The following is a 72089-nucleotide window of genomic DNA, read 5'->3' as shown; positions in this document are numbered from 1 at the left end:
AAATCAGATGAAACATATATATGGAAGCTATAGCTATATCTGAAACGATTTTTTTTTCCAAATTTGGTGTACTTTTTTTAGACTGAATTCGGTGGGATGTACCAAAATTCAGGTCATTTGCACAGTTAACCCGAAAAAGTTAAAGATATATGGGAGCTATATCAAAATCTGATTCGATTCTCAATAATTTCAATTCTCAAAAATTTCAATCCTTAAGCCAAACAAATAGTGTTTAGAAAATTTCAAGTCAGTCGAATCATAAATGCGACCTGCATTTTGTTCACAAAAATATATGGACAGACGGACAGACTGACATGCATAAATCGACTCAGAAGGTGATTTTATGAAGATCTTAAAAGTAACTATGGGTCTATCTCGCTTCCTTCTCCATGCTACACACAAATGCACAAGGGCATAATACCCTTACCACTATGTGGTTACCCTACACCGCAAAAATCCACCCTAACTTCCGTTAGTAATTAACATATTTACACAATTTGTTCCAACTTCCGCTTAACGCTTCCCCCCTCCAATTAAGCTATTTCTGTTAACTTATTATCTCCTGATTTCTTTCTCATTTTAATTGATATCCCCGCTTTTTCCTTATTATTAAAAAAATAACTTTGTACAATTTCCTTTGTGACGGCATTGCTTTATTTTATAATGGGGGACATTTAAAAAGAAAAACAAGTTCCCCTAAGACCGAAGTTTGCTCGTGACCGATAAAATGTCACTTCTAATTGAAACTTTCGCATTAAATGCCCTACATCTCACGTTCATCTATTTTATTGTTTTTCTTTTTGGCATTTTGTCTCCTGTTTTCTCTTTGCCATCCGCGTAAATAGTGAAGACCTCTTAAAATGAGCTACCATTCCCATTTCGCACCATTCTACTTCTTCTTAGTTTTTATCTTACCTTTTCGTCTTCTTTACGGAAACATAATTTAGTAAATTGAGATAAAAATACAAGGGAAAACCATTTGCTCCTATCAGTTTGTGCTCTTACCTGATTTAAATTTTTATTTCAATTGCTATCCTTGCACAAGGACAGTGGCTCCCCCTAGCCCAGCCTCATGCATTGTCCAGTGCCAGTACCGCAACATCTCAGCAAAAACAAAGAAAAAAATCGAGAGAGAGGAAAAAAACAAAAAGTTGGGGGGCTACCACCCCTGAGAGTAAAAAAGAAACCTGCCGTATCACATCATGAGCTGGATGGTTGGTCCAGCGATAATGCAATTGCATTTTAAAGCTTAAGTGCATTTCCAAATGAACACATAGCCACAATGGTCATAAGTGACAGTGTGTTAGTGTGCGAGTGTGTGTGTGTGTTTGTGTGTGTGGATAATGATGAAAGACGACCACCGTAGTGTTAAAGGATACCCAGACAGATGAATGTACGAAGTGAAATGCAACCAGAAAACCAAAGTGAATGGATGTGGGGTAACCGCAAAGAAAGTACACCGAAGAACTGTTAACCAAAAAAAAAAAAAAAGTTCCATCATGGCAAGGGTTGCATTAACACCATTGGCAATGAATGCATGAATATTACCCTACCCTGCTTGAAGATGCCAATAGATTTGTAATGGAGGGAGTTTTAGGGTTGTGATTTCATTTGTAACTCATGCAACTAATTAGGGGTATATAGGAAAGTGTATATATATCATCGTTGAATTTAAAGGTAATCTGTATGGTTGTTGTTGCAAAATGGTCTGGCTTTATCCCTTTATTGTTGTTTTTATAAAAACAACGTTTGTTTATTAGTGGAGAACGATGGTAATGTTTACCAGGGGTTTTTATCTGATTTCAAATAAATTTTGCACCAAATGGGCAATACATGTCCGAATTTAAAAGATACAAATGCTTCGGCATATTTAGTCCTTTGAATTTTAAATTATAATTATAATCATAGGGTGTATGTATGAATTCTCCCATAACAACTTTTAATTGTTATGTGGAGCTCAAGTAAATTAGCAAAGTGGTGTAGGGTATCATAAAATCGGCCCCGCCCGACTTTAGGACTTTCTTTACTGGTTTTTTAAAGAGTAATGAAAAAATGTATAACTTACACCAAAAAGTCTTCAGAATCCTCCAATGCACAATGGACTAAATAAACAGTCGCCTCAGTATTAAATTTCAGCTCTATCCTTCACCCAATACCAAATTTAGTAACATTTAGTAAACATAACTAAAAAAATATCCATCTTTCTATTTTAGACACCAACAGGGATTCACAATTAGTACAATTTATTACTTATCGCAAATACAGTTAACATTTGCAAACCACAACCAGATCTCAACACCAGATAGGCACCAAGAACAAATTTCGGTATTCCAGTTCTATCCCTTCACCCAATATCCTATTTATTACTTTTCGTTCAATTGTACTACATGTTTGTAAAACCACCTCCATATTTCAATTGTAGATATCAACAGATACCTCAATATCGAATTTGAGAATTCCAGCAATATCTCTCCACTCAATACCAAATTTAGTACAATTTGGTACTTTTCTTATAAATATAGGACGCAATTCGAAACCAACGCTAAATCTCAAGCATGACACCATCAGTAATCTAAATATCAAATTTCTGAACTTCATCTCTATTCCTTCACCCAATTTTAAATTTAGTACTGTTTAGTACTTTTCTTAAAATTGTAGTACACTTTTCTAAATTCACCTCCATATCCTAATTCCAGATACCAACACTCAATGTGAAATTTTGAGGATACCAGCCCTATCGCTTCACCCAATACAAAAGATAGTACCCTTTAGTACATTTCGTACAGATATATATTTACATACCGCAGTCAAATATCAAAGGCAGATATCATCAGTAATCTGATCATCAAGTATCAAATTTTTTTCTCTATCCCTTCTCCCAATACCAAATTTCGTCCCATTTAGAACTTTTCGCACAATTTTAATAAACACTTCCAAAACCACGTATACATGGTAAGGCTACACATGAAAAGCGACCGCAATACTAAATTTTAGATTTCAAGCACTATCTCTTCACTCAGTACCAAATTTTAACAAAAATAGTACTATTTGGAACTTTCCATGCACTTGTAGTACACATTTCCAAAACCATTTTTTTATCACAAACCTACCACAACAGGCAATTCAATACCAGCATCTCAAATTAAAAGCTTATTCGGTTCGCCCAAAATGGAATTTTACTAATTTGTTTAATGTTAGAATTTCGAAAAACCCTTTTAGTTTGCCTATCCTATACCACATCAAAGACTTTCACTCCAAATTTCAGATTTCTAGCTCTATTCATTCCTGTTCGTACTTGCTAGTACATTTTTCCAACCAAATAGCACAAATGGTGGTCCTAATGCCAAATATTAGATTTTTAGCTCAATCCCTTATCCAAATACCAAATTTAGCACCATTTAGTACTTTTTAGTAGGTCTTTCCAAAACCCTGGAGACGGGAGTCTCACTCCTGTACAGTAGCAGTGATCCTAATGCCATACTGGGAAGGGTATTATGTCTTTGTGCATTTGTTTGTAACATGGAGAAGGAAGCGAGATAGACACATAGTTCCTTTTGATGATCTTCATAGAATCACCTTCTGAGTTGATTTATGCATGGCCGTCCGTCTGCCTGTCCGTCTGTCCATGCATTTCTGTAAACAAATAACAGGTCACATTTATTGCTCGATCAATATGATATTTCGCACAAATAATTTATTTGACGCCAGGATGGACCCTATTGAAATTGGAGATAATCGGTCAAAAATTATATATGACCCCCATATATACAGGGTGAGATAAAAAACTGCAACAAAGTCAAACTCCATTTTTTTTTTTTTTTTTTGAATGAAAGCAAAAAATGTTAAAAATAGCTTCAAATTTTAGAATATGTTTAGATTTGTTCGAATTGTCATTCAAACGGCCAATGAAACCGTCATACGATGCCCGAATGTTGCTTTGCGGTATTTTGACCCATTTCCGGCGAAGCGCTTGCTTGAGGTGATCGACACTTTGGTATTTTTTAGTGCCAACCTTTCTTTCCAAAATACTCCAGACACAATAATCCAACGCTGGAAATGAAACGAGGATCCTCATTGTGTCACCATTCTTGGGTGGCGCGTGCTGAGTGTGATGGTGCTGAGTCCTGTTGGTATGTCCAAAGTCTGCGCAAAAATGTTTGCGTGCCCAAGGTTTTAAAACACCCTCCAGAATATTTTCCGGATAATATTCGGCATTTATTCTGATGCCACGGTCGATTAATACGAGCGGAGAGCTAACATCAGTTGTTATGGCGGCCCACACCATCTTCATGACCGGCGCTTGAGTTATGGTGGCCAACCGAAGGTGCACATTTTCAGCTGACCTCTTTGGCAAGTAAACACGATCATTTTGTTTGTTTACGAACTGCTGGACAACGAATGTTTTCTCATCGGAGAAAGCCAAATTCGGCAGTTTCACCACCAAGCGAAGCAACTCTTTTGAGTCTATTTTCTTTCAGTTGCGGTATATGTTTATGCACTTTTCGGAATTTCAATGGCTTTACCCCGAATGGATTATTGCGATATTTTCAGCTCACGAGCTATCTTTCGGCCATTGCGATACGTGTTTCGATCAAGTCGTTTCTTTACTTTTCGAACCATTTCTGCTGAGGTTGCTGTTTTCTTCCGTTCACTTCATTGGCGTCGGGCTACGCTACCAGTATCATGGTAACGAGCTATGGTACGAAACACAAAAGATTTATTCACATTTAAATGCTGAAGTGCTAACGATAGCCTCTTGTTGTTTTCCAGCCAAATATTAAGAAATCACACTATCACGCTTGAATTCCATCACGAACTTTTTTTCTGAAAAATTCTCACCTAGCACTTTGGTGAGAATTTTCCAGAATATGTAAACAATATAATAAGCTATCACTGGAATAATTTTAACAGCTGTCGGACGAGTGGCATTCTGAAGTTTGTTGCAATTTTTTAATTTTGCCCTGTATAAATTTATCGATTTTATGTTTGTTATGCACCAAATGGTTAATATTAGCCCAAATGGACTAAATTTTGGCACTTCTGACGGAATTCAACCTAAAAAAAAGTTGCTTCAAATTTTGGTGAAAATCGGTTCAGATATAACTATTGCTCACATATATATATGTTTCATCAGTTCATAGTTGCTATCAACAACTTCACATCAATTCGAAATATGAAATTTGACTTCCGACTTTTAAACTTTCCTCACTGGTTTAATTTTTTAAGTAGGAATAGTGCATTTTTAAGATGTTTTTCAAAGATTTCGTCGAAGAAGTTTGAAGGGCTTTGTTGAAAATGTCGTTAGCTTTTACTATTTATTAAAGACCTTATGCGCGGATCTCGTAGTTTTTTTGAAAAATATTAAAAAAATACATTTCAAATTGTTTCACATCTGCTTTAACTTCATAAGTAACCAATATTCCCCTTATCCTCCATATGGAAACAAGCCACTACCTCATTGAAATTACCATCGGTTAACATGTAGCAACCATTCAACTAATTGTATCTAAGAGGAACACGTAGATGCAGCATTCAATGTTACCTTCTTTGGTACCTGTTTTAAATGTTCCTCCGCGCTACACGTACACCGCCTGGAATGAGAATCTTGGGAGTTCAGTTATAGCCGTTGCTGCCACATCTGATATTAAAGTATAAGTTTATCTTGGGATTTTCTTTTTCTTCATCGTCGTCGTCGTCGACATCGTCTTCTATATCTGTATGGTCTATCTTCCTGTGTGTGCTTGAGCATCAAGTATCCCACCATAAAATGGTGAAGTCATTTATAATCATATCAAGTATTTAATACAATGATGGTTGGCGGTTAGCAGATGTTAAAAGGTTTCACAATGTGAAAATGAAAGTGGAGAATTTGCTGGAGTTTTTTTCACTTGTGGAGAATTTTAGGTTCACTTTTTCTTCTTGTGGTTGGTTTAAATGGATTGTGTTCGCATAACAGAGGAATGGAAGTAGAAGTGTAACGACTCTAAGGTGACCAGTTTAAATAATGGCCACCTGCGTGAATGGGAAAGCAACAACTAGTTTAAGGAAGTCACTTGAAAAGGTTTTTATTTTAAGTTTTATTTCAAGTGTTAAGTTGAAGTTAAGTGTGTAGTTAGTTAGGTACTTTAATGGACCCAGGTGAAAAGTCTGTGTTGATATTAATAATTAAAAAAGTTCATTGTAAATATAAAGCAATTAATGCTTTGACATCAGTGGTAGTTTTGTTGAGCAAACTATGGGTAATTTATCAACAATTCTGGGACTTGAAAAAACTGCAAATACCAGCCCAGATGGACTGTATTTTGGCAATTCCGAAACGTCAACAAATTTTAGTGAAAGTCGGTTCAGATATAGCTATAGCTCCCATACATATTTGTTTCATCCCTCACATGCGAAGTATGCGCTCCACAATAATGATATTTGATACCGGGCATAAGATACTGCTCGAAAATACCTCTGCCAAAGAGAAAATTCCCAATACATTTTTTTGTTACAGTAGCTCTACTATTTACGCATAGTGGCGAAGGGTTTCATATTGTCGGCTCCAGCCCCACTCTTGATCTTTTCCTTACTTTCGTACTATAAAAGAACGAATTTTCCAAAATGTCCGTTTATATTTATTAACCCTAGCGAAGTAGGGTTGACCCTTATTCAAAATATAAAAGCTCTTCCGATTGTTTCAGATATTGCTGCACCATTTTGTGACTCTTTGTACTTTTCGTACTGTTTTATTATAAACATCCAAAATCTCCATCTCAAGTCGACTCGACGCCTTTGAATTCAGCATCAGGTTTTTAATTTGATAGTACTCAATCAAGGTAATAACGTCAGACAGTTCTATATTCCGATCTGAAATTCTTTTTACCACAATGGAGATTCACTTAAGAAACGTCCCTATATCCACTACATAATTAAATCAAATGTTGCTACTCTTTTCGAATAGTCATAGATTTGGAGCCGTTTTCTTAAAGAGAAGTTTTCTTAAAAAGATAAGCAGATGTTCCTACTAAGTCAAATAACTAATTCGTTCATTCGGAAAGAATAGAAATTTCACAATCAACAGCAATTTGATATTCCAACATTTTCCCCTTGTTTTTTTGTTCGTTTTGATATTTTTCGCACAAAATTTTGTTCTATTTCACCAGCTGTATATTATCCGATGACCATCCTAAATTTAGGATTTCATCTTTGTCCTAAACTCTAATCTCTTAAAAAAATTCCTTGTCTATTGGTCCTTAGATGAGAACTGCGAAGCGACTGCAAAATCCAAACAAATTTTGTATTTGATAAATTTTAAGTCCTAAATAAATCCCAGCCCTACCCCCATGCAAATTTCGTGCAAACTGAACTACAATTGAGACCTGAATATAACACCCTTAACACATTACAAAATGTACAATTCAGTATTGTAAATCATTTTTCAATTTGAACTCATGAGATATTTGTTAAAATATTACTGAAAATATTCAAATTTTTATTAGCATCTGCCGAAAGGTCATTCTGAATTGGTGAGAATGATGAAAATCTCTTCAGCCGTTCTAAAATTAAAAACCAGTAAAGAATGTCCTTTAGTCGGGCGGGCCGACTTTTTGATACCACTTTGCTAATTAAGTAAAGCTCCGCATAACAATTAAAAGTTTTATGGGAGAAATCAATCATACACGCCATGATTATATTTATAATTTAAAGTTCAAAAGACTCAATATGCCGAAGCATTTGTATCTTTTAAATTCGGACTTGTATTGCCAATTTGGTGCAAAATTAATTGGAAATCAGATAAAGAAATATATGGGAGATATATCTAAATCTGAACCGATCTCGATAAAATTTGGCAAAGATATTTCTGAGCTGTATTTGATATATTTCCCTGAATATCGTTGTTACGGAGTGCATATTACGGCTGTGGGAAACAAATATAACAAATCGGACGAACAGTATATGTGAGAGCTATAGCTATATCTGAGCCGATCTTCATCAAATTTGACATACTAGCTTCCAGACTCATTTCGGTCATATGTGCCAAATTACATCCCATTTGGAAGAATATTAGACGTTTGATGCACAATAAAAAGTAAATCGGACGAAGTTTTATATGCGAGCAATATCCAAATCTGAACCGATCTCGATAAAATTTAGCAAAGGTATTTCTGAGCTGTATTTGATATATTACCCCAAATATTGTTGTTTCAAAGTGCACATTACCACTGCGGAGGACAAAAAGAACAAATCGGATGAACAGTATATATGGGAGCTATAGATATATCTGAACCGATTTCCATCAAATTTGGCATACTTATTTTCAGGCCTAATTTGGTTGGGACAAACAAATGATTTGTGCAAAATTTCATCTGGATAGGGCAATAAATGCGATCTGTACTTTGTTTCAAAAAATACATGGACAGACGGACGGACGGACATGCGTAAATCGATTCAGAATGTGATTCTATGCAGATCATCAAAAGGAACTATGGGTCTATCTCGTTTCATTTTGCATGTTACAAACAAATGCACAAAGACCTAATACCCTTACCACTAGGGTATAAAAAGAAAACCAAATTTAATATTTTGATCAATTAGTACAAAAAAGGCTGTGAAAAAAAAATAACAAGTGAAAAGCAGCTAAGCTCGGCTAAGCCATGCTTAGGAAGGAACTTGAAAAATTTCAAAAATATTACCTCGTAAAATATTATTAAAATGAAAACCGTTATATGAAATTTGAAACAATTGTAGTAAATAATGTCGCAAATATCATAAAAATACCTAATAATGTTCCGTCATAGATTGTAGTACCCAATGCGAACTAAAAATACCGATTCCGCTCTATAATTTCACTAAAATTATTAAATATGGAGATTATACAAACATGTGGAACGAGATCGGCCATTCATGAACTTAACCTCCCTAGTGATAAAATACACTTATGTGCAAAATTTTAGAGTTTTATCTGAATTCAGACAGACGGACAGAATTTTAGAATTTTACTCTGATCCAGAATGTATATATTTTCTAGGGTCTATCACGAACATTTTGAGGAGTTACAATCAGTATGACAAAGTTAATATTTCCTTCACTAAATTAAAATTCCTTGGAATAACATTTGTGTTACAAAATTCTACTTTTGGTCCCAGAATAATTCAAGAGTCTAACTCTTACCTAACTAAAAAGACCCCTTTTGTGGACCTGCTTGAGGGTTAAAATTTGCATCCAACATAAGCCTCCTATTGCAGTCTCTAATATTGTCGAAGACACTATATACCAGATATCTAAGGGTTCCACGAAATTTTAAACCGAAATTTTCAAAAATATAGAAAAGAGTGGAATTTGTCAGCTCTCTTTAGTAATATTTGCTATCATAATCTATTGAGTATTTCTCACCTCATATTTTTCCTACACAACAATTGATTATGTTAAAAAAACAAACATTATTTATGACTTTTTTTGTACGTTTAGTAAACCTTTTGCTGCAATATTAATAGCCCAGCCAAAATTCGCAATCATCAACATTTCGAATCTCAGAATTGTGGCGTGACTCTAAATTTAGTAAATTTTATTACTCTTCAGTATTCCAGCATCGCATTCGGTTCATTTCAGTTAATTTCGTACAATTCTGACAACCCTGCCTTATCTCAGCCCTATATATCAATACAGACTCAAAATTTTGAATTTTACTTTAACACAGAATTGAGTACCTTTTAGTACATTTTTCATTCACACCCACACCAAATGTAACAAACATTCCACATTGCAGAGCCTATTTTTAACATTCACTCATGACATAACATGACATGATCATTAGTTTTAGCCATCACGAATTCTCACAATCTCCACCTAACAGAGATTTTCATGTCAAAATTCAAGGTCCTAGCATCAGAGGTTAAATATGGCCATTCATATGAATCTTAGTCTCTCACTCACAATAAGACCCTTAAATTCCATAGGTCTGGCCAGTTTTAACGCTAGCATAATATATCAATTAGCAGATTAATCAATTCATGACATTCGCCATCTACCCTGCAATGTCCAACACTCCTAGAATGTATTCCATTCTTACAGTTACCCCATTAATAGCGATGCAGTGAAAAAAGAACAGGAAAAAGACGCAGGAGCAATATATTTATTCCATTACCCATTGCAATTAACCTTTTGTAATTTTAATTCCCCCAAACTCCTATATTTAAAACATCTTTCTCCCTTGAAATTCCCCCCATATGTAATTGTTAGACATCAATTAGTAATGAGAAGAAATTGGAAGTAGCTGTTTTCGAAGCACTCAGTGGGAGAGTTAAAAAAAATTCCCTTGTTACAGAAAAAGCGTTCCATGGGACACGTTGAATTATTTTAGATTTCTTTCCTTCCTTGTTTTTTTTTGGCAAAAATGTATCTATCTTCATTTCAATTTACTATGGAGTTTTTTTTTTTTTTTTTTTTTTTTTTTTTTGGCGTCCTAAAGAACATTGCACACAAATTGAATTTCAATGTAATTTAGGATTACAGGAAATTATGTGGGTTACTATTCGTTTTGTTTTTTTTATCTTCCCTTTACGTTTAGAGGGTCATCGTTGCCAATAAGTGTGGGAATCAAATGCAAGTAAAACAGAAAATAGCGATAGAAAGGGATAAAAGGAATTAGTAATTGATTTGTTTTTAGAGAAAATACGTATATGGATTTCTAAAGACTTAAGCCATACTATGGTGAATGTCAATGACGTCAAAGAAGCATGTCTGTCCAAAAATCCGCTGATGAATAAACTATATATTTAGCAATAACCCATTTGCACAATTAACCTGAAATCGGATTAGGGATATATATGGCAGCTATATGGAAATCTGAGTCGAACTCGACATAATTTGGCAAAGGTATTTCTGAGCTTTATAAGATATCTGGTACCAAATATCATTGTTGTGGAGTGTACAGGGTGAGTTGAAAAAATACTGAACCCAATTTCAGACTGCTGTCATTTTTAAGCCACTCGTCCGACAGCTGTTAAAATTATTCCAGTGACAGCTCATTATATTGTTTACAAGCGTACAAACGCATTTTAGTGAGAATTTTCCAGAAAAAAAGTTATTCGTGAGGGAATTCAAGCGGGAAAGAGTGATTTCTTTATATTTGGCTGGAAAACCTCAAGTGGCTATCGTTAGAGCACTCCAGCATTTAAATGTGAATAAATCTTTTGTGTCTCGAACCATCGCTCGTTACCGTGATACTGGTAGCGTAGCCCGATGTCAAGGAAGTGGATGGAAGAAAACAGCAACATCAGCAGAAATGGTTCGAAAAGTAAAGAAGCGACTTGATCGAAACCCACGTCGCAGTGGCTGAAAAATGGCTCGTGAGCTGAACATATCGCAATATTCCATTCTGCAAATATTGAAAAATGGGCATGGGGTAAAGCCATTGAAATTCCAAAAAGTGCAAGAACTTACACCGCAACAGAAAGAAAATAGACTCAAAAGAGCTAAAGAGTTGCTTCGCTTGGCCGAAGGTGGTAAACTGCCGAATTTAGTTTTCTCCGACGAGAAAACATTCGTTCTCCAGCAGTTTGTAAACAAGCAAGATGATCGAGTTTACTTGCCAAAGAGGCTGAAAATGTGCACCTTCGGTTGACCACAAGAACTCAAGCGCCGGCCATGGTGATTGTATGGGCCGCCACAACAGCCGATGGTCGCTCTCCTCTCGTATTAGTCTACCATGGCATCAGAATAAATGCCGAATATTACCGCGAAAATATTCTGGAGGGTGTATTAAAGCCTTGGGCACACAAACATTTTGGCCGCAGACCTTGGACATTTGAACAGGACTCAGCACCATCTCCACGCTCCACCCAAGAATGGTTACAAAATGAGGTTCCTTGCTTCATTTCCAGCCCACAATGGCCACCAAAATCACCGGATGCCAATCGGTTGGACTATTGTATCTGGAATATTTTGGAAAGCAAAGTTGGCACTAAAAAATAGCAAAGTTTCGATCTCCTCAAGCAAGCGCTTCGCCGGGAATACCGCCAAAATACCGCAGAGCAACATTCGGGCAGCGTGTGACAGTTTCATCGGTCGTTTGAAGGCCACAATTCGTGCCAAAGGTGACCAATTTGAACATATCTAAACTTATTCTGAAATTGCATGCTATTTTCGACATTTTTTGCTTTCATCCAATAGAATTTAAAAAAATACAAATTATTTTGTTTAACTTTGTTGCAGTTTTTTTTTATCTCACCCTGTAAATTACGAATGTGAGGGACTTAAACTACAAATCGGATGAAATATATGTATATATATATATATATATATGAGAGCTATAGCTATGTCTGGACCGATTTTCACCAAATCTGATGTACTTGCTTCTCGAATGAATTTGGTTGCATCTGCCAATATTCAGGTCATTTGAACTGATATTGGTCATTTGGTGCACAATTAACCCGAAGTTGGTTGAAGGTACATGTGGGAGCTTTATCTAAATGTGAACCGATTCTCACCATTTTCAATTGGGCTCGTCGTTGGTCCAAATAAAAATTGTTTGGAAGATTTTATCTCAATCGGATAATAAATGCGACCTGCTTATCTTCACAAAAATACATGGACAGACTGACGGGCGGACTGACATCCTTAAATCGGCTCAGAAAATGATTCTATGAAGATCCTCAAAAGTAACTATGGGTTAACATTGTTTTCTCTGACCCCTGTTGATGATAGATTTGTGATAAAGAGGTGGTTTTTGAAATGTGTACTACAAGTGCAAGAAAAGTACTAAATAGTACTATATTTGGTATTGGGTGAACAAATAGTGGTTGAATTCGTTCATGTTCATGTATAACCTTGAGGTGGTTTTGGAAATGATTTCTATATTAGTACGAAAAGTGTTAAACGGTACTAAATTTGGCATTGAGCGTATGAAAGTGTTGCAATCCTCAAATTTGATATTAAAGATCTTTGTTGATATTTGCAGTTGTCTATTATAAATGTACGAAAAATACTAAATAGTACTAACTTTAGTATTGGATGATAAAAAAGAGATAAATTCAAACACTTGGTATTAGGTTACTGATGGTATATGTGTTTGAAATTTTGGCGTTGGTTTGGAAAAGCATTCCTATATTTGTACGAAAAGTACTAAATGGTACTAAATATGATATTACGTAAGGGGTAGGGCCTGAAACTACAAATTTGATATTGAGGTCTTGGTATCTGGAATTTAGATATGGATGTGGAGGCGGTCTTGGAAATGTGCACTACAATTGTTCAAAAAGTACCAAGTGGTATATGTGATGATATCTGTGTTTGAGATTTGGCAGTAGTTTAGAAATGCTTCCCATATTTGTACAAAAAGTATTGAATGGTAATTTAGTAATATAATGGTAATTTAGTACTGGGTGAAGGGGAAGGGCTGCAATTTTCAATTTCTTTATTGAGGCCTCTGTTTAGTACCTGGAATTTAGATTGTTCAAAAAGTACCAGGTCGTACTAAATTGGGTATTGGGAGAAGGGATAGAGTTGGAATCCCGAAATTTGATATTGAGTTCTCAGTTGGTATTTGGATTTAAAATGTGGAAGTGATTTTGTGTGTACTCTAATTGTACGAAAATACTAAGTGGCACCAGAAAAAACATGGGACAGAAGAAAAATTCTCGGATTTGATATATAGACTAATTGTGGTGTCTGTGTTTGTGATTTGGCGGTGGTTTGGATATGGGTCCTATATTTGTACAAAAAGCACTAGAAGGAATAGAGCTTAAATCCCGAAATTTGATATCAAAGTCTCTGTTGGTATCTGGAATTCAGGTATGGCAATGGGCTTGCAAATGGTTACTATAATTGTTCGATAATGGTGCTCATTTTGGATCACTTTTGGTATCTAGGATGGAGAGATGTAGTTTTTTTTTGGATATGCCTGCTAAATGTTACTAAATTTGGTATTAGGTGAAGAGACAGAGCAGAAATTCTGAAATTTTATACTGAGGTCTCTAAGGTTCACATATGGAGACGTTAAAATAGTTTTGAAGAGAAAAATCGGATATAGGTCCATTGTGCAATGGTGTTGCTAATATCCTCTATAATCTTCAAAATTAGGGATTTTTAAGATTTTTTGTGTAACAGGTAAACACTTTCCTGTTATTCTTTCCCAAAGAGGAATAATTTTAATATTGTATGTCTGGAAATTTAGTACGATGTATGATATTTAGATTAAAAATTTTAACCAAACTGCTGCTTGAATACCCTCCACTATTTGGAACGAATTTGGCAATTCCCAAAAACAATAAAATCCGTTAAAAATTCTGTTAATATCTTAAAAATACCAAATGTAGCTGTCTATACGATGACATGGACCTGCATAGGTAACTTTTGTCATAAGCCATTACAATATCCAAATGCGAAACTTAAAAAAAATCGGTGAATAATGTCGCTAAAATCATCAAAATACCGAATATCGGGAGGTACCGTTATATGGGGGCTATACAAAGACGTGAACCTGCACAGACAATTTTCTGTCATAGGCTTTAGTATCCATTACGAACTTCAAATCTAAAACTTGAAACAATTCCAGTGAAAAATATCGCTAAAATCATCAAAATACTGAATATCGGGAGGTACCGTTATATGGAAACTATACGACGACGTGGACCTGCACAATTTCTGTCATAGGCTTTAGTATCTATTACGAACTTCAAAAACCAATTTTGAAACAATTCCGATGAATATTATCGCTAAAACCATCAAAATACTGAATATATATGAATATACGAAGACGTGAACATGCACAGACAATTTTCTGTCATAGGCTGTAGTATCCATTACGAACTTCAAAAACCAATTTTGAAACAACATTTAAGTAAAATTTTATCAATCTACTTTAATTCGTTCGGAAGCCGGAGTGATTTCCACAAACGGACAGACGGACGGACATCACTAAATCGACATAGAATTTTATGCTGATCAAAAAAATATATACTTTGTGCGGTCTAAAATGTATATTTCGAGGTGTTACAAACCGAATGACAAAGTTAATATACCCTACATACTATGGTGGAGCTTTGAAGTTGCGGGCACTTGATAACGTTTTTCAGGAAAATTCCATTCGAAACTTATATATTACAAGTCAAAATTATAAGTATACGTTTTTTGGTCGTTACATTAACGTCAGCAATCTGAGCAAAAATTACCCTTAACATTTCATTTTATTCTTTGGAAATATTCTACATTAACTCTCTCTGAGCAAAAGAAATATGTAAACTTTATGTGTATCATAAAATATTTAAATTAATTAATATATCTCATATATTAATGCTCAATTGAGTGTAAACAATTAATTTATTTAAATTTAAAAGACCCTTTGTTTGCTTATCATTCTCTCTGAGTCAACAACAACAACACGAACAATGGCTTTGTATTTGTCTTTGGTCATTTATTTTTCCCTTGTCTTGAGTTCAACAAATAAATGTTGTGAACAATAAAAATTTCACACGCATTTATCAGAACGAAGATAAAGTAAAGGAAACAAAAGAATGGATAATTTACAATCTAAACTTTATTTCTTTTCAAAATTTATTGCCACTTTACACTAATGGCCAGTGAGTGCATGTGTAGTTGTAGTTGAATTTATGTTGGCAATGTGTGCGTATGGGTGTTGTAAGATATTGATTTCTTTTTGGATTTTTTTTTTTAACAAAAGAACAGTAAGCGATTATTGGCAAGCAATGGTCTTTTAGAAACAAACATACACACTAATATATTGGGAGCAATCCAATGAGGTGGTTTGTCCAAATGGCCAATTAAGAGGAAATAAGATTTTAAAGAAGTTAACCCTTATGACACCTTCAGACTCCAAATCTAGAATATTTAAAGAATATTTTTGCAGAATAATTTTTAAATAGTTATACCCTACACCACAAGGTGGTCAGGGTATTATGTCTTTGTGCATTTGTTTGTAACAGGCAAAAGGTAACGAGATAGACCCATAGTTCCTTTTAATGATCTGCATAGAATCACATTTTGATTCGATTTATGCATGTCCGTCCGTCCTATCCAGATGAAATTTTGCACAAATCATTTGTTTGGTCCAAGGTCGAACCCTATTGAAAGTGGAGATAATCGGTCAAAATTTAGATATAGCTCCCATATATATCTTCGCCCGATTTGTTTTTTATTGTGCACCAAACGTGTAATATCAGTCCAAATAGTATAGAATTTTGCACGTACGATCAAATTGGACCTGAAAAAAAGTATGCCAAATTTGATCGAAATCGGTTCAGATATAACTATAACTCCCCTATATATTAATCCTCCGATTTGTTATTTTTGTAAGCCACAGCCGTAATATGCACTCTATAACAACAATATTTGGAGATATTTATCAAATACAGTTCATTAATACATTTGCAAAATTTTATCGAGATCGGTTCAGATTTGGATATATCTCCCATATATAACTTCGTCCGATTTACCTTTTATTGTGCACCAAACGTCTAATATTTGTCCAAATGGGATGCAATTTGGCACTTACGACCGAATTGAGTCTAGAAGCTAGTATATCAGATTTGGTGAAGATCGGTTCAGATATAGCTATAGCTCCCATATATACTGTTCATCCGATTTGTTATATTTGTTACCCACAGCCGTAATATGCACTCCGTAACAACGACATTCAGGGAAATATATCAAATACAGCTCAGAAATATCTTTGCCAAATTTTATTGAGATCGGTTCCGATTTGGATATAGCTCCCATATATATTTTTATCCGATTTCAAATTAATTGTGCACCAAATGGGCAAAACAAGTCCGAATTTAAAAGATACAAATGCTTGGGCATATTTAGTCCTTTGAACTTTTCATTACAATTATAATCATAGCGTGTATGATTGAATTCTCCCATAAAAACTTTTAATTGTTATGCGTAGCTCTACTAAATTAGCAAAGTGGTGTAGGGTATCATAAAGCCGGCCCCGCCTTTAAGACTTTCTTTACTGGTTTTTAAATAATTTTTATTTTGCATTTTACCAAATTTTTAACGGATGAACCATTATTTTAGAAGAACCAAAAATTGCCTAAAGGCACTCAGACCAAATTGGGAATTTCACCGTTTTTTAAGGATTGCCAGAGTAAAGCGATTTTTTTCAAGAATATTTTTTTAAGGCTATCTAATAAATTATAGGAGTTTAAAGAAGTTTTTAGAGGGTCTAGCAGGCTGTCAAATCGAGGATTTTTTAGGAATATTTTTGGGCGAGTATCAGTTCCACAAATTGTGAATTTTTAAAAAATATATTTTAGGGTCCATCATTGTAGACTTAAAAAAAAAAATATTTCAGTGAACAATCAGATTTTCAAAACTTCCAACAAACCCTACATTTAAAAGCATATTTGAAAAACAATTGTCAGATTACCAAATCGTTAATAAAGAACTCCTTTTGTACAATTTCCGACAATTCCATTGAAAAATGTGGCTATGGGGCTATTCGATATCGTGAACCAATATAGACAATTCTCTTCTAAGAGATAAAGTACTCACAAGGGACTGTTTGTGTGAATTTTCAGACAACTCCATTGAAACATGTGGCTAAAATCATCAAAATACCGAATATCGGGAGGTGCCGTTATATGGGGGATATACGATATCGCCTGTAGACAAAAGACAGATCTGTGCAAAATTTTAGCTTCCTATCTGAATTCGTTTTGACTGTAGCGTGATTACAACAGACGGAGAGACGAACGGATGGACGGACTGGTCTAGACGGACGGACAGTCTTAGAATTTTACGCTGATCAAGAATATATATACTTTGTTGGGTTTAAAATTATTATTTCGATGAGTTACAAGCGGAATGGCGAACTTAATATGCCCTCCATACTATGTATGGTGGAGGGTATAAAAATATGTATATTTTAAAAGTCCCTCAGTCTACAAAAATGTTATTTTTAAAGAACCACAGGTCTACAAATAATGAACTTTTTAAAGAATATAATTTTAAAAATTGAAGAATGGTGGATTTTAAAAGAATATTTTTAATTTTCTAACTTCATAATCGGGTATTTTATAGAACTATTTTTTAAGAACCACAAGACTATCTTATTTGGAGGACCCTCAGACTAATTTGTGGATTGTAAAATATTTTATTAAAGTGGGATTCGTCAGCGAAGTGTCCATCTAAAAATATTAGACTCGCCCCAACAGTTCGTGTTAGGTCTCTTTATACCCTACATCACATAGTGGTAAGGGTATTATGTATTTGTGCATTTGTTTGTAACATGGAGAAGGAAGCGAGATAGGCCCATAGTTACTTTTGAGGATTTTCATAGAATCACTTTCTGAGTCGAGGCATGTCAGTCCGTCCATGTATTCTTGTGAAAAAAAGCAGGTCACATTTATTATCTGATTAAGATGAAAATTTGCAAATAACCATATTGATATTGCAAGGACGAACCATATTGATATTGGTGATAATCGGATCAGATTTAAATATAGCTCCCATATACCTTCAACCGATTTTGGGTTAATTGTGAGTATTTTGGTACATCCCACCGAATTCAGTCTAGATGCAGCTCCCATATATATGTTTTTTTCCGATTTGGTCTTTATGTTCCTCGAATTCGTAATATGCATTCCACATCAATGATATATGGTACCAGATATCTTGGGTATCTCGTAAATACCTCTGCCAAATATTATGAAGATCGGTTCAGATTTTGATGTAGGTCTCATATATATCTTCAACCGATTTTGGGTAATTGTGCACTAAATGGCCAATATCAGTCCAATAGTCCGAAATTTTGGTATATCCGACCGAATTCAGTCTACAAGCAAGTACATCGAATTCGGAGAAACTCGGTTCAGATACAGCTATAGCTCCGATATATATATATATATGTTTCATCCGATTTGGTGCTTAAGTTTCTCACATTCGTAATATGCATTCGACAACAATGATATTTGGTACCTCTTATAAAAGTACCTTGCCAAATTTTATCGAGATCGGCTAAGCTTTGTGTATAGCTCCCATATATATCTCTATAGTAAACTATAACTGCTCTAAAGCCAAGTGTTGATAGGTGGAATGATCTACTTGAAATAAATTCTTTTATTATAGTCGGCCCAGCCCGACTTGTGACTTTTCCTTACTGGTTTTAAATTGATTTTATTAAGTAGTAGATTTTTAATAAAAGTTTTCTTCATCAAAAACTTGAAATTTTGAAGAATATTTCTTTGGGGGGTCTTTAGGTAAAATCGATTACATTTTATAAATATGTCGTATATTCTATTTTTATGAATATTAAAAGTGTACATTTTTGAAAGTTATTTTTTAAGGATCAGAAGACTCTCAATCCTTGGATTTTTTTAAATAACTTTGGACACAATCTTTTATAATTAAATAAATAATATTTAAATAATACTTATTTTTCAAAGCAAATAATTGACTGTTAAAGAATATCCGAAGGAATCTGATACAAAATTCAAGAATTTAATTTTTAATAAACCAAATCCTGGACTTTCAAATAATATTTTTTGATTATTCAAATATTTTTTTCTGTGTTTTCGATCGATTTGGCCAAATAGTCAAATTTTCTTAAAACTCAACTTCCGTATGCCCCATTGAAGAGCCTTCCTTTTATTCTTATTTCTTTGATTAACCTGTTGCCTTGATATCCTCATTCTTATTCTCGCCTTTTGTTCACATTAGTTAACAATGCACTTTGGCTTTATATAATTTACAAGAAATTTACAAAAGTTTTAATGAAATTTAATTCTCCATGGTTGCATTTCAAAGAAGAACACAACCACTTTTTTTGCAAAACAATTGATTAAAATAGCTTTTGCTCTGCAAAACGCTGTCAAGTCGAGTCTTTTGTAGGCACTAACACAAGATATTTGCAGCAGCAATACAGTGGGCGATATCATCTCCCCACTCCCAGCTGTCTCTCTCTCTCTCTGCCACAATATGAATTAACATTCTAAACAAAACTCCTCAACTAGAAACCAAAAGATAAACAACATCTCTCGCTCTTTGTATGTGTGTTCGTTTGTGTGTGTGTGTGTGTGTCTGTGAGTTTTCTTTGACAAGAATAAACAACGCTCACACTGTAGTTTACATCACTACTTGCAACAAGCAATGAAAGTTTTGCAAGAGAAACAAAAGAATGGTAACAACACAATGATTGTTACCACACACACACGCACACAACACACAGATAGACACACCAAGAATGGGAGAGACTTGCATTGCAATTGTTAAAACTAGCGTTTACTTGCAACATTCTAGAGAAGTGTACACATATAACTACACAGTATGTGTCTATATGTATTCCTGGGTGTACCCATTTCATGTGTTTGTAGGCCAGGTCTTGGTGGTGACAAGCAGTGGCAGTTTTTAGCATATATTCAGTATATCTGCCGCTCCTAACCATGCATTTATTGTTTCAAACACAATAGGCTACCCCTTTCTTTCTCACATCATTCCCAACCCCACCCCCCTCCAGCTGCTGTGTCGCTCTTTTGTTCTTTGTGTCACAATAACAAAAGACACTATTTAAGTTTACTTTTGCAACAATTGTTGCTACTTTGTGGCACCACTGATTCTTGCCACTCTAACAATACTGAATTGTTTATGAAGTGCAATCACATAACAACCCTACCCCCGCTCTCCAACCACATGAAGCCTGGTGACAAGTCCTTGGGTGAGGTGTGAACTCATTCACTCACATTAGAGAGAGAGAGAATTTTAACAAATCCAGAATTGATGTGAAACTCGTTAAAGCTAATGAATGGAAATGTTTTCTAGGAAGTCGATCAAATGAAAAGAGTTTTGTATATTGAGGAAAGTATATAGATTTTGGAAAGATGTAAGATTTATAGGGGGTTTGTCTGAAAATATAATTAAAAACAGGAAATTTAACTGTACACCAAGTAGATGTTTAAGAATGGGTGCTAAAAGTAATTAATGGGTAAAGAAGTGTAAGAAGTTTGAAATTGATTCATGTTAGTTGATGAAGTCATGTTTAAATTAAGTTAAAATGCCGTCCATGATAAATAGGTGACTAGAAGTGAATATTATTATATGAAAACCTATACATTCCAAAATAAGGGCCTGTAAAATTTCGAAATTTATACAAAATAGTTGAAACTTAAGTAACCAACAAAGTTAGAACGTGGCAATAAATAATCCTCAGACTACGACCAATTGAAGTTTCGGACATCATGATTAAGTTAAGAAGTTATATTTTGAGGCGAGATCAATCGAAAATTGCTATTTTGTCGATATCATTTTTAAACTATTTTGGCAAGAAATGTGATTCATGCAGCAAAAAAATTAAATTTCTATGTGAAATGTACAAAAAATGTAAGAAAAATAACTATTTCGGAGGTCACGGGTCCTCAGCTACATACTAACGACTGATGAGGGCATCAGAATCTCCATTTCAATGATATGGCAGTATGAGCGGACTATGTCCTTCGCGGATGATAAATATATTACAATAGGTCATCAGACAATTAAAAATATTTTTATAGGAGCCATCAGATTATAAAACAAAATTTATGACGCAAAATCAGTCTTCAAAGATCTTTTAAAGAACTAGCACTGGGATGTTCAAAAGCTTTTTTTTTTGAAGAAGAGGAAGTACCTTGAAGCCAAATCTTATTTTTTAAAGAATTAAAATACTGGAAAATCGTGAATTTTAATGAATCATATTTTGAAGGCTCCTTGCGCCAAATAGTCACAATACAAATTAAATTTTTGCAAAACTCAAAAGGCAAGCAGTCAATCAAATCCTGGACAAACCTAACAATGAATGCATAACTAAATCTTTGATTTTTATAAGAATATTTTAAATGAACTCTCAGATCAAATGGTGTTTTTTTTTTTTTTTTTGTTTTAATTAATATTCTAAAGATGCGCAGCACAAATTGAGTAAAACTTGGAATTTTTACAATTTTTCTGAAGACCTCAGAGCAAATAATCGTCATTTTAGGAATTAGCTTTTAGGGCCATCATCATCAAAATCCTGTTGCATTTGTTAAAAATGTTTGTACTCTACACCAAATAGTGGTCTGTCTGTCCATATATTTTAACCGATGAAGATGTAATTGACTGTTTGGACCAAGGACGAACCCTATTGCAATTACTGAGAATCGATTCATGTTTAGATATAGCTCCCATATACAGGGTGTGATAAAAAAATGCATCACAGTCAATAGCCATTATTTTTACATGTTTTTTTAAATTTTATTGAGTGAAAGCAAAAAATGTCGAAAATAGCATCAAATTTTAGAATAGGTTTAAATTTGTTCGAATTGGTCACCTTTGACACGAATATGACAAATGGCAAATGAAACCATCACACGCTGCCCGAATGTTGCTCTGCGGTATTTTGCTCAATTCCGGCGATGCGCTTACTTGAGGTGATCGAGACTTTGGTATTTTTTAGTGCCAACCTTGTTTTCCAAAATACTCCAGACACAATATTCCGGATTGGTATCCGGAGATTTCAGTGGCCATAGTGCGCTGGAAATGAAGCCAGGAACCTCATTTTGTAACCATTCTTGGGTGGCGTGTGCTTAATGCGATGGTGCTGAGTCCTGTCGGAATGTCCAAGGTCTGCGTCCAAAATGATTGCATGCCCAAGGCTTTAATACACCCTCCAGAATATTTTCGTGATAATATTCGGCATTTATTCCGATACCACGGTCAATTAATACGAGCATCAGCACCAAGGCCGGAGCTTAAGTTCTGGTGGCCAACCGAAGGTGCACATTTTCAGCTGACCTCTTGGCAAGAAAACACGATCATTTTGTTTGTTTACAAACTGCTGGACAACGAATGTTTTCTCATCGGAGAAAACCGAATTCGGTAGTTCACCACTTCCGGCCAAGCGAATCAACTTTTTAGCTCTTTGAGTCTATTTTCTTTCTGTAGTGGTGTAAGTTCTTGCACTTTTTCGAATTTCCAGGCTTAACTCGGAGCTCGTTCTTCCATATTTGCGGGAATATTGCGATATGTTCAGCTCACGAACCATTTTTTGGCCACAGCGATGCGGGTTTCGATCAAGTCGCTTCTTGACTTTTCGAACCATTTCTGCTGATGTTGCTGCTTTCTTCCGTCCACTTCCTTGACGTTGGACCATGCTACCAGTATCGCGGCGACGAGCGATGGTACGAGACACAAAAGATTTATTCACATTTAAATGCTGGAGTCCTCTAACGATAGCCACTTGTGGTTTTCCAGCCCAATTGAAAGAAACCACAACATTTTGACAAAATCTTCTCCGATATTATGGCATTTTTAGATCCAGATCACGTTTTGCGGGGCGTAAAATTTGTTATTTGATTTGTAATTCCATTGAATATTCATTATTTGTCCATTGGCTTATTTTTATATCCTCCAGCATTGTATGGAAACATATGAACTTTGTCATTTCGTTTGTAACATCTCGAAATATACATTTTAGACCCCACAAAGTATATATATATTCTTGATCAGCATAAAATTCTATTTCGACTTAGCAATGTCCGTCAGTCTATGCATCTTTTCGTCTGTCCGTTTGTGGAAATCACTCTAGCTTCCGAGCGAAATGAAGTAATTTGATAAAAATTCAAATGTGTATTACGTCTGCGAACTTTTGGTATTGAAAATGGGCCATGTAAGTCCACGTCCTCGTATAGCCCCCATATAACGATACCACCCTATATTAGGTATTTTGATGATTTTAGCGGCATTATTCACCGGAATTGTTTCAAATTTGGTATTGGAAGTTCATAGTGGATACTACTGCCTAAGTCAGAAAATTGTCAGTGCTGGTCCTCGTGCTCGCATAGTCCTCATATAACGGAACCTAACGATATTCGGCATTTTATTCATTATTATTCAATGGAATTGTTTTTGTATTTGAAGTTCGTAAGGGATACTACAGCCTATGACAAAAAAATATCTGTACACGTGCACGTTTTGTATAGCCCCCATATAACGGTACCTTCCCATTTTTGGTATTTTAATGATTTTAGCGACATTATTCACCGATTTTTTTGTTTCACATTCGGCATATTTCAGATTTTAACAGAATTTTTAACGGATTTAATTTTTTTGAAAATTACAAAATTCGTTCCATAAGGTGGAGGGTATTTAAAGTTTGGCCCGGCCGAACTTACAGCTATTTTACTTGTTTATTATAACTCTTATCGAAGTCATATCAGGCACGATACAGCAAAGTTATTTGGTACTAGTGCGACAAAAGCCTCTGCCAAATTTGTTGAAAATCGGTTCAGACTTGGATATATCATGCCATGCGCATTCAAATGAGGTTTATAGTTGGTATGATCTACTTCACATGAATTCCCAATATAAACTTTTTTCTTGCGGGAGCTCTACTAAATACGCATAGAGGTGTAGGGTATCAGAGAATTCAATCGGCCTCCCCCCGACTTTTGACCTTTCCTTACTGGTTTTCAAATGAATTGAAAAAAACTCGGCACTATCTACATTTTCCGAATGACTTAAATTTTAGAGATTTAAATACAACCGATTTCATAGAAACGTAAAATTTTACATTTGGCTAGGTGTAAAATTCTCGGCTCGGTAAAACGTAGCGCAGCACTTTATTGATTTGTAGTTATTTTGAATTTTCACTATATATCCCTTGGTGCATTTCGTTGAAATAAACAATCCATTGCTCATCGTTTCCATCTACAAATTAATATATTTAATCCCACATTATTAAAATTTTCCCATATATTTCATTCCTCCAAAAGAGAAATACTGCAGTAATTACATCAGCAGGCCTAGCAAAATAAAACTGCATTGCGAGAATGTCTCAACTCCTGTCTCGTCTGCATAATTTGCACGGTATCCTTTTGAATATTGTAAATGTGAAATTAATTTCGAAAACACACACACACACACTTACATATACACGCCATTTCTTTTTTATACCCTCCACCAAAGTATTAAGTTTATCATTCCGTTTGTAACAACTCGAAATATACATTTTAGACCCCACAAAGTATATATATTCTTGATCAGCATACAATTCTATGTCGATTTAGCGATGTCTGTCCCTCTGTCCGTCTGTCCGTCTGTCCGTCTGTCCGTCTGTGGAAATTATTCTAGCTTCCGAACGAATTGAAGTAGATTGATAAAATTTTACTCAAATGTATATTATGTTTGCAGAACTTCTGGTATTGAAAATGGGTCATGTAGGTCCACGTTTTGGTATAGCCCCCATATAACGGTTCCTCCCGATATTTTATATTTTGATGATTTTTACGACAATATACATCGGAATTGTTTCAAATTTGGTATTTGAAGTTCGAAATGGATGCTACAGCATAATTCAGAAAATTGTCGCTGCACGTCCACGACTTCGTATAGCCCCCATATAACGGTACCTCCGGATATTGGGTTCTTTGTTGATTTTAGCTACATTATTCACCGGAATTTTTTCAAATTTGGTATTTGAAGTTTATAATGGATACTGCAGCCTAAGACAGAAAATTGTCTGTGCTGGTCCACATCTTCGTATAGCCCTCATATAACTTTATCTCCCGATATTCGGTATTTGTTGATTTTAGCGACACTATTCACCGGAATTGTTTCAAATTTGGTATTTGAGGTTCGGAGTGGATACTACAGCCAATGACAGAAAATTGTCTGTGCAGAGCCTTGTCTTCGTACAGCCCCCGTGTAACGGGACCTCCCGATATTCGGTATTTTGATGATTTTAGCGGCATTATTCACCCGAATTGTTTAAAATTTCGCAGTTGAAGTTCGTAATGAATGCTACAGCCTATGACAGAAAATTGTGTGTGCAGGTCCACGTCTTCGTATAGCCTCCATATAACGGTACGTACCGATATTCGGTATTTTGATGATTTTAGCAACATTATTAACCGGAATTCTTTCAAATTTGGTATTTGATGTTAGTAGTGGATGACAGAAAATTTTCGTATAGCCCTCATGTAACGGTACCTCCCGATTTTCGGTATTTTGATGATTTTAGCGACATTATTCACCGATTTTTTCTTAAGTTCCGCATTTGAATATTGCTATGGCTTATGACAAAAGTTACCTAGGCAGGTCCATGTCGTCGTATAGACCCTAATGTAAAATCTATATTCGATTTTCTTAAGATTTTAACAGAATTTTTAACGGATTTTATTGTTTTTGAGAATTGCCAAAATTTGTTCCAAATTCTTGCTTACAGCCCAAAAGAAAGCCGAAAATATTAATAAATCTTACCGAAAGGTAAACAGAGTGTCATGGAAGTTATTGCATCTTTTTTTAATACATTTTTAATTACATTTTTGGATGGTATTTAAAAATAAACACATTTCGCAGAATTATTAATTAATATTTGCCTCAACACGGATTTTCTACGAATTGTATTATCCTCCCGATGGGTGTGGATAATTAATTGCCACAAAAGTGGTACACCTTATTTGTCTAAACTTAAATTTAAGCGACAGCAACAAATAATGAGCTAAGTATAACTTCTTAAGCCTGTTTCGGGGAAATACTTTTATTTAATTTAATATTTCCTTTTTTTAATTTTTTCAACAATACCGCTGATTACACACCCACTTGTGTTGACAAGCAATCAGCAAAAAAATTCTGCTTTCATCCACAACATCATCATCATCCTCATCGTCATCATCTTATTTCGTTGAAAATTCATCACCTCTCTAATCTTGCCAATATTCCATTAAAAGTCAACAACAATTTGTGCCATCTATCTACCCATCCATTCATGGCAGTACACTTGACAACACTAGGATTACCCCTAAAAGATGTTTATCATTGGCAACGCCGAGAATTTCGAAACCATTAAAATTCAATCCTAATGATGTTTATATTTTCATCAGAAGACTAGCGAAGAAAAGAATTTTATTTTTGTTTGCGATAAAAATACAAACAAAATAATGACTTGACACGGATCATTTGTCTTTTTTGCCACTTCCTGTGAATAACTCTGAAGAGATAATCCCTTGATTGGTAATAAAAGGTATTCCATGTAATTTGTTATTTTTCAGTTGCTAAGAATCCCACAGTTCTGTTTGTTCAAGTTGATTGTAATTAAAAACAAAAGTCAAAGAAAAAAGAATGAAAGGGTTTTAGACGGTAGAGACGACAAGTAGATACGCTAGACAATTATACCGAAGGGTTGAATACCTACTTCCGAGACTTTTTACAGGAGATTTATAGGAAAAACTGGATTTTGATAAATAAACGAAAAAAGTAAGTTTCGTAAGGATTTATTTAAATAAAATACGTTTAAAATACTGTTAAAAATCATAAAAATATAAAACATAGGGGTTACCTTTTTTGTTGTTGCAAAATGGTCTGGCTTTATCCCTTTATTGTTGTTTTTATAAAAACAACGTTTGTTTATTAGTGGAGAACGATGGTAATGTTTAACAGGGGGTTAGGCAGGGAATACCTAGGTTTCGGAAAGAGCCACCAATCCTCATCAGTTCCCTTGTTTTTGTCTGGGATATTCTCCCCAGAAGTTATTTTAAAAATAGCTTCTATGACAAAAAACATTTTTTTACCCAAGTGACGAGATCGTAAGCTCAATAGAAGAGGAACCAAAGAATTAAATAAAACTAAAATTCTCTTGGAAAGTCTTCTAAATCTTACAACCGCACTTATAAACATTTACATCTTTCTCCACTTGTTATGCTTTCGTTCAGCCTGAACGAAGTAGCAAAACCATGTAAGTTGGTTTTGTCTGTTACAACAAAAACCCCTTCGTCGCCCGTGCCTTGTCTATTAATAGAACAGTGTGGCTTGTTTGGGGTTACCGCTATATTGGGGTCTAAACGAAGACGTGGACCTGCATAGGCGGTTTTCTTTTACGACCATCAAATACGAAATTTTAAACAATCTTGGTTATTTATCCTCATTAAAATCATAAAAATACCTATATAGTCAAATGTCGGTTATAGATTGCTGTATCCATTACGAATTCAACGAATAATGTCCCTTCTGGGCCTAGAAAGAACTTTTTGTGTGAATTTTCAGAAAATTCTATTGAAAAATGTAGCTAATATCATCAAAATACAGAGTATCGGGAGGAACCTTTATGTGGGGGCTATACGATATCGTGGTCCTATATAGATAATACTATTCCATTGGATAAAAAACTATTTTTGTGGATTTTCAGACAATCAGATAATCAAAATATCAAACATCAAGAGGTACCCTTATATGGGGGATATACGATGCCGTGGACCGATATATCCTATCGAACTTGACCTGCCTGCAGACAAAAGAGTGATATATGCTAAATTTTAGCTTCCATCCTTAATTGGCTTTGAATCTATTTAATTGTATTATCAAAATGCGTTCTCTGTTAAGAACGTTCTTTTTGGCTTAATGGCTCTTAAAAAGGTAGAATTGTAGATTTGGGAGTGAGGATTACCAAGAGCCATTGCAAAAGCTTCCGACGCATCCAGAAAGGGTCACAGTTTGGTGCGGCTTATAAGCTGGTGGTATAATGGTTTCCGACATAGGAGACTATACGGGGTGAGATGAAAAAACTGCAACAAACTTCAAACTGCTGTCCAAGCCACTTGCCCGACAGCTGTTACAATTATTCCAGTGACAGGTATTTATATGGTTTACAAGCGTACAAAAGCATTTTGGTGAGAATTTTCCAGAAAGAAAGTTATTCGTGATGGAATTCTAGCTTGATTTCTTTATATTTGGCTGGAAAAGCACAAGTGGCTATGGTTAGAGCAATCCAGCATCTAAATTTGAATAAATCTTCTGTGTCTCATACCATCGCTGTTTACCGAGATACTGGTAGCGTAGCCCGACGTCAAGGAAGTGGGCGGAAGAAAACAGCAACATATGCAGAAATGCTTCGAAAAATGTAGAAGCAACTTGATTGAAACCCGCGTCGCAATGACCAAAAAGTGGCTCGTGAGCTGAATATATCGCAATATTCCATTCCGACCATGGTAATGGTGTGGGCCGCCATAACAGCCGATGGTCTCTCTCCTCTCGTATTAATCGACCGTGGCATCAGAATAAATGCCGAATATTATAGCGAAAATATTCTGGAGGGTGTATTAAAGCCTTGGGCACGCAAACATCGCACTCAGCACGCGCCAGCCAAGAATGATTACAAAATGAGATTCCTCGCTTTAATTATAATTTAAAGTTCAAAGGACTAAATATGCCGAAGCATTTGTATCTTTTAAATTCGGACTTGTGTTGCCCACCAGCACAATTAATTTGAAATCAGATAAAGATATACATGGCTATATCCAAAACTGAACCGATATCGATAAAATTTTGCAAAGATATTTCTGAGCTGCATTTGTTATATTTCCCCAAATATTGTTGTTACAGAGCGCATATTACGGCTGTGGAGGGCAAAAATAAACAAGTAAAAAAGCAGTAAGTTCGACCGGGCCGAACTTTGAATACCCTCCACCATTTGGAACGAATTAGAAAATTTTCAAAAAAATAAAATCCAATAAAAATTCTTTTAAAATCTTTAAAATATCTAATATAGGAAGGTGCCGATATATGGGGGGATATACGATATTGTGGACCTATAAAGACAAATCTATGTCTGCGTGTAAAGTACTCACAAGGAACTTCGTGTGTGGATTTTCAGACAATACGATTGGAAAATGTGGCTAAAATCATCAAAATACCGAATATCGCGGGGTACCGTTATATGGGAGCTATACGTTATCGTTAACCTATATAGAGAATTCTCTGTCGGTGGGTAAAGTGCTCACAAAGAACCCCTTGTGTACAAAGAACCCCTTGTGACCATTCCGTTGAAACATATGGCTAAAAACATCAAAATAGCGAATATCGGGGGTACCGTTATATGAGGGCTATACAATATCGTGGACCTATATAGATAATTCTCTGCCGAGGTATAAAGTACCTACAAGGAACTCCTTGTGTGGATTTTCAGACCATTCCGATGAAAAATGTGGGTCAAATCATAAAATACCGAATATCGGGAGGTACCGTTATATGGGGGATATACGATATCGTGGACCTGTATAGACAATTCTCTCCCAGGGGGTGAAGTACTCACAAGGAACTACTTGTGTTGATTTTAAGACAATTCCATCGAAAAGCGTGGCTAACATGATCAAAATACGGAATATCGGAGGTTACAGTTATATGTGGGATATACGATATCGTGGACCTACATAGACACTTCATTTTGAGGAGGTAAAATGCCCACAAGGGACTCCTTTTGTGGATTTTCAGACAATTCCGTTGAAAAATGTGGCTAAAATCATGAAAATACCGAATACCGTGGGGGTACCGTTATATGGGGGCTATACGATATTGTGGACCTATATAGATAATTCTCTGCCGAGGTATAAAGTACCCACAAGGAACTCCTTGTGTGGATTTTCAGACAATTCCGTTGAAAAATGTGGGTAAAATCATCAAAATACCGAATTTCGGGGGTACCGTTATATGGGGGCTATACGATATTGTGGACCTATATAGATAATTCTCTGCCGAGGTACAAAGTACCCACAAGGAACTCTTTGTGTGGATTTTCAGACAATTCCGATGAAAAATGTGGGTAAAATCATCAAAATACCGAATTTCGGGGGTACCGTTATATGGGGGCTATACGATATTGTGGACCTATATTGTGGACCGAGGTATAAAGTACCCACAAGGAACTCTTTGTGTGGATTTTCAGACAATTCCGTTCAAAAATGTGGGTAAAATAATCAAAATACCGAATATCGGGGGTACCGTTACATGGGGGCAATACGATATTGTGGACCTATATAGATAATTCTCTGCCGAGGTATAAAGTATCCACAAGGAACTCCTTGTGTGGATTTTCAGACAATTCCGTTCAAAAATGTGGGTAAAATCATCAAAATACCGAACATCGGGGGCACCGTTATATGGGGGCTATACGATATTGTGGACCTATATTAACAATTCTCTGCCGAGGTATAAAGTACCCACAAGGAACTCCTTGTGTGGATTTTTAGACAATTCTGTTGAAATATGTGGGTAAAATCATCAAAATACTTAATATCGGGGGGTACCGTTACATGGGGGCTATACGATATCGTGGACCTATATGGACAATTCTCTGCCGAGGTATAAAGTACCCACAAGGAACTCCTTGTGTGGATTTTCAGACAATTCCGTTGAAAAATGTGGCTAAAATCATCAAAATACCGAATACCGTGGGGGTACCGTTATATGGGGGCTATACGATATTGTGGACCTATATAGATAATTCTCTGCCGATGTATAAAGTACCCACAAGGAACTCTTTGTGTGGATTTTCAGACAATTCCGTTGAAAAATGTGGGTAAAATCATCAAAATACCGAATATAAGGGGGTACCGTTATATGGGGGCTATACGATATTGTGGACCTATATTGTGGACCGAGGTATAAAGTACCCACAAGGAACTCTTTGTGTGGATTTTCAGACAATTTCGTTCAAAAATGTGGGTAAAATAATCAAAATACCGAATATCGGGGGGTACCGTTACATGGGGGCTATATGATATTGTGGACCTATATAGATAATTCTCTGCCGAGGTATAAAGTACCCACATGGAACTCCTTGTGTGGATTTTCAGACAATTCCGTTGAAAAATGTGGCTAAAATCATCAAAATACCGATTATCGGGGGGTACCGTTATATGGGGGCTATACGATACTGTGAACCTATATAGATAATTCTCTGCCGAGGTATAAAGTACCTACAAGGAACTCCTTGTGTGGATTTTCAGACAATTCCGTTGAAAAATTTGGGTAAAATCATCAAAATACCGGATATCGGGGGGTACCGTTTCATGGGGGCTATACGATATTGTGGACCTATATAGATAATTCTCTGCCGAGGTATAAAGTACCCACAAGGAACTCCTTGTGTGGATTTTCAGACAATTCCGTTGAAAAATGTGGGTAAAAACATCAAAATACCGAATATCGGGGGGTACCGTTATATGGGGGCTATACGATATTGTGGACCTATATAGATAATTCTCTGCTGAGGTATAAAGTACCCACAAGGAACTCCTTGTGTGGATTTTCAGACAATTCCGTTCAAAAATGTAAAATCATCAAAATACTGAATATCGGGGGTACCGTTATATGGGGGCTATACGATATCGTGGACCGATATAGCCCATCTTCGAACTTGACCTGCCTGCAGACAAAAGAGAGATCTGTGCAAAATTTTAGCTTCCTATCATAATTCGTTTAGACTGTAGCGTGATTACAACAGATGGACAGACGGACAGACGGACGGACAGGGCTAAATCGTCTTAGAATTTTACGCTGATCAAGAATATATATACTTTGTTGGGTTTAAAATGATTATTTCGATGAGTTACAAACGGAATGACAAAGTTAATATACCCTCCATACCTTTTTTGGTGGAGGGTATAAAAATAGGATGAACAATATATATGGGAGCTATAGCTATATCTAAACCGATTTCGATCAAATTTGGCATACTTATTTTCAGGCCTAATTTGGTTATATGTGCAAAATTCCATAATATTCGGACTGATATTACACTTTTGGTGCACAATAAAAGGCAAATCGGACGAAGATATATATGGGAGCTATATCTAAATTTTTACCGATTATCTCCAATTTCAATAGGGTTCGTCCTTGGGGCAAACAAATGATTTGTGCAAAATTTCGTCTCAATCGGATAATAAATGCGACCTGAATTTTGTTCACAATAATAAATGGACAGACGGACGGATAGACGGACTGACGGACTCATAAAGTTATTCTATGGAGATACTCGAAAGTACAAACAAATGTTACAAACAAATGCACAAAGACATAATACCCTTACCACTATGTGGTGTAGGGTATAAATACCAAAGTGTCGATAACCTCAAGCAGGCACTTCGCCGGTAATGAGCCAAAATACCGCAGCAACATTCGGTTTCATTGGCCGTTTGAAGGCTATAATTTGTGCCAGAGGTGACCAATTCGAACAAATCTAAACTTATCCTATTTTTTTTTTTTTTTTTTTTTTTTGCAAAATGGTCAGTCTTTATCCCTTTATTATTGTTTTTATAAAAACAACGTTTATTTATTTGTGGAGAACGATGGTAATGTTTACCAGGGGGTAAAGCAGGGAATACCTAGGTTTCGTAAAGAGTCACCAATCCTCATCAGTTTCCTTTTTTTTTTTTTGTCTGGGATATTCTCCACAGAAGTCATTTTAAAAGTAACATCTATGACAAAAAACATTTTTTACCCAAGTGACGAGATCGTAAGCTCAATAGAAGAGGAACCAAAGAATTAAATGAAACTAAAATTCTTTAGGAAAGTCTTCTAATTCATACAACCGCACTTATAAACATTTACATCTTTCTCCACTTGTTATGTTGTTATTTTAAAACAACAATAAATACTACGGCATCCCGAACAAACAAGCCACACTGTTCTTATTATAAAACACATTTTTTGTTTTCATTCAATAAAATATTGAAAAAAAAAAAATAAAAATTATGGCGATTGACTTTGTTGCAGTTTTTTTATCTCACCCTGTATATGGATCATATATGTCTGTTCGTCCGTCCGGGGGTTCATGTTAATTTGTAATCACGCTACCGTTCGCAATTGTTCGATCCTCACGAAATTGTCCAAAATCGGCATTTGTAGTTCTTATTGGATATTGGCTCCGGTAACGGAACATTGTATACATATATCCACGTTTTCCTATAACCCCCATATAACGGTATTTCCCGATATTCGGTATTTTAATGGTTTTAGCTATTATATTCCCGATCTTCAAGCTTGTCCTATATGCCGCAAAATGATACTTTTAAACAGAATTCAATGCTTCCATAATCAAGCTTAACATGACTTATGGGCATATATTTTAGCATATATTACTTTTAGATTGTTCCTAACTATTTCCAACCAGTATCTGGTACCCCTCGGGTTGAAATTGTTATTTAAAAACGCTTTCAGATAAATATTAGAAGAGATTGAAATTTGTATTTAACCCACTAAGTGGATCATGGTTAATTAAAGGTATTAAGAGTGTTCTCAATTTCATTAATTTAGATAAAACTTATGATGGAGAGTATAACAAATTTCGACCAGGCAGTTTATTAAACATAATTAGATTTATGACCTTCTCTCTCTATCCCCATGAGGTGACATATTTCATATTTTTGATTGTATTACTAATTAGCTTTATCACAACTTGATTAAACGCCAACTTCCCTTGTTATCTTCAACTAGGTGTAGCTAACAACAACAAAAGTCGCAACAGATGACAATGCGAATGACACGTTTAATAATTAAGAGTTTCTGTGGGCTTTTTGTGACAAACTTCTTGGAATTCGGCATTGTTATGCGATATTCTTTGATATCTAAATGTATTTGTTTCGAAGAAGAAAAAAATAAACAGTGAAAACTCTTATAAGACAACATCGTAGATTTTGCACATTTGGTATTGGAAAAATAAATATAGAATTTTTTGACATTTTTGGAAAAAAGGACAGCAAATCCTATTTTTAGGGAAAATGAAATACGGACCCTTCTTGTTACGACAATTATAAAAGGTTCTACTGTATACGTGTAAGTGTGCTAAATGCTAAACGCATGTTAGATAGTACGTTCCTTGCTTTCCACAATCAACAACCGACCAAACAACAAATCAACCATTGAAACGAATCCTTAAAAAACCATCCAATTAACTGAAACTTCCAGCACACGAAACTTGATATGATTGACAATTTTCGAGCCGATTTTTTTTCTCGCAAAGCAAATCTCAAATTGACGTAAATGATATGTATATTAACGTACATGGTCACGTTTGGCTTTAGGTTGCTGAGATTATATTCAACAATTCGCAACATTAACTGTTTGTACGAATCTGAAGGTTTGGTAAGACGATGAACGTTGAAGAGAAGTGAAGCCGCAAATAAAAAGAAACAAAAGCAAGATGTGACAAGAACCTTGCTCTCTCTAGCTTCTGGATGAAGTGAAAGAAGTTGACAAATTTCACTCATCGAAATAATAACTGTAGACCTAACAAAGTATATATTCTTGATCAGCGTAAAATTCTAAGTCTTTTTGGCCGTGTCCGTCCGCCCGTCTGTACGTCTGTTTTGATCACGCTAGAGTCGAAAAGAAATAAGATGAGAAGCTAAAATTTTGCAGAGATCAGTGTTTTGTGTGCAGGCAGGTCAAGTTCGAAGATGGAATTGTCTGAAATTCTACACAAGCAGTTTTTTGTGGGTACTTTATCGCCTGTAAGAGAATCGTCTATATAGATCCATGATATATATCGCCCATGTAACTGTACCTCCCGATATTCCGTATTTTGATGGTTGTAGCTAAATTTGTCGATGAAATTGTCTCCAAGTCCTCACAAGGAGTTCCTTCGGAGTAGTCTGTCCTCTGGAACAGAATTATCTACATAGATCCACGATATCGTATATTTTGATGATTTCAATTGAATTGTCTCAAGATTCACACAAAGAGTAACATCTGAGTACTTTACCTCCTGGAAGAGAATTGTCTACAATGGTAACCTCGATATTCGGCATTTTGATGATTTTAGCGACATAATTGACCGCAATTTTTCAAATTTCATATTTAAAGTTGGACGCTTGTAATGAGTACTACAAGTTATGCCAGAATATTGTCTATGCAGGTCAACGTCTTCGTATAGCCCACATATAACGGTACCTCTCTTTATCCGGTGTTTTAATGATATTAGCAATATTATTCACCTGAATTGTTGAAAATTTGATGACATTACTCAGCGGAATTGCGTATTTGAAGTTCGGAACCGATACTACAACCTATGAAAAAAAAAAACTTATGCAGGTCCACGTCTTTGTATATCCCCCAAATAACGGTTTTCATTTAAGCGGTATTTTTCAACGGATATTTTTGAAATTATTCAAGACCCTTCATTATGGTGGATGGTATTAAAAGTTCGGCTGGTTCGAACTTGACTGCCTTTATTTGACTGGTATCAGAAGGTGTGGCCGATATTCGCAGCAGATCTCTGATTGAGAGACATAGTTTTTATGGGAGAATTCAATCATACACCCCATGATTATAATTATAATATAAAATTCAAAGGACTAAATATGCCGAAGCATTTGTATCTTTTAAGTTAGGACTTGTATTGCCCATTTGGTGCAAAATTAATTTGAAATCGGATGAAGATATATATGGGGGCTATATCCAAATCTGAACCGATCTCGATAAAATTTAGCAAAGTTATTTCTGAGCTGTATTTCATATATTTCCCTGAATATCGTTGTTACGGAGTGCATATTACGGCTGTGGGTAACAAATACAACAAATCGGATGAACAATATATATGGGAGCTGTAGCTATATCTGAACCGATCTTCACCAAATTTGACATACTACCTTCTAGACTCAATCCGGTCGTATGTGCCAAATTCCATCCCATTTGGGCAAATATTAGACGTTTGGTGCACAGTAAAATGTAAATCGGACGAAGTTATATATGGGAGCTATATCCAAATCTGAACCGATCTCGATAAAATTTAGCAATGGTATTTCTGAGCTTCGTTTGATATATTTCCCCAAATATTGTTGTTATAGAGTGCATATTACGGCTGCGGTGGACAAAAATAACAAATCGGATGAACAATATATATGGAAGCAATAGCTATATCTAAACCGATTTCGATCAAATTTGGCATACTTATTTTAAGGCCTAATTAGGTTGTATGTGCAAAATTCCATACTATTCGGTGCACAATAGAAGGAAAATCGGACGAAGATATATATGGGAGCTATATCTAAATTTTTACCGATTATCTCCAATTTCGATAGGGTTTGTCCTTGGACCAAACAAATGTTGTTTGGAAAATTTCATCTTAATCGGATAAAAAATGCGACCTGCATTTTGTTCACAAAAATACATGGACGGACAGACAGACTGACATGCATAAATCAACTCAGAAAGTGATTCTATGCAGATCATCAAAAGGAACTATGGGTCTTTCTCGTTTCCTTTTGCCTGTTACAAACAAATGCATAAAGACATAAAACCCTGATCACCTTGTGGTGTAGGGTATAAAAATTGGGATAGTGAAATGTTAAGAAAATTGGAGGCTTATTTCGCGTTTTATGACTGCTTTGCTTATGCAGAATTGTGTACATTTGTAGAGAAGGTACCAGAGAGACCAAGCCGAGATCTACAATCTTCACAAAAGATCCTGTGTTGATAGAAATATTGAGATGTGCCAAGTCTGAACGAAATTGAATGTTAATTTCGCATTTTATTAGCGTTTCGGTTATTCAAAATTTTAACCTTCTTTGGGGGAATTACCTTAAGAAGTATTTCGATATATTCTATCCTCACACCAATTTTTGTGTTAAGAAAAATCTTGAGATGTGTGCAATTTGATGAGAATCGGACACTTATTTCGTAATTTATGAGAGACATAATTATTCAAAATGTTGACCCATTGTGGGGAAGGTACTAGACAGAGTGAAACGATATATCCAATCTTCACACCAGATTTGGAGATAATCGGACTCTTATTTCACTTTTTATAAAAGTTATAATTATTCCATATTTGGACCCTTTGTGGGGGAGGTACTTGATGGAGTGGACCTATATTGTTCAATGACCTAGCACTTGCAAAAATATTGGGATTTGTAAATTTTAAACAGAATCGAAAGAAATTTTCCCTTTCTTTGGGGTAAATTATTTTCTTTGCTAATTTGGAACTTTTTTTTGTCGGAGGTACCGGAAGAAGTTAACAGATGTTGCCCATCTCCGAACTCGATCTAAGTTTGATAATAATATTACGATGTGCCAAGTTTGGTCCAAATCGGATACTGCGTTCGAAATTTATCGTGCACATCAGACAGACGGACGGACGGACGGACGGACATCCCTAAATCGACTGCAAATGTCCTGAAAGGGATTTAGTCCAAAGAGACCTAGGGCTTAAACCCGTTATTTTGATAAGGCACGTTTTGGCCATATCAAGTGATATATACCCTCTGTAGCCATCTAGAATAAACAAAAATTTAAAAAGAAATATTGTCACAACCCTAACGACGATATTTGATGTCGGAAAAATTTGTTTTTTAAACAAATATATCAATCATTGTCTAACGCCTAAGATGCATAAAATTGCCCACAGCACAAAGGCAACATTTCTTTTATAACAAAAACGTGCGCTAAAATGAAAAACAAAATACAGAAAATTATAGTCCTTAACAAAAAGAACACTGTTGTTCACTAAGAAAGGGGCGTTGAATAGACCGGTAACTGGCGCGAATTTTTCACTTTATTTGACGCCGTTTCATTTTGGTTTCATTGTCATTGTTTATTTTTGTGCAATCAAAGGAAGTCTAAATTGTGGACAACTAAAGGTGTAGGAATTCATCGGCGTACAAAATAATGATAGTGAAATCTTGATAATAGATTGGATGTATAAATAATGTCATTCAAATGGAGAGGTTTGATGAAAAGCCATGGAAATGGAAGGTGTAAATGGAGGAGAGGTAAATTGTGGGTTTTAGCATGCAAAGGCTCACTAACTGTTTAATAAATAATTTTTAAAATTACACTGGAAGTAAATTTAAAAAAAAAAGTTTAAATGCTTATTTTCCATTTTTGAACATTTTTTTAAATCTTTTATGGGAAAGGCACTTGGAGGAGGGTACTTGTCCTCCTTCGCCCCAAACTTAAGAGTGGTTCAATTATTTTTAATTTAGGATTAAATGGTCTATTTGTTCAAAATTTGTATGATTAGTCAAGAAGATGTCAAATGAAGTGGACCGATGCATTCCATTTTTACACTATTTACAGGGTGAGATAAAAAAAACTGCAACAAAGCCAAATCCTATAACTTTTACATTTTTTTAAAAATTTTATTGAATGAAAGCAAAAAATTTCGGAAATAGCATCAATTTTTTTAATAAGATGAAATTTGTTTGAATTTGCACGAATTATGGCCTTCAAACGGCCAAAGAAACAATCACAGGCTGCCCGAATGTTGCTCCGCGGTATTTAGGCCCATTGTTGTCCTGTTGGAATGTCCAAGGTCTGTGGCCAAAATGTTTTAATACACCAACCAGAATATTTTCGCCATAATATTCGGCATTTATTCTGATGCCACGGTCGATTAAAACGAGCGAAGAGCGATCATCGGTTGTTATGGCGGCCCACACCATCACCACGGCCGGCGTTTGAGTTCTGGTGGCCAACCGAAGGTGCACATTTTCAGCTGACCTCTTTGGAAAGTAAACACGAAAATGTTGGTGGGCAACGAATATTTTCTCATCGGAGAAAACAAAATTCGGCATTTCACAACTTTCGGCCAAGCGAAGCTACTCTTTAACTCTTTTGAGTCTATTATCTTTCCGTTGCGGTGTAAGATCTTCCACTTTTTGGAATTTCAATGGCTTTACTCCGAGCTTATTTTTCAGTATTTGCCGAATGGAATATTGCGATATGTTCAGCTTACGAGCCATTTTTCGGCCAATGCGACGCGGGTTTCGATCAAGTCGCTTCTTTAATTTTCGAACCATTTCTGCTGATATTGCTGTTTTCTTCCGTCCACTTCCTTGACGTCGGGCTACGCTACCAGTATCACGGTAACGAGCGATGATACTAGACACAAAAGATTTATTTGCATTTAAATCCAGGAGTACTCTAACGATAGCCACTTGAGGTTTTCCAGCCAAATATAAAGAAATCACCCTACCACGCTTGACATCTATCACGAATAACTTTTTTTCTGGAAAATTCTCACCAAATTTGAAAATCTTAAATTTGACATTAGGACCACTTTCTTCCGAAATCTGGAGTGAGAGTCGTTGATAGACCAACAAATAAAAAGTAAAAATTGGTACCATTTAGCATTATGTGAACAGGTAGAGATGAAATTGTGAAATTTTATATGATATCCGATTTAAGGAGTTAGAAACTGTACTAAATGGTATTTAACTTCATACAATATGGTTTTAGGTGAATGGGTAAAGTTCGAGTGATGAAATTTGTTATAGAAAGAGGTCGTTCTGGAAATAGGTATAATAAGTGTCTGAAAAATACTACATTTTGGTATAAAGCATAGGAAAAAGATGAAATTGTAAATACTGGTATAGAGATCACTGTGAATTTGCGAAAAGTACCAATTTGCACTGAATTTGATAATGTAACAAAACAAAATGCATGGATTTTGCAATGAGGGTACCTATGGGTTAGAGACTAGACAGTTTTAGTAAATGCGTCCCGTACAGTGTTCGAAGAGTATCAAATTCGGTATTGGGTGTAGGAATAGAGTTGAAAATGTAAATAGCTCTTAGAATAGCAGGTCGAATTTCAAATGTGTGCTATGACGAAAAATACCAAATCATATACATTTTGGTATACAGAGTAAGAAAAGAGCTAGAATTGTGCATTTCAGCGATAAGATAACTGGAGGATATATTAAGTTTGTCATTCCGTTTGTAACACCTCGAAATATACATTTAAGACCCCACAAAGTATATATATTCTTGATCAGCATAAAATTCTATGTCGATTTCCGTCCGTCCGTCTGTGGAAATCATTTTAGCTTCCGAACACAATAAAGTAGGTTGATAAAATTTTACTCAAAAGTGTATTATGTCTGCAGGACTTTTGGTTTGAAAATGAGTGATGTAGATCCACGTTTTGGTATAGCTCCTATAGATTGGTACCTCCCTTTCTTCGGTATTTTGGTGATTTAAGCGACTTTATTCACCGAAATTGTTTCAAATTTGGTATTTGAAGTTCGTAGTGGATACTACAGCTTATGGCAGAAACTTGTATGTGCAGGTCCACGGTTTCGTATAGCCCCCCATATAACAGTACCTCCCGATATTCGGTATTTTGATGATTTTAGCGACATTATTCACAGGAATTCATTCAAGTTTGGTATTTGAAATTCGTAATGGATACTACAGCCTAAGACAGAAAATAGTCTGTGCAAGTCCACGTCTTCGTATAGCCCCCATATAACGGTACCCCCGATATTGGGTATTTTATATGATTTTAGCGACATTATTTACCGGAATTGTTTTAAATTTCGCATTTGAAGTTCGAAATGAATACTACATCCTAAGACAGAAAATTGTCTGTGCAGGTACACGTCTTCGCATTCCCCATATAACGGTACTTGATATTCGGCATTTTGATGATTTTAGCTACATTATTACTGATTTTTTTTAAGTTTCGCATTTGAATATTGTAATTGCTTATGACAAAACTTACCTATGCAGGTCCATATCGTCATATAGACCCTAAAATTACAGCTACATTCGGTATTTTTAAATTTGAACAGAATTTTTAACGGATTTAATTGTTTTTGAGAATTGCCAAATTCCTTCCAAAGTTCGAAGTTCGGCCCGGCCGAAATTACAGTTTTTTTTACTTTGTTTTTATTTTAAAAGATTATAAAAATATGTAGTTCTATTTTTTATTATTATATATTGTTAGCAATAATTTAGTAATTTTACAAACTTTTTTAATTCGGCCTTTAGTTGTCCGAAAAAATATATATCATATTTTCCTAGCCTAACTTGCTGTACATTGGTGTGTATTTTATTATTTTATTCGGTTTATTCGGTTTATTCGATATATAAAACCATATTACCAAACAACCATTAACATGATTCCATTTTTGTGATGTACTACTTCAACACACCTAAACACTATTATACTTCCTTCCCTTTATATATTCAACAAACCCAATAAGAATCATGATATCCCCCAATTTCATATAACATTTGACACCTTATTGCCTCGACATGCCGAGTGCAATACCACCTGGTTCTTTGGCACGGCAACATTAATAACATTGTCACTTATATAACACTATATTTTCACTTTAAATAAAATCATTTCCATCAGCATCTCCAGTGTCGTTACATCCACTGATATGGCCTCAAGTAAGTGTCAGTTGATGTTGTTTTAACAACTCTGCTCAGATTATTTCATTTTTTATTTTTGGAGAGGGTTCATATTTTGCCACGGTTTGCTGACAAAGTCAAGATGGAATCCAACAAAAGAATGGAAGTGAAATGACAGCAACAAAACGACGAGTAAATAACATGAACTGGACAGTGGTGTTGAGGATTGCATACCGAATTTTAACTAACGTGTCATGACCATTTCGTTTTTGTTTCTCCCATTTTTTCGGGCTATTAAATTTTTCATATTATTTTTCTGCTCTACGCCATCATCCACTAGCTGGTGGGGCTTGTTAGCACTTGAATGTTACAATTTTGGTGTGGTCTTTGTTTTTCGCACTTTTGATTTTTTGCTATGTCTGCACAAGAGAACTTGGCCCTTGGCCTGGCCAGAACACCATACCGGCCAGCATGCTGTGTGTGTGTTGCCTCCAAAGGCAATATGTATGGCAGCAGAAAAAGCAGAAACACAAAAAGACGATGAAGGTTGCCATATAGCAACAACAATGGGTATTGTCTAACGATTGTAATTTAAACTCAAGTGTCAAAACCATTAAAATAACAGCGGCATCAACAACAACAACAACAATTCGTTTGCAACAATTGTAATAACAATATCTGCTCTAGCGACAGCTATCTTAACATCAGCCTCAACCATTTCAATTGCGGCAGAGCAGAGAAACAACAGTTTTGTATATTTGTTTTCACAGCACATCTATGTTTTCACCAATGGTCGGAGAGAGAGAGTCCTTTAAACAAATAACAGAGAACAAGAAAAAAAAACGAAACAGAAAAATCTCTTCAAATAAAGACCTTGAAATGAAATTTTAAGTTAAATATGTACAACACATCCGTTGTGTATTCAAAGATAAATTTATGCCATTAAATATTTATTGTAGGAAGCCATTGAGACATGTGTAATTGGAAGGTACCTTCGGAATTTAGTATAAACGAACTGTGGAACATAAAAAGTTAAAAGCCTAGTCTAGCGTTATGATCAAATTCAAATTGTTTACCCCTTTATGGAGGAGGTTCCGAAGGAGTGGGCCAATATTCGTTTTTCATAAATCTAATATATATATTAAAAGGTGCCAGATTTGGACCATGCCGACTACTTCCTTCACATTTTATGAGATATGTGTTAAATTTTTGTAAAATGTTGAAATACAAGGTGAGATGAAAAAACTATAACCAATTTCATACTGCTGTCATTTCTAAGCCACTAGTCCGACAGCTGTTAAAATTATTCCAGTGACAACTCATTATATTGTTTACAAGCGTACAAAAGCATTTTTGTGAGAATTTTCCAGAAAACAGGTGTCCTGATGGAACTCAAGCGTGATAGTGTGGTTTCTTGATATTTGGCTGGAAAACCACAAGTGGCTATCGTTAGAACACTCCAGCATTTAAATGCGAATAAATCTTTTGTGTTTCGTACCATCGCTCGTTAACGTGATAGTGGTAGCGTAGCCCGACGTCAAGGAAGTGGACGGAAGAAAACAGCAACATCAGCAGAAATTGCTTGAAAAGTAAAGAAGCGACTTGATCGAAACCCGCGTCGCAGTGGCCGAAAAATGCCTCGGGAGCTGAACATATCGCAATATTCCATTCGGCAAATATTGAAAAAAAAAAAAAAAAAAACGCGGGGTAAAGCCATAGAAATTCCAAAAAGTGCAAGAACTTACACCGCAACAGAAAGAAAATTGACTCAAAAGAGCTAAAGAGTTGCGTCGCTTGGCCGAAAGTGGAGAACTGTCGAATTTGGTTTTCTCCGATGAGAAAACAATCGTTGTCCAGCAGTTGGGCCGTCATAACATCCGATGGTAACTCTCCGCTCGTTTTAATTGACCGTGGCATCAGAATAAATGCCGAATATTATGGCAAAAATATTCTGGAGGGTGTATTATAGCCTTGGGCACGTAAACATTTTGGCCGCAGACCTTGGAAATTATAACAGGACTTAGCACCATCGCAGTCAGCACGCGCCACCCAAGAATGGTTACAAAATGAGGTTTCTCGCTTCATTTCCAGCTCAAAATGGCCCCTAAATTCTCCGGATACCAATCCGTTGGACTATTGTGTCTGGAGTAATTTGGAAAGCAAGGTTGGCAATAAGTAATATCAATGTGTCGATAACCTCAAACAAGCGCTTCGCCGGGAATGGGTCAAAATACCGCAGAGCGAAATTCGGGCAGTGTGTGACGGTTTCATTGGCCGTTTGAAGGCCATAATTCGTACCAAAGGTGACCAAATCAAAAAAAATGACCAAATTCTAAAATTTGATGCTATTTCCGACATTTTTGCTTTCATTCAATAAAATTAAAAAAAAAAACTAAAAATTGTGGCGTTTGACTTTGTTGCAGTTTTTTATCTCACCCTGTATGTGTGCGGTCGCAGATATAGCGAAGCGAAGTATTCGACTTCATCTAATACGGATAGAAATATAGATATGTGCGAAAATTAAAGAAAATCGAGTATTTATTTCCAACTAGCTGGCCCGGTCCGCGTTGCCGGCCTGTAGTTTTTGTCTATTAGGCATATTTGTCAAAGTATAATTATTCACAGATAAGACTGATATCTGTTCACGTACTGGTCGATTAAAAGTGTTTTAAAATACCTATACCCATATTTAAGCCGTGGACTTGAGGGGGTACTATTACATGGAGAAAATTCTAAAATTTGTAGATATGTTGCAATTTTTGTGTAAGATTCCACCCAAATATACATTTTTAGCCAAATCTTTTGAAATATGGTAAAATCAGGAGGTACCTTTACATGGGCACTACTCCGAAATATCGACCTACATTGAAAACTTTCTTCTACCGCTTTTAATCCAATATGACAAACAAAGACCAAATCGAAAATATAGCAATTTTACACCCATGGGAATTAATTTCATTTGCCATTTAAATTGTAAGTTGGTTGTAAATTGTAAGTTGTAAGTCCATATTTTTATCATAGTATAATTCAACGACGATTCAACAAATATTCTGTCCCGTGCTACTTTCTTATATTTGTAATTTGTCCATGTTTTCATAATTTATTTCATATAGATGTGCATCCCAAATCTATGTTCTCAACCAATATTCTCTTGGGGGTTACAAATTCAATAGAATACAAAATTTTCTTTTCTGAACACACATTAGATGTGAAAGTGGACTTGGGGATACTCCAATGTGGGGGCTTTACTTAAATGAATTCCTAGGTGACAATTATCTGTATGATGGTTCCATACACCAGGGTAGCGTATATACAATTTTTTAGCCAAATCAATTGATAAATGTGGTCAAGACCAATATGGGCCCTACTCTGAAAATTTCAAATTTTGCCAAATAAGGCCAAAAATGAAAAAAGTGGGCATGACCCCAAAAATAGCTTAAATCATACGATGGATATATAAATATGAAATCGGTTTGTACCCTTATCCGTGAGTTATGATCGATATCATGACCTGCAAAAGCGATTTAAGTTATCTTGAATGTTTGGGAAGAATTTCTGGAAGGATAGAAATCATTATTTTGTTCACAAAAAATCCACTGAATTCAATATGATAATACAAATTGAAAAAAATTGACAAAAGAAGAATAACAAATTGAAAAAATCTTCAACTTGTTTTCTGATTTTTTACAGCAAATATTTAAAGATCCTCCTTAAGTTTGTCAATAGAATGTACTATTATTTTAAAATTCGATTCCATAGAAATTTTTTTTCGATTTGTTCCCGATTTGAGAGTTTTTGCAATAAGATCTCTTTTTCTTGATTTTTAGCGATTTTGAAAAATAATTTATCTTTTAACTTTGGCGTGACCGCGTTAAATTATTTCGATATCGTCTATTCCGTTACGCCACCACATAATTCGGTACTACACTTCCATGTAACCCGCCATCAATTTCAGTTCTCAAGAAATCAAGTCAATTAAATAAATTGGTATTAATATTCGAATTCAAAAATAAAATACAAAAAACACTACAAATGTACATTAGAAAAAAGTAAGTCAAAATGGAAAAAATCATGCAAAATAAAACATTACTATTGTACATTTCAAAAGTCAAAATGAAAATGTTAATATATCACATTTTTACCCGATTTTTTTGTATATTATCCTTTTCGGACAGGAGACAATTCCGAATTTGTATGAATCGTTAGAATCAGTCCAGCGGTTCTTAAGTTATAAGCGTAGTAACTAACACAACTTTCTTTTATATATATAGATTTTATTTACAAAAAAATCAAAATTCTGAAATTTTGTGGGAGAGGTTACAAAAAGGGTTATCCAATAAATTCCATATTCGTAGCTGATCTCTGGTTAAGAGATATACTAAGATATACCAAGTTTGAAAAGAGTTGAGAACTTTAAATATTATAAATTGTGACCCTTTGTGGGGGAGGTTACACCAGATTCTGTCGGTCCTTACACCAGATCTATTAAAATTTGCGAAGTCTAGAAGGCATAAGATGCTCACAATATACGAGAGAGCTTTAATATTCAAAATGTTGACTCTTTGTGGGGGAATTACTAGACGGAGCGGAACGATATATTCCATCTTTACTGCTGAACGTGCGTTAGTAGAAATATTAAGCAGTCCTAAGTTGGAATGTGACCGGATGCTTATCTCGCGTTTTATGCGCTTCATGGATATTAAAATTGTTGACCCTTAGCATTAAGGATTAAGGGAAGGATTAAGCCGATATATCCCATCTTCGCACCAGATCTTGCGTAAGTAAAAATATTGGGATGTGTCAAATTTGAAGACAATCGGACTCCAATTCCTCATTTCAATTTTATTTCTTAAAAATGTTTACCCTTTGTGGCGGAGGTACTTGAGTGAGTGGGACGATATTCTCCTATTTCGCATCTGACCTAGCACTGACAAATATATTGGGAATTGTTAAGTTTGTGCAAAAGCGAATGATCCTTTCTCCATCTATAAGGTAAATTATTTAAAAAAAACTTTGAAAATTTAGACCTTTTATTGTGCGCACCAGTCAGACAGACCAAAGGATTTGGTCCAAAGCGACCTATGGTCTAAAAGCGTTACTTCGATTAGGCACGTTTTGATCGTATCAAACGTTAGCCATATGGCTGGGGTATAAAAAGCGTTCGTTTTCTATGACTTGGATAACCATAAAAATATATAAGTAGTTTCACATGGATTACCGATAACAAATGATCCTTGACAAATTCTAACCACTTTTACTTTTTTTAACTTTTCAAGGGTTCAACTGAGAAGACTGAAAATTTTCGAAAAGTGATATATGGTTTGAACATCGAATATCTACTCGTGGCAATAAGGTTTTTTTATCAGCGAACCATGAATAGTTTGGAGATAATCGGACATCTCGTGGGTGGCCAAATTGGAGACTCAATATACCTTTAGCACAAAGATTCTATAGAATCCTTTTCCGAAAATTTTAAAAACATTTCTAAAGAGGAGGACTTTTCCCCTCTATTTAGGTTTCTTTGCGATGTAATCCCTTTTTTTCATAATCCGCTGAGTTTTTTCTGATTTTTAAACCCTACACCACATAGTGGTAAGGGTATTATGTCTTTGGACATTTGTTTATAACATGGAGAAGGAAGCGAATCACTTTCTGAGTCGATTTATGCATGTCAGTCCCTCGTGCGTCCGTCCGTCTGACCATGTATTTTTTTGAACACAAGAATGATATTCTTTACTGTCTGAATTAACATAAAAAGACAATATTTAATTATTTTCTTTTTTTATGAAGAAAATTTTAAATTCACAAAGAATATAGACTGAATGGGAAAATACTTAGTTTCCTGTTTTTTCTGCCACGGCAGGATATCGTTATTACATATGAGAACATTGTGGGGGAAAATTGCCGCGGAGTGAAAAGCCTTACATTATTTACATTGAAAGCAGATCTTCCAGGAAGAGTACAGTGTGAGATGAAAAAACTGCAACCAATTTCAGACTGCTGTCATTTCTAAACCGCTCGTCCGACAGCTGTTAAAGTTATTCCGGTAACAGCTCATTGTATTGTTTACAAGCGTACATAAGCATTTTGGTGAGAATTTTCCAGAAAAGAAGTTATTCCTGATTTCTTCATATTTGGCTGGAAAACACAAGTGGCTATGGTTAGAGCACTCAAACATTTAAATGTGATTAAATCTTTTGTGTCTCGTACCATCGCTCGTTACCGTGATACTGGTAGCGTAGACCGACGTCAAGGAAGTGGACGAAAGAAAACAATAACATCAGCAGAAATGGTTCGAAAAGTTAAGAAGCGACTTGATCGAAACCCGCGTTGCAGTGGCCGAAAAATGGCTCGTGTGCAGGACATGTCCTAAAATTCCATTCGCCAAACATTGAAAAAATGAGCTCGGGATAAAGCCATAGAAATTCCAAAAAATGCAAAAACTTACACCGCAACAGAAAGCAAATACACTCAAAAGAGCTGAAGAGTTGCTTCACTTGATCGAAAGTGATGAACTGCCGAATTTGATTCTCCGATGAGAAAACATTCGTTGTCCAGCAGTTTGTAAACAAACAAAATTATCGTGTTTACTTGCCAAAGAGGTCAGCTGAAAATTTGCACCTTCGGTTGGCCACCAGAACTCAAGCGCCGGCCATGTTGATGGTATGGGCCGCCATATCAGCCGGTGGTCGCTCTCCGCACGTATTAATCGGCCGTGGCATTAGAATAAATGCCAAATATTATCGCGAAAATATTCTGGAAGGTGTATTAAAGCCTTGGGCACGCAAACATTTTGGCCGCAGACCTTGGGTATTCCAACAGGACTCAGTCGCATCGCACTTAGCACGCACCACCCAAGAATGTTTACAAAATGAGGTTCCTCGCTTCATTTCCAGCGCACAATGGCAACCAAAATCTCCGGATACCAGTCCGTTGGGCTATTGTATCTTGAGTATTTTGGAAAGCAAGGTTGGCACTAAAGAAGAACAAAGTGTCGATCACCTTACGCAAGTGCTTCGGCGGGAATGGGTCAAAATACCGCAGAGCAACATTCGGACAGCTTGTGACGGTTTCATTGGCCGTGTGAAGGTCATAATTCGTGCCGAAGGTGACTTTTGAAAAAATTGAAAATGGGCCATGTAGGTCCACGTTTTGGTATAGCCCCCTTATAGCGGTACCTACCGATATTCGGTTCCTTGTTGATTTTAGCGACATTATTAAACGGAATTCTTTAAAATTTGGTATTTGAAGTTCGTAATGGAGCCTATGACAGAAAATTGTTTGTGCCGGTTCACGTCATCGTATAGCCCCCATATATCTGTACCTCCCGATGTTCGGTATTTTGATGGTTTTAGCGACATTATTCTCTGGAATTCTTTCAAATTTGGTCTTTGATATTCGCAGTGGATATTATAGCCTAAGACAGAAAATTGGCTGTGCAGGTCCACGTCTTCGTATAGCCCCCATATAACGGTACCTCCCGATATTCGGTATATTGATGATTTTAGCGACAGTATTCACCAGAATTGTTTCAAATTTGGTATTTGAAGTTCATAATGGATTCTACAGCCTATGATGGAACATTTTCTGGGCATGTCCACGTCTTCGTATAGCCTCTATATAACTATACCTTCCGATGTTCGGTGTTTTAATAATTCTAGCGACTTTATTCAAAGGAATTATTTCAAATTTGGTAGTTGAAGTTCGCAATGGATACTACTGCCTATGACATTATTCACCGGAAATGTCTCAATTTTGGTATATGAAGTTCGTAATGGGTGCTACAGTCTATGACAGAAAATTGTCTGTGCAGGTCGACGTCGTCGTATAGCCCCGATATAACTATACCTCCCTATATTCGGTATATTGATGATTTTAACTACATCATTCGCCGAATTTTGTTTCACGTTTCGCATTGAATATTGTAATGGCTCAAAAGTAGCAGGTCGTCGTATAGACCCTAAAATAACGGCTACATTCGATATTTTAAAAATTTTAACAGAATTTTTAAAGGTTTTTTTTTTTTTGAAAATTGCCAAATTCGTTCCAAAGTTCGACCCGGCTGAACCTATTGAGTATTTACTTGTTTCTTATCAAATATTTCCTTCCTTTATTGTTTTTCCCCAATAAATTGAAACAATTTTCTGGTCTATAAAATTTGTTCATTGATTGACACATATGTACATGTCCTACTAAAGTTTAGCCAATTCAGTTGTTTGTTTTATTTTTTTCCTCTTTTTGTTTTTTTCGTGCTTTCTATTTTTAACGTCTATCAATATTGCGTGTTCCACACTGAATTGCCAATTTGATGAGGGAAATTGGTTTCGATTAAATTTCAAAGAAGTTTTATTGACATGCTTGAGCCAGGGCAAGTTTTATCAGATCGACTGATGTGCGTTAAATAATTTATGGGAATGTATTAAATTTTAGGTCAATTTTCGAAAAAAAAAACTTGGTGTTTGGATTTCACCACATGTGATTACATGTGTGTATGTGTCCTTCAAGAAAACAACAATTTTTAGTTGGAAATCAATTTCATTAAAAATAGCAACGGGGAAATTTTTTTTAAATGAATTGCAATCAATACCCAGCCTGCTCCCCCCAATAAACTCAACTTTATATTTGGCTAGAAATCCTCCTTTTAAATAAAATAAACATCGTTTTTTTTTTTTGCTGTAGCAAAACTATGGAAAACCAATACCACAATAATAAAATCACGTTATTTACTATAGGCAAGAAACGCACGTAATTTTTGCACGTTTACAGCATGACACCGGAACAATGGCAGGCATTATCACGTCCCAACTGTTGTAACACATTGCCAACCCGCAAGCATCGTACATGTATGGTATAGTATGGTCGCCCACTTACTTGCATGAAAACTAAAACGATCACGTGTTCCACACAGCGGCTTCTCAATGGAATTTCGAGCAGAGAAGAAACAATTCCGAGACACGTTTCAGGAATAGGTTTTTGGAGAAAGAAAAGAGAAAAAGAAAATACAAAGACAAAAACAAAAACAAAATGCCAAAAGAAACTTTCTCATCTAAACCAATTTGTAAAAGACAAAAGCATTAAGAAGTGCACTGCCGCATTTTTAGAATGTTGTGTATGTGTGTCACACACGCACACACACACATTTATATCATACATGATTGCATTAGAGAACTTGGGCATGTTCGTTGGTGATACATTCGAAAATGTTGTTAGACAAATTTAAAGAAAATATTTAAAATACAATTTGAATAAAATTGTGAATTAGGACTGGATGAGTGCAGTTGTGTTCGAAGAAAAACATGGAGAAGACAACATTCGGAAAATATAACCCAGAAAGATTTAGAGATTTCAGTGGGGGACAGAAGATTTAGAAGAAGGAGTATCCGATTTGATCCAAACTTGGTACAACGAAATATTATTGTAAAACTTTGATAGAGTTCAGAGATGGGCAATATCTCTCCATTCCTTCTGGTACCTCCACCACAAAAGGTAAACATTTTTAGGGAAACTATTTGCTGTATAGAATAAGAGAGGATCATCAAATTTTGTGCAAAATTTGCAGATCACGGCCCACTCCATAAAGTAACTCATCCAAAACAAGTAAAAAATCAGTAACTTCGGCCGGGCCGCACTTTGAATACCCTTCACCAATTGGAACGAATTAGAAAATTTTCAAACCAGTAAAGAAAGTCCTAAAGTCGGGCGGGGCCGATTTTATGATACCCTACACCACTTTGGTAATTTAGTTGAGCTCCACTTAATAATTAAAAGTTTTTATGGGAGAATTCAATCATACACGCTATGATTATAATTATAATTTAAAATTCAAAGAACTAAATACGCCGAAGCATTTGTATCTTTTAAATTCGGACTTGTATTGCCCATTTGGTGCGAAATTAATTTGAAATCGGATAAAAATATATATGGGAACTATTTCCAAATCTGAACCGATCTCGATAAAATTTGGCAAAGATATTTCTGAGCTGTATTTGATATATTTCCCTGAATATCGTTGCTACGGAGTGCATATTACGGCTGTGCGTAACAAGTGCAATAAATCGGATGAACAATATATATGTGAGCTATAACTATATCTGAACCGATCTTTACCAAATTTGGCATACTACCTTCTAGACTAAATTCGGTCGTATGTGCCAAATTCCATCCCATTTGGACAAATATTAGACGTTTGGTGCACAGTAAATTGTAAATCGGACGAAGTTATATATGGGAGCTATATCCAAATCTGAACCGATCTCGATAAAATTTAGCAAAGGTATTTCTGAGCTGCATTTGATATATTTCCCCAAATATTGTTGTTACAGAGTGCATATTACGGCTGCGGAGGACAAAAATAACAAATCGGATGAACAATATATATGGGAGCTATAGCTATATCTGAACCGATTTCGATAAAATTTGGCATACTTATTTCCATGCCTAATTTGGTTGTATGTGCAAAATTCCATACTATTCGGGCTGATATTACACGTTTGGTGCACAATAAAAGGCAAATCGGACGAAGATATATATGGGAGCTATATCTAAATGGGATAATAAATGCGACCTGCATTTTGTTCACAAGAATACATGGACAGACGGACGGACGGACGGACGGACAGACGGACTCACATGCATAAATCAACTCAGAAAGTGATTCTATGCAGATCATCAAAAGGAACTATGGGTCTATCTCGTTTCCTTTTGCCTGTTACAAACAAATGCACAAAGATATAATGCCCTGAACACCTTGTTGTGTAGGGTATAAAAAATAAAAAAAATCCATTAATTTTCAAAGAAAAAAAAATGCATTAAAAATTCTGTTAAAATTTTTAAGACACCTAATACCGGAAGGTGCCGATATATGTGGGGATATTCAATATTGTGGACCTATATAGACAAAGCTCTGTCTTGGGAAAAATTATTCACAAAGAACACCCTGTGTAGAATTTCACACAATTCCATTGAAAAATTTGGCTAAAATCATCAAAATACCGAATAACGGGGGTACCGTCATACGGGGGCTATACGATATCGTGGACCTATATAGACAATTCACTTTCTGGGGTAAAGTACTCACAAGGGACTCCTTGTGTTGAATATCAGTCAATTCCATTGAAAAATGTGGCTAAAATCATCAAAATACCGAATATCGGGGGGTACCGGTAAAATGATAGCCCCCATATATCGTGGACCGATATAGCCCATCCGAACTTGACTTGCCTGCAGACAAAAGAGAGATCTGTGCAAAATTTTAGCTTCATATCTTAATTCTTTTTGACTGTAGCGTGATTACAACAGATATTTAGAATTTTACGCTGATCAAGAATATATATACTTGGTTGGGTCTAAAATGATTATTTCGATGAGTTACAAACGGAATGACGAACTTAATATACCCACCATACTATGTATGGTGGGGGGTATAAAAAGGGTAAAAATTGTGGATAATTATAACTTGCATAAAATGCGAGTTAAACATTTAGTTCTCCTCAAATTTCGCAAATCTTAATATTTTTATTCACACATGATCTGGTGTCTTCCTCCAACGGATCAAAAGTTTGAATAATTATGGCTCTCATAAAATGCGAAAATTTCATTCAAATTTTACACATGAACACATGAAGATGAGATATATCGGCGACTCTTGCTAATACCTCCCCCACAAAGGGCAAATTTTTTGGATAAATATGACTTCCATAAAATACAGAAAGGCGTTCGAATCTTAAAAAATTTCACAAATCGCAATATTTGTATACCCTCCACCATAGTATAGATTTTACTTACATCTATATTATGTCAGCAGGACTTTTGGTATCGAAAATGAGCCATGAATGGAACCTCCCGATATTCGGTATTTTGCGGATTTTAGCGACATTATTCACCGGAATTGTTTCAAATTTGGCATTTGAAGTTCGTAACGGATACTTCAGCCTATTACTTAAAACTGTCTGTGTAGGTCCACGTCTTGGTATAGCCCCCATATAATGGTACGTCCATATATTTGGTATTTTCACGATTTTAGCTACATTATTCACCGATTTTTTTTTTTCAAGTTTCGCAACTGAATATTGTAATGGCTTATGACAAAAGTGGCCTATGCAGGTCCACGCCGTTGCATAGACCCTAATATAACGGCTACATTCGGTATTTTTAAGATTTTTACAGATTTTATTTTTTTTGAAAATTGCCAAATTCGTTCCAAATGTTGGATGGTATTCAAAGTTCAAGTACAAATCTGACGTAAAAGTTTATATTGGGAATTTATGTGAAGTATATCAGAATGAATGGTCCGATCTTTACCATTTTTATATTGGATCTTGTTTTAGTAGATCAGATGTGTGAAATATGAAAAGAACCGGATGCTTATTTCGGATTTTATAACCGATTTGGTTATTCAAAACTTTGACCCTTTGTGGGGAGGTAAAGGAAGAAAATTTCCGATCTCTTCCATCTTTATAACAGATGTTGTGCTGATAGAAGTATTGAGATGTGTCAAGATGTGCATTAATGGAATGATTTTCATAGATATTCAAAATGTTTGGCACCTTTGTTGGGGAGGAACCAGAAGGAGCAGACCGCTATATTCCCCCTTCACACCAGACCTTGGGTTATTAAAAATATTGGGATGTGTCAATTTTGAAGACAATCGGACTCTTAATTGACTTTTTAGAATAGTTGTAATTATTCAAAATTTTGACCATTCGTGAGAGGTACTTGATGGGGTGAACCCATATTGTCCATTTTCGCAATTGACCTAGCACTGGCGCAAATATTAGGATTTGCAAAGTTCGAGCAAAATCGAATCATCCTTCCTCTTTCTGTGCAGAAAATTTATTTTTTGAAAAATAAACCAGAAGGAGGGGACCGATATTGCCCATCTCCGAACTGGATCTAAGTTCGACAAAAATATTACGATGAACCAAGATGGACTAAATCGGATACTCCCTTCGAGAGGTATCGTGTGCACCAACCAGCCAAACAGACAGACTGATAGACAGACGGACGGACGGACTTCGCTAGATCGACTCCAAATATTCTGAAACGGATTTGGTCCAAAGAGACCAGGGGTCTAAAACCGTTATTTCGACTAGGCACGTTTTGACCATATCAAATGATATATACCCTCTCTAGCCATACATATGGCTGAGGGTATAATGAAGAGATTGGTTTTTAACAAGCAATCGATTGGGGTAGAATTCACATGGTGAAGAGTTTGTCCATACAGGGTGAGATAAAAAAAATACTGCAACAAAGTCAAAGGCCATAACTTTTACTTTTTTTTAAATTTTATTGAATGAAAGCAAAAAATGTTGGAAATAGCATCAACTTTTAGATTTAGTTTAGATTTGTTCAAATTGGTCACCTTTGGCACGAATTATGGCCTTCAAAATGCCAATGAAACGGTCCCACGCTGCCTGAATGTTGCTCTGTGGTATTTTGGCCCATTTCCGGCGATGCACTTGCTTGAGGTGATGGACACTTTGGTATTTTTTAGTGCCAACCTTGCTTTTCAAAATACTCCAGACACAATAGTCCAACGGATTGGTATCCGGAGATTTTGGTGGAACATCCACCGAGCAAATACATTAAATTTGGTGAAAATCAGTTCAGATATGGCTATAGCCCCCAGTTCAGATATGGCTATAGCCCCCAAGAATAATATTTAGTGTTAGATATCAGATACAGCCAAGAAATAACTGTTTTCAATTTTATAATGATCGTTTACGATTTGGATATAGCTCTGATATATATTCAGGTTTATTGTGCACGAAATGGCTAATATTAGCCCAAATGGAGTGAATTTTTGCACTTCCAACCGAGTTTGGCCTAGAAGAATATATATTTCAAATTTGCTCCCATATATATATGTTTCAAACGATTCGGTGTTTAAATCTCCCACTTTCGAAATATAGGGTATCATATAGTTGGCACCGCCCGACTTTTGACCTTGCCTTTCTGGTTAACTGTTTTCTCTATACCCTTTTACCAACCACATCTGTCACATTTGCTCTAGCTAATATTTGCTTACATGAATTTTTTCCTCCAAATTACATTTGCTGGAAGAAATAAGTCAATTATATTTGTTTGGGAAAATAAAACAATAGATCTTATTTGATTATGAAATCAATTATCGAAAATAATATACTGGTCACTTCCTTAAATGACATTTGGTGGCACACAAAGCCAATTATTTAACATTTACCAAGTGGTGTCAATACCACAAACCTTTGGTTAAGTGAAATATTATTTCCCCACACATATCCTACGATTGACCTATAAATTCCAAGACATATAAAATATGTGCAGACGTGATTTTTATTGAATTTAATTATTGAGTATTAAATCATATCTCTGCCTGTTATTAAAATATATTATTTACACACACGCACACATTGACATACATCTTACGGTGCCTAGGACAAAAAGAAAAGTAAACATTTTTCTCTCCCATTACCCTTGGGTCATAAATAATCATATTACGGGCATTCACAGAGACTACGTGTATTTGCGTGTGTGAGTGTGGGCCATGCATGTGACGACCATTTTTCCAATATTAACAAAAAATTGGAAAAGAGAAAAAAACACATTTCAATATCCTTTATGTAAAAGCATAAACAAATACACACAAACGCATGCCATGCCATTATTTATTTTCCCTCCCCCGAAAATTCCATTCGGCAGTTCCGAGTGAATATATGTATATTGTTGCACATTGTTGTAGTTGGTGTAATTTATGGACGATAGCTAAAAAAAAATCCCCATTGTCAATAATGTCAGGAAGTCATGTCAGGTAATATAAGATACAAAAAATATTGAAAAACGATAAGGATGGATATCGTATCCTACGAAATGTGAAATGGTCTTCCTATTGCTATTTTTTGTAGTTGTCGTTTTCAATATCCTGTTTTCTGTATGTGTGTGTGTGAAAGAGGTGCTGTTGCGTGTGGCTCTCAATATTTCCTACTTTTTTGTTGTTGTTGTTGTCATAATAAATTACCAAGTTATTATGATCCTAATTCTTGTCAGATACTTTTCGGCCAGAGTTATTTCCTTTCCAAAATCATTTCCCACACAAAAGGAAGCTGATGGATATTTTGAAAAGTTTGTTGTTTTTATTTGTCTGGCCTCTTTGACCTGGTGACAGTATTATTTTTTATCAATTTCTATGGGTTTATTTATTGTAATGGTCGTTTGGGAGATGGAGAATTGAGAATTGAATTGAATCCTTAGAAGAGTTGCGAAAAAATATAAAAGGAGTAACAATAGACTTCTGTGGAGAAAGGGGTATATGCACTTACTAAAAAACAAATCAGGGCAAAATTCTGGGTATCCGAATTTTTGGATAGAAGAAAGATCAAACTTTGAATACCCTCCAAAATTCGGTACAAATTTGGCAATTTTCAATAAATTAAAATCCATTAAAAATTCTATTTAAATCTTAAAAATACCAAATATAGCCGTATATTAGGGTGCGTAGACCTGCATACGCAAATTTTGTCATAAGCCTGTAAAGACAATTTTCTGTAATATACTGTACTTCAAATACTACGAACTTCAAATACCAAATTTGAAACAATTTCGGTGAATAGTGTCGGTATAATCATCAAAATACCGAATATCAGGAGGTATAGTTATATGGGGGCTATACGAAGATGTGTACCTACATGGCCCATTTTCCAAAGTCCTGCAGACATAATACACATTTGAGTAAATTTGACATGACAAACTTAATATACCCTCCATACTATTCTGGAGAGTATAAAAATGAGTTGTGGGGTTAAAATCATTAAAATACCAATATTGGGTGGTACACATACATAAGGGAATGGTATCCGATACGAACTGCAAATTCCACTGGGGTATTCTGCTATAAACTGCATTGTATAGCATCCATACCACAATTTGGACCTGTACGTATTGTTTCCTTCTGTACAAAGAGACCAATAAATGCCGATTTACTGCCAATAAGACTAAATGGCAACAATAAACACAGGTTATACCATTAAATAGGGGCTATAAAAAATTCCATTTTCTATACCAATATTCTGTGGACCTAACATACATTAAAACAAGTAAGCAAAAGTTATAGACGTTCAGGGCCGATCATGTGATACCCTACAACACTACAATATGTTCAAAGTCCCCTTATATCCAAATCCATTTTGGAAGATTTCGCTTTTGAAATAGTGTCAAAGAGTCCTACCCAGAAGTTAACCTTAAGCTTTTGACCCGGAGAATTTGGTAAATATTTACGCACTTCGTAGTGTTGTTAATTATTCCAAACTATTTCACAGGAAAGTTGTGGTCCATTTTACAGCTAAATATAATCCAATGGTCATCCAAAATGCTAGACTTTTTCCCTGTCCTTAACTCTATTCTGATGCGAAATTCCGTGTCGATTAGTTTTCAATTTTGGCCTATAGAGCGAACACAAAATTAGAAAAAAAATTAATTTGTTTAATCCATTTGAAACTTTAAATGTACAACTTAACCCTACCCCCATGCAAAATTTCGTGAGGATCGGACGATAATTGCGACATGCATATATTACCCTCAAAACGTAGTGTTGGGGGGTGTAAAAATTTAGAAAATTTACAATTCAAAATTTTAAGTCAAATTGAAAAATCGCATGCGATAAAAAATACGACAAAAATTGAAAAAAAAACGACAAAAAAAGATTTCCGCGATTTTCTTAGGTTTTATCGTTTTCTGGCAAGAGACCATTCCGAGTTAATGGGAATTGTGAAAATCGGCCCAGCGGTTCTTGATTTATAAGAAGAATAAATAAGATCAATTCTTTTACATATATACTGTACCTATTTTGCTATGTATCCGATTTCTTGGCTATTAACATTACTGTAATGGTGAGAAGTAATTTTTTATGCATTTGTGATTTGGCTGGGATTGAAAATATTCGCGGTTTAGGGACATTTCCTATTTTCTTACATAAAATTTAGGGTCTATTTTACCCGCTATTTATTGTCCGATGGCCGCCCAATTTAGTAGGTTTCTGCCCAGTCCTAAATTCTAAGTCCATGTAAATTTTTGCGTCGATTGGTTCATAATTGCAGCCTATAAAGCCACTGCAAATTCTGGAAAATTTTGCGTTTTTGGTCCTTAACCCCTAAATATTATGCGATCATCTTCAAAAGCAATAGGCTTCTATTCTGGCCATAGCCCCACCTCCATTCTAAATTTCGTGAAGACCGGGCCATAAATGCGACCTGTAGAGTGATTACAAATTAACATGGACAGATGGACGGATGGACATACATTGCTAGATCGACTCAGCTCGGCGAAATAGGAAGATCCATGTATACTATCCTATGTGGGAAACCAATATTTCGAGGTGTTACATAATTTTTGGCCCAATCAAACTTATAATACCCCCAACACATAGTATTGTAGGGTATAAAAATGTAAAAATTATGGAGTTTGACTTCGTTGCATTTTATTTATCTCATCCTGTATATCAATTGATACACCAAAACGTGGCTCATTGAAATAACGGTTTTAAACACTAGGTCTCTTTGGACCAAATCCGTTTCAGCACATTTGGAGTCGATAAAAAGGTGTCCGTCCGTCCGGTTGTATGGCTGGTTAGTGTGCACAATAACTCTGGAAGGGAGTATCCGATTTAGATCCAAACATGGTACATCGTATGACTATTGTCAAACTTAGGCCGAGTTCGGAGATGGGCAATATCGATCCATCCCTTCTGGTATCTCCCCCCAAAAGGTCAACATTTTCATTGAAAATAATTTAGTTCATAGAACAAGAAATGAGCATTCAATTTTGTTCAAAGTTTGTAAATCCTCGTAATTGTGTCAGTGCTAGGTTGTGTGTGAAAATGGACTATGTCGGTCCACTCCATCAAGTGCCTCCCCCACAAAAGGTGGAAATTGAAGTATAGATAATAAGAGTCCGATTGTCTTCAAATTTCGCACATCTCAATAATTCCACTAACATAAGCTCATTTGTGAAGATGGATTATTTTAGACAACTCGTTCTGGTACTTCCTTCACAACGGTTCAAAATGTTTGAATAATTATATATCCCATAAAATGCGAAATAAGCAACCGATTAATTATAAACTTCACACATTTCAATACTTCTAACAACATAAGATCTGTTGAAAATATGTTAGATATCGGAAAACTCCATCTGTTACCCCCGCCACACCGGATCAAATTTTTGAACAACCATAAAGCTTATAAAAAAGGAAAATGAGCATCCAATAATTTCCAAACTAAGCACATCCCAATACTTCTTCTGGCACCTCACCCCAGAGGGTCAAAATTTCGAATAACAACATTTTAAATAAGTCAACAGTCATGAAATTAACAATTAAAAAAGCAGTAAGTTCGACTGGGCCTAACTTTGAATACCCTTCACCATTTGGAACGAATTTGGCAATTTTCAAAAAATTAAAATCCATTAAAAATTCTGTTGAAATCATACAAATACCAAATATAGCCGTTTTATTGGGGGTATATACAGAGACGCATTACAATATGCAAATGCGAAACTTAAACAAAATTCGGGTGAATAATGTAGCTAAAATCATCAAAATACCGAATATAGGGAGGTGCCGTTATATCTGTATAGACAATTTTCTATCACAGGCTGTAGTACCTATTAGTACCTATTATCAAATACGAAATATCAAACAATATCTGAAAATATTGTACCTAAAATCGTCAAAATCGTCCAAATCGAACCGAATCATAGGGATTTACTGATAAATGGGGCCTCTACAATATATAGAATATCGGGAGGTACCGTTATATGGGGGATATACGATATCGCTGAACCATATAGACAATTCCCTTCCAGGGGATGGTTATTCAGAAGGAACTCTTTGTGTGAATTTTCAGACAATTCCATCGAAAATTGTGGGTAAAATCATCAAAATATTAAATGTCAAATAGTATTATATGGGGGATATACGCTATCGTGGACCTATATAGACAATTCTCTTCCAGGGGGTAAAGTACTCGCAAGGAACCCCTTGTGTGGAATTTTAGATAATTCCATTGGAAAATGTGGATAAAATCATCAAAATACCGAATATAGGGTGGTACCGTTATATGGGGGCTATACGATATCGTGGACCTATATAGACAATTCTCTTTCAGGGGATAAAATACCTAAAACGAGCTCCTTGTGTGGAATTCAGACAATTCCGTTGAAAAATGTGGCTAATATCGGGGATACCGTTGTAGGGAGGCTATACGATATTGTGGACCGATATAGCCCATCTTCAAACTTGACCTATCTGCAGATAAAATTCCTATCTTTATTCGGCGGACAAAACAGAATTTTTCGTTGATCAAGAATATATATACTTTGTAAGGTCTCAAATAATTCTTTCGGTGAGTTACAAACAGCATGACGAACTTAAAATACTCTCCACACTATGTAAGGTGGAGGGTATAACAAGTATCATGACATCATAAAAGCTTTAAAGGCACACGTGCGAAAACATTCATCATCTCCCCTAGCAGAGTCCCTAAATTTATTTCAAAGTGTAGAATATTTAAATTAAAAAGTTGTCATTTTGGCTATTTCACAAGTTCTTCTATTTTTTCCTGGAAGAAAAATGCTGTCCAAACTAGATTATATACTAGTTACAAATATGACCTGTGTTATGTGGAAATCCCATTTGTGAAGGGTTTTGTCTCGATGTCATTTGGTTATGAATAGTTTGCGTTTTCACATATTTCCTTTTATTTGTAAATTGATACTGGGAAAAAAGAAAACTTTTACTTATGAATCGTCACGTTTTGGGATGTTCTTTTCTTGTGTTTTTTTTTTTTTGTTTTTTTTTTTATTTGAATGACTAAATAAAAAAGTTTTTTTTCCCAATTTGTTTTTTATGACACGAGTTCCCATATTGAAGAGGGTCGATATTTCGAGCATAAGATTGTGCTATTTATATTTTGAGGTTCATTTGATTTTTGAAAAGTTGCCACTAAGAGATGTACGAGCTATTAAATTTGTAATTTTTTATGAACATGTAATAAAGTAGTATTTTTAGACCACATGAAGTTAAATCGTATTAGAAGTAGTTGAATCAGGAGATATATTTTTACCAAAGTATAATAATATTTTATTTCGATATTTTGAAGCTATGGGCCTCTTTCAACTTAGAGTAAGACTGTGCTCGAACTCTTTATCATATTTTCATATGGAAAAACTGCTTCTACTTCTGCACAATTATTAACAAGTCGGGGTGTTCACCCACACACACACACACATTCCTTCCGACGGTCTTCACAATTTATCATCTCATCTACGATGACGAAGCAAAATACTTGGCCATATAATAAATATACATTTGCCTTGTCCATCACATTACTCCCATATCAGAAGACTGATGTGGTGACCTATATTAAATATTTCTTACATAATTCACACAAAGAAAAACATAAAACCAACATTTTTTTCCCTCAGACAAATCATGAGAAAAGTTTATATGAAAATTAATATTTGCACTAAAGTAGCAAAAACAGGGAAGAAAAACTTTCCTAAGAAATTCATTTAAACAAAAAACACACATGTGAGATTTTCTTCAAGTTTTTCTTCTTCTAATATTTAAGTTCAGAACTCTATGGCCGGAAAAAGCTAACAGAGTGGAAAAACCCCAGAACAAATAAGGGCCTTAGACAACAAGATGGTCAGGGCGAAAAGAATTTTTGGCATTACACATTCAAGACATTCCGTGAAGGCAACATGTTGTGGTCGTATGTGGCTGTGATTTAATTTGATTCGAGTTGAAACAGGAACATATATAAAACCAGTAAGAAAGCTCAAAAGTCGGGCGGGGCCGACTATATGATACCCTACACCACTTTGCATATTTAGTAGAGCTCTCGTAAAAAGGTTTATGCAGGGCATTTCAGAGCTCTATGAGATATTTGGTACAAAATCAAAATCTATCTAATTCTATCGTGCATTTTACGAACTATAGCTATCTCTGAACCGGCTTTCTCCAAATTTGACGTATTAGCTTCTAGACTGGTGATTTGGGCTGATATTGACCATTTAGTGCACATTTAACCCGAAATCGGATGAAAATATATATGAGAGCTATATCCAAATCTGAACCGATTTCGATAAAATTTAAAACAGCTATTCCTGTGCTCCATCTAATACCTGGTACCAAATATCACGGTTGTGGAGTGAATATTACGAATGTGTGGGACTAAAACTCTAAATCAGATGAAACATGTATATGGTTGCTATATCTTTATCTGAACCGATTTTCACTAAATTTGATATACTTGCTTCTAGGCTGAATTTGGTCCGATGTACTAAAATTCAGTCCATTTGGACTCATATCGGCCATTTGGTGCACAATTAACCCGAAATCGGATGAAGATATATATGGGAGCTTATCCAAATCTGAACCGATTTCGATAAAATTACAAACAGCTATTTCTGGGCTGTATCTTATATCTGGTACCAAATATCATTCTTGTGGAGTGCATATTACGAATGTGAGAGGCTTAAACACCAAATCGGATGAAAGATATATATGGGAGCTATAGCTATATCTGAACCGATTTTCTCCAAATTTGATATACTTGCTTCTAGGCCGAACTCGGTTGGGTGTGCCAAAATTCAGGTAATTTGGACTGATAGTGGACATTTGGTGCACATTTAACCCGAAATCGGATGAATATATATATGGGAGCTATAGCTGTTTCTGAACCGATTTTCTCCAAATTTGTTTTATTTGCTTTAAGGCTAATCTCGGTCACATGTGCCAAAATTCGGGCCATTTGGGCTGATATTGGCCATTTGGTGGTCAATTAACCCGAAATCGGATGAAGATATATATGGGAGCTATATCCAAATCTGAACCGATTTCGATAAAATTTAAAACAGCTATTTCTGTGCTCCATCTAATACCTGGTACCAAATATCACGGTTGTGGAGTGCATAGTAGGAATGTGAGGGACTTAAAGATCAAATCGGATGAAAGATATATATGGGAGCTATAGCTATATCTGAACCGATTTTCTCCAAATTTGATATACTTGCTTCTAGGCCAAACTCGGTCAGGTGTGCCAAAATTCAGGTAATTTGGGCTGATAGTGGATATTTGGTGCACATTTAACCCGAAATCGGATGAAGATATATATGGGAGCTATATCCAAATCTGAACCGATTTCGATAAAATTTAAAACAGCTATTTCTGTGCTCCATCTAATACCTGGTACCAAATATCACGGTTGTGGAGTGCATAGTAGGAATGTGAGGGACTTAAAGATCAAATCGGATGAAAGATATATATGGGAGCTATAGCTATATCGGAACCGATTTTCTCCAAATTTGATATACTTGCTTCTAGGCCAAACTCGGTCGGGTGTGCCAAAATTCAGGTAATTTGGGCTGATAGTGGACATTTGGTGCACATTTAACCCGAAATCGGATGAAGATATATATGGGAGCTATATCCAAATCTGAACCGATTTCGATAAAATTTAAAACAGCTATTTCTGTGCTCCATCTAATACCTGGTACCAAATATCACGGTTGTGGAGTGCATAGTAGGAATGTGAGGGACTTAAAGATCAAATCGGATGAAAGATATATATGGGAGCTATAGCTATATCTGAACCGATTTTCTCCAAATTTGATATACTTGCTTCTAGGCCAAACTCGGTCGGGTGTGCCAAAATTCAGGTAATTTGGGCTGATAGTGGACATTTGGTGCACATTTAACCCGAAATCGGATGAAGATATATATGGGAGCTATATCCAAATCTGAACCGATTTCGATAAAATTTAAAACAGCTATTTCTGTGCTCCATCTAATACCTGGTACCAAATATCACGATTGTGGAGTGCATAGTAGGAATGTGAGGGACTTAAAGATCAAATCGGATGAAAGATATATATGGGAGCTATAGCTATATCTGAACCGATTTTCTCCAAATTTGATATACTTGCTTCTAGGCCGAACTCGGTTGGGTGTGCCAAAATTCAGGTAATTTGGACTGATAGTGGACATTTGGTGGACATTTAACCCGAAATCGGATGAAGATATATATGGGAGCTATATCTAAATTTGATCCGATTCTCACCAATTTCAATAGGGTTCGTCCTTGGGCCAAAAAAATGTTGTTTGGAAAATTTCATCCCAATCGGATAATAAATGCGACCTGCATTTTGTTCACAAGAATACATGGACAGACGGACGGACGGACGGACGGACGGACAGACGGACTGACATGCATAAATCGACTCAGAAAGTGATTCTATGAAGGTTCTCAAAAGTAACTATGGGTCTATCTCGTTTCCTTCTCCATGTTACAAACAAATGCACAAAGACATAATACCCTTACCACTATGTGGTGTAGGGTATAAAAACGGTAAATGTGTTTTTTGATGTAGGAAGGAAAATAAATAATAAATAGAAAAAAGTAAACTGAAATATATTCGAATTAGAGCAGTTATAATTCGGTTTCAGAGGGAACTAATATATGGGAGGCATATCCAATTCTGAATCGGTTTTCATTAAATTTGTCGAAGATATTTTAATCTTTTATACCAAATTAGCTGAACCCGGTGCGCTTCCCTACCACTAAATTTTAAATACAAATATTTGTAGGTTAAAAAAATATAAACAAATTCAAAAATTTAAAAAACGTAATTATTCTAACACTTTAATGCGTAAACAAACAAATTACTCGGTCTATTAACGTGTGAACATGCCAGGTACAGCTGACCATGAGAAAAGCAGAAAAATGCCAAATTTAGCCCGCTTACACGAAGGGTTTGTCCTTCGGATTTATTAATTTCATAGCAAATGCCAAGCGTTTAGGAAACTGCAATTAGAGAATTTGATAATCGTATCCTCAATTAAATTGTTGCGTAGTTTTTTACTGTTAGCCTAATACCATTACAAAGGCGTTGTGAGTCAATACTTCTTAATAAAATCATATCCCAATCCGAACCGATTTCAATATACTTTGACAAAATTTACTTTTACACCAAATTCCGTCACCCTACCATATTTCATTGAAATTGGGAGTACATACCAAATGCACCAAACACACATCAAATATGTGAAATCGGCTGTAAATATATATATGGAGCTACATCCAAATCCTAATTGATTTCTAATTAATTTATCAAATGTATTTTTATAACCAAATTCCGCCACATATTCAAATTTCATGGGAATCGGACATATATATCGTGTTAGGTGCATAACATACATGAAATCGGCCGAAATATATATGGAAGCTATACCGAAATCTTAGCCGATTTGAATATAATATGACAAATTTATTATACCCTACAACACTATGTGTTGGTTTGATTGGGCCAAAAATTATGTAACACCTCGAAATATTGGTTTCCCACATAGGAAAGTATATATGGATCTTCCTATCTCGCCGAGCTGAGTCTATCTAGCTATGTATGTCCGTCCGTCTGTCCGTCTGTCCATGTTAATTTGTAATCACTCTACAGGTCGCAATTATGGCCCAATCTTTACGAAATTTAGAAGGGGATGGGGCTATAGCCAGAATAGAACCCTATTGCTTTTGAGGATGATCGCATAATATTTAGGGGTAGAAATGAACCAAAAACTGACAAAATTCCTGATTTTTAGGTGGCGGGTAGAATGGACCAGTACTTTTGTGTGAAAAAATACCATACAAATATCGTAGACAAGCTAATCATACAGATGAGTCTAAATTTGGGGGCCCTTTTGCTTTTGGAGATGATCGCAAAATAGTTAGGGGTTCAAATGAACCAAAAACAGAAAAATCGAAATCTTCCAAAATGGATTTGAACATAAGGGGCTTTTAACATATTGTAGTGTTGTAGGGTACCACATAGTCGGCCTCGCACGACTATAGCCTTTTCTTACTTGTTTTTGTATTAAATTTAGTCACTCATGCCGAATTTCATTGAAATGGGACATACGTATCGTGTTTGGTGCATCAAGTATGTGAAATCGGCCGAATATATATATGAGAGCTATATCCAAATCTGAACCGATTTCAATATAATTTGACAAATTTATTTTATGATCAAACTACGTCATTTATTTCAAATGTCATTAAAATGAAACATACATATTGTTTTTGATGCCGCGAATAAACGAAATCGGTCGAAAATATACAGGGGAGGATACAAAAACTGGAACAAAGTCAAACGCCATATTTTCTACATTTTTTTTTTAATTTTATTGAATGAAAGCAAAAAATCTCGGAAATAGCATCAACTTTTAGAATAAGTTTAGATTTGTTCGAATTGGTCACCTTTAATACGAATTATGGCCTTCAAATGGGCAAAGAAACCGTCACACGCTGCCCGAATGTTGCGCTTCGCCGGGAATGGGCCGATATTCGGTATTTTGATGATGTTAGCCACACTTTTCAATGGAATTGTCTTAAAATCCACACAAGTAGTTCCTTGTGAGTACCTCACCCCTGAGAGAGAATTGTCTATACAGGTCCACGATATCGTATATCCCCCATATAACGGTACCCCCCGATATTCGGTATTTTTATGATTTTACCCACATTCTTCATCGGAATTGTCTGAAAATCCACACAGGGAGTTCCTTGTGGGTACTTTATACCTCGGCAGAGAATTATCTACATAGGTCCACGATATCGTATAGCCCTCATATAACGGTACCCCCGATATTCGGTATTTTTATGTTTTTAGCCATAGTTTTCAACGGAATGGTCACAAGGGGTTCTTTGTACGCAAGGGGTTCTTTGTCAGCACTTTACCCCCCGACAGATAATTCTCTATATAGGTTAACGATAACATATAGCTCCCATATAACGATACTCCGCGATATTCCATATTTTGATGATTTTAGCCACTTTTTCTAATGGAATTATCTGAAAATCCACACAAGGAGTTCCTTGTGAGTACTTTACACGCAGACATAGATTTGTCTTTATAGGTCCACAATTTCGTATATCCCCCATATCGGCACCTTCCTATATTAGATATTTTAAAGATTTTAAAAAAATTTTTAATGGATTTTTTTTTTTTTTTTGAAAATTTTCTAATTCGTTCTAAATGGTGGAGGGTATTCAAAGTTCGGCCCGGCCGAACTTACTGCTTTTTTACTTGTTTGGTTTACAACCTGCTGGACACCGAATGTTTTCTCATTGGAGAAAACCAAATTCGGCAGTTCACCACTTTCGGCCAAGCGAAGCAACTCTTTAGCTCTTTTGAGTCTATTTCCTTTCTGTTGCGATGTAAGTTATTGCACTTTTTGGAATTTCAATGGCTTTACCCCGAGCTTATTTTCAACATTTGCCGATATGTTCAGCTCACAAGCCATTTTTCGGTCACTGGGACGCGAACCATTCTGCTGATATTGCTGTTTTCTTACGTCCACTTCCTTGACGTCGGGCTACGCTACCAATGTCATGGTAACGAGCGAAACGATTTATTCACATTTAAATGCTGGAGTACTCTAACCATAGCTACTTGTGGTTTTCCAGCCAAATATGAAGAAATCACAGTATCACCCTTAAATTACATCACGAATAACTTACAATGGTATTTGATCTAGAATAATTCATCCGTTGAAAATTCTCAAAAAAAGGTAAAAGGGAGATTTTCCCTTGAGTTGGGAAAGTGTTAAATTATCAGCAAAACAGGTTAAATAGACTCATTCCGATTTGCCGACAGATGTATACCCTCGGCCAATGTTCAATTATTTAAACATATTTTGACTTCTGTTATGATTATTGAAACTGTTGACTCTCTATGAAATGGGTTCAGAAGGAATGGTCCAATATTTTCCATTTCGTATCATACGTAAATAAATGCGATATAAATATTGCGACATGGCAGGTTAGGATTATATTTGTTACTAACTTCACTTTTTATAAGATATGAGTTTATTTATTTAAACTGTTAAAATGTGCGTGAGGTACCAAACATATTCCACCGAAATATCTCATCTTCACACTTTAATCAATATGGATAAAAATATTGGTACGGGTAAAACTACAAGAAAATCGAACATTTGTATCCAATTTTATGGGAAATAATGAATTCCATATTCATATCAGGTTTATGGTTAGGAGAAATATTTAGATGTAGAAAGTTGTAAAAAATCGCCGATTTGTTTTGCAAATTATGTCATATAAAAGTTTTGAAAATTGTGACCCTTTGTGGGTAGGTACCTGAAGGGGTTCACAGATATATATCATCTTCACAACTGATCTTGAGTTAGCAAAAATTTTGGTATGTGTGAAATTTTAAGAGAGTTGGATGTTCATTTTGCTTTCTTTGAGCGTCTTTTATACACTCCACCATACTATGGGGGGTATATTAATTTTGTCATTCCGTTTGTAACTCCTCGAAATACTCATGTCAGACCCAACAAAGTATATATATTCTTGATAAGCGTAAAATTCTAAGACGATTTAGGCATGTCCGTCTGTCTGTCTGTTATAATCACGCTATCTTTCGAACAAATTGAGATAGAAGGCTAAAATTTTGCACACATGTATATTTTTCCAGTAGGCAGGTTAAGTTCGTAAATGGGCCATGTAGGTCCAAGTTATCATATAGCCCCCATATGACGGTACCTCCCGATATTCGGTATTTTGATGATTGTAGCGACATTATTCACCGGAATTGTTTCGAATTTAGCATTTGAAGTTCGTAACGGATACTACATCTTAAGTTAAAAAATTAACAATGTAGGTCCACGTCTTCATATAGCCCCCATATAACTGTACCCCCCGATATTCGGTGTTTTGATGATTTCAGCGACATTATTTACCGGAATCGTTTCAAATTTGGTATTTCAAGTTCGCAATGGATGCTTCATCCTAAGTCAAAAAATTAACAATGTAGGTCCACGTCTTCATATAGCCCCTATATAACGGAACCCCCCGATATTCGGTATTTGGATGATTTTAGCGACATTTTTAAACGGAATCGTTCCAAATTTCGTATTTGAAGTTCTAATAGATAGTGCAGCATAAAACAGAAAATGAGCCATGTAGGTCCACGTCTTCGTATAGCCCCCATATACCGTACCCCCCATATTCGGTATTTTGATGATTTTAGCGACATTATTTACCGGAATTGTTTCAAATTTCGCATGTAAAGTTCGTAATAGATACTTCATCCCATGCCAGAAAATTATCTGTGCATGTCCACGTCTTCGTATATCCCCATATAACGGTACCTCCTGATATTCGTTATTTTGATGATTTTAGCGACATTATTCACCGGAATTGTTTAAAATTTGGTATTTGAAGTTCGTAATGGATACTTCATCCCATGCCAGAAAATTGTCTGTGCAGGTCCACGTCTTCGTATAGCCCCCATATAACAGTACCCCCTATATTCGGTATTTTGATGATTTTAGCTACATTATAAGCAGATTTTTCATCAAGTTTCGCATTTAAATATTGTAATAACTTATGACAAAAGTTGCCTACGCAGGTCCACGTCGTCGTATAGGCATTCGGTATTTTTAAGATTTTGACGGAATTTTTAACGGATTTTATTTATTTTTTTTTTTTGGAAATTGCCAAAATTGTGCCAAATGGTGGAGGGTATTAAAAGCTCGGCCCGGCCGAACTTACAGCTTTTTTACTTGTTTTTCTTGAACCCCATGTGTGGGAGGTGCCCATTTTTGCATCTGACCTAGCACAGATGCAAAGTTGGAGCAATATCGGATTATCCTTTCTCTTTCTGGGCAGTAAAAGATTTTTCGAAAATTTCGACCTTTTGTGGGGGAGGTACCAGAAGGAGTGAACCGAATCGATGTAGACTTTTAGTGTCTTCAAGAGCTTATAGTAGTATTTCGTGCGAAATAGTTGTTAGAAACTTTTGACTTGCTACGATTCCGTTGAAGGAGTTTTTAAGCATATTTTGAAAAAAGGGCAGAAAGGCCCATTTGTCGACTAGATTGGGGATTAAAATATTCAGGCAAAACAATTCTCGTATTTGTATGTGCAATATTGCCGAAAACTCTGTGTATATAAAATACGCGTGTTTCAAGGAATTTAAATTTCAAAAATGTGGAAAAGGGAAAACTTGCCGGCTCTATTTGGGTTACTTTGCGATGAAAATTTTCACGGGCCTTCTCTTTATCTGCTGGATTTTCCCAGTTGCACAGATTTATGAAAATCATTAAAGGAACTTGATGCAATATAAAAAAATATATATTTCAACTAAATTAATAGTCATTTACTTTTTTATGTTTCATATCCCACACCCAATGCATTTTAGTTCCATTTTAGTAAATAGCAAAATCCTTTTACGAATATCGTTATAATAAAGAAACCAGAGGCATCATAAAAAAACTTCCAAAATTTAATTAGAGCTTAAAATAATAAGAATAATAATTACTTTAAGTAATTGGGTCATATGCATTATATAATCACATAATCTCTTCACACCTATATACAACAGTTGGAGCTCTAAGTGATAAAAAAGCAAAACAAGAACGTTTCATATATTTTCATTGCATTTATTTTCCCACAAAAAAGGAGGATGCAAAAGGTATAACAAAAAGCATGGAAAATGAAAGCAGTTTTTTTGATGGTAAAGACTTCCATCAACAATATTAGGTAACTTACGTTCCATGTGAATATGCACATGTACACATAAACTTATATAACACATTCATACATTCGCATGCATTTATCACCAACTTGTGGTCTCTTTAATGCTGGCAATCTTTTCTGGAAAAGTTTTTTTTTTCGAACATCTATTCCACTTATTTTATATTTTCCATTGATTCATGTGAAAATTAAATCATAATTTCAAATATATAAATGGTTACATATTCACATATGTGAGGTTATGCAAAAAGTTGAAAGTTTTTATTTCGTTTCTGAAATTTTTAAATTAAAATTTGAAGAATTGTTCTTAACGTTCGTTGGTATAAAGAGTTATACCAAGTGGTATAAAGGAGGCAAAGGTACAGGAACAAAACTTGACAAAACGTATTTTTAGGACGTACCTACTATATTGTACCGGAAATCCTTGTTATGGGGTGTAAAATGCGGATTTTGGTGATTCTGATATAAAACCGGATGAAACATACAGGATGAGATGAAAAAAAAAACTGCAACAAAGTCAAAAGCCATAATTTTTACATTTTTTATACCCTCCACCATACTATGGAGGGTATATTAACTTTGTCATTCCGTTTGTAACTCCTCGAAATACTCATGTCAGACCCAACAAAGTATATATATT

Source organism: Musca domestica, unplaced genomic scaffold (assembly GCF_030504385.1).
Source record: "Musca domestica strain aabys unplaced genomic scaffold, Musca_domestica.polishedcontigs.V.1.1 6, whole genome shotgun sequence".
Classification (NCBI taxonomy): Eukaryota; Metazoa; Arthropoda; class Insecta; order Diptera; family Muscidae; genus Musca; species Musca domestica.
The sequence above is the reverse complement of the archived record's forward strand: the minus strand, read 5'-3'. Positions refer to the sequence as shown.